We start from the raw sequence: 57,350 nt of genomic DNA on the forward strand, positions 1-57,350 counted from the left end.
TTGTCGTAAGAGGAGACGAACGAGATCGGGAGTTCAGGCTCACTGACTTCGGTGACACATGTCATCGGTTCTCAGTTGCGCAGATCGATGCTCATGTTTTTGGTCACTGGATTGTCTGGCCCAGACTCGATTATTTTCAGACCGCCGCCACATGGCTGGAATATTGCTGAATGCGGCGTAAAAAAACCCCCACTTACTCACTCTTTCTTTCACGCTCCATGTCCCACCACACTCCAGAATGGCGAGTCACGTGACCCGTGTCGTCTGCATGGGTACAATGTATGAAGCCCATTTCTGGTGTTCCCGCCGTGATGTAACTAAAATGTTGCCTAAACCGGCGTAAAACTACACTCACTCACCCATCATGGAGTAAACTACTAGTAAACACATATACGATGATCCACGACCTGACAAATGATCCCAATTTGCATACTTGGGAACTCCCCAAAGAACGATCCACTTGAAACAAGAGGGAGACAGGTTGTCTGATAAATATCGAGAAGTTCATTTTTCCCATGCGTTTCACGCATGAATTGTTATAGCACACTCGATTTGGGAACAGGTACAATCCCGACGAAGTGAATCAAAACAATATACTGAGCAAATATGTTTAGGACCACCGATCCATTTCACGAAGCAAATGACATTTTCCTGGGTTTTTTAAACAAAATTGTTGAATATCTAAAATGCTTGCCAATGCCCCAATCATCTATTTGTCTTCGTCTTAACTAAAGGTTATCGTGGAATATCAGTATCTTATGCCTGAAATTGCAGTCTTATCATTCGAAGAAATATGCGGTGTTGATTTCATGTCACGGTTAGCATGTATTGCACGTGCATAATCGTCAAGCTACCTGTAGCAGCCAAGTGTACTCACCCAATTCGTTGTACCGCCTCTCTTGTCACAAATGCGTTTAGTGCGCAGGATCATCTAATATGTGTCTAGCAGTATTAAAAATGGTTGCTTGTTCATTGTTCCATACAAATTTGTTACAGAAAGATTCACCAACATGATTACTTTGTTCGATCGAGGTAAAGAGAAGCTGTCACTAACATACTATAGTCTGTTTGCGGTGAAAACGTACCAATGAATTTCACTTTAAACAAAATTAACGTAAATCAAATAAAGTCAAATCAAGATTGTGAAATCTCATACTTTTACCTTGTCATTTGAAAATTTAAATCTCAGAATTTTATTCAACATATTAAGATAAAAATTGTTTTACAGAAGATGATGTTTCAAATCGGTATGACTGGTTTGTAATACAAGGGGGCATGCGCATTAAATAAAACACCGAAAACAAGGTCAGTTGATATAAGTTAACGCTCATCATGTACCGCACGTGCAGTTGTTTCACTGTTCCAACTACGGCGCTTACCCCCTTGTAATACAAATCATCATAAACGAATTGAAACTATGATTGTTTGTTAAACAACTTTTGGTCTAAGTTGAATAAAATTGTAAGATTTGAAATTTCATTTGGCCAAATAAAATCATGAGCATTCGCAATCTTGACTTCACTTTATTTGATTTACGATTTTTGTTTATAGTGAATAAAATTATATTATTCATCTGTACGTTTTCACCACAAACAGACCATAACCAGTATTATTGTCAGGTAGATAGTCAGCACTGTCACCTGATATGAAATCCCCATTTTTTCTGTTCTGCTGTTAAATCACCTGTTATCAAGATGTCTGTCTCATATTTACAAGTTATTTCAAACAATGCATCTTCTATATTGTTTAAACACAACCCCAGTGATAATCATTTTCTGAACTAAAATACACCATATCTATGAAAAGAAACACAACAACGTTATACCAGAGTAGTAGTTTTTGTTAAAGCATTTATACACGATCCTACTACATTTCCCATAAGGACAATTCCCGACTATGGCAATTCCCCATTTCACATGTTCCCATACCAGTTTTGTAAACAGTAGGACAATTCCCCACACCCATCATGACAAACGCTCCTCTATGTTTACCTTATTCCTACACCATGCAGTAGACTGTACACGGGAATAACCAGAAAATATGTCAGAGACATCTTGTGTTCTGGGACTCAGCAAACATGTAAACTGTGTAAATATTCTCTCCGACTTTCTGTCCTTTAACACCGATACCCGAGAACAGTAACAAAAGAAGAGGTGATATGACGGAGCCTTGCCATGCCCAACGGACATCGTACTGTTACTGCTGTGCTGCTTTGTGTGATAAATGTGGATTGTTCTGGCTGTCGCGTTGTACCTGGTGACAGGCCTTTTCAAATGAAACACCCCTGTAGTATAAAGAAGCCCTACTGAGGAGGGGCACGGTACGTGTTGACGAAAAGATATCGCTCATGACTGGATATTCTGACAGAATCAAATCTCTGGTAAGTTTCTACCTACATTGTTTTTCATTTCTTACTCTCCTTGATATAAAACACCGCATAATGTGTAAACATGTTGAAGAAAATATCACCTTAACTTTCATCGCGATCGGTTCGTGGATTTCCTCACCATTCTATTCTCTTAATCGATTCATACTGTTATCTCTGTTTTGCTTTCTGTTGCCTATTATAAACATGATAATATGTGGATCAGTTTATAGCGTTAAAACTTCTATTAATCTTGTTGACTGGCTGTGTGGGAACAACTGTAAACATATACAACATATCTAAAGTTTAGTCTCTCTTACACTGTATGATCTGCATGTACTTGTGGTTAAATTTCTCCACTAACTTGGGGGAACCAGCTGCAAACCGTATACAGATTAATTACACCAGGATCATGCATAAAATTGTTTTAAGGCATGCACTAATATCGTTAATGTAAATAGCTGTTTTGGTGTGAAAGCTTGATAATAATTTGTCATTTTTCACACAGGTTCGTCATTTATTGAATGTACGACAATAATCCTTTCAACGTTACGAGTTTGATTTGCAGTATGCAAGTTCATGTATGAAGAGTGCCTTTAAATAGTATGGATTAGCAAAATCTAGTTTAGAACAGTTGCCTGAAGTAAGTGGCTACATTTTCACTAGCGAGTTTACACTTTTGATAAGTAGTGTATATACTGTCTGAAATTAGCCAGTGTTGAAGGTCAGCCAAGACAGATTCCATGAGTGAGTGAGTGAACGAGTGAGTTGGGCTTACACCGCGTTTAGCAATATTCCAGCAACATCACGGCGGGGGACACCAGAAAAGTGCTTCACACATTGTGCCCTGATGTCTCCAACTAGATGTGCCGAACTCATTTTGGGTTCCTTAAAAGCCCAAATAGGTAGAAATTATACTTTTATCCAGAACAGTCAAATTTCGAGCAAATGGAAACGTCATTCATGCAATGAAAAGTCATTCTCGTGAATGTATGACGTTTAGACTGAACATGATATATACATAACATGAAGTGAATGCTTTAAGTTAGTGGAAGCTTTTGAAGAATAGTGTGCATCAATATTTCATTCATCCACACTACCCTCAAATAATACTAATACCTGCTTTCATATATCGTGTTCATACAGTACCATGGCGGTATGATCTTTCTCATGTTCGTAACCGTCTGTCGTCTCAGGTTCTTCGACGCAAGAGGTAGACGCAAGATCGTCATGCGTCGTGTCCGGATTGTTTATGGTATGTAAAACATTTGGTTTCAGTAATTACAAGAAATCTCTGCTAAAGGAAATGTTTATGATTCCAAAGACGTTATAAGTTACGGTTAGTGCTCGCGCAACAGGGAACGGTCAAAGCAATTGGCAATCTGAAAAACACAAAACATATGGTACCGGTCAAAATAGTGAATAATATAAAAATGCTGAATGCGTCAAATTTGGAAATGCCAGTAACAACAATAAAAATGAACACTATTGTCTCGGTACCAGTCATTGACTTACCTTGCCTAAAGTACATAAACATCTACATTTACCTTGCCCATAATACATAACCATCTACACTTACCTTGCCTAAAGTACATAAATATCCACGCTTAATACAAATACATGTACCTACATTTACCCTGCCTGAAGCGCACAAATATCTATACGTATCCTGTCAAACGTACATACACATCCACACCTAATCTGTCTAAAGTACAAAAATAGATATATACACTTACCGCATCTGAAGTACAAAAATGTCTACACCGATCCCGTGAAATCTACATAAATATCTACACTTACCCTGTCTAAAGTACATAATTATGTAGACTTAATATGAATATCTACATTTACTCTCCCTGAAGTGCACAAATATCTGTACTTGCCCTGTGTAAAGTCCAAACACAAATATCTACACTTACCCTGAGTAAAGTACGTATACATCTACACTTACACAGACTGAACCACATCAGTATTTAAACTCATCCTGCCTGAAGTACACATCAATATCAGCACGTAAAAACCTCCCTAACGAACATATATTTACATTTAACCTGTTTTATGTATGTATTAATCCCTGCCTAAAACTCGCAATAAATGAAGACAATTCTGATTAATTGTGTTTTATACCGAAAGGACAAGTAATGCTTATTTCGCCAGTGTTATAACCCTAATTTGCAGAATATCAACTCACACTTAATGAAACGTCATTTGGTCAGTTTTAGCATTCATCTTCAAATACACCTGTCACCAACACCAGTGAACAACAAATAACGACTTTTCAGTAAAGCAGTCCCCGACGCAAAAATAAGCCATTAAGAAAACTGATAATGAATTTTATCGAAACTGAAGAATGACACGCTTGTGGCGTGCATAACTGTTCAAAACACCCCGTTGTTCAAAACATCAGCTTCTAAATGACAATCAAGGAAATTATTCATGAAAGGAAAGAAAAGTTAGTGGTACAACGCCAGACAGCAGCGCACCGCCGATGACACGGTAGCATTATAAGTGATTGTGTTACTGAAACCAAAAACAGTTGATCATCGAATCACGCTTGTCGTCAGGCCCGCCATTCCTGAAAAGCATATTTTTTCACAGACAGGTTAAAAATGAATAAAACAAACAACGAGAAGAATATCAGAGACTTTCTTTACTGTACAGCAGCGGTGATCTGCCAAATATTTTAGACATATTCGATATATATGTTTCCAGGTTTGTTGGACAGATTAACTTATGATAGAAGCGACGAAACCTTTTCCATATCCATCAAGAATCTCTGCTGAAAATGTTTACAAATTGTTCACATTTTACATTTGTGTCTATATCATGAGTATATACATGTATTTGTTGCAGAAGCAAATGTTTGTAAACAGATCGTGTCGGCACAGACAATTCGGTGATTGCAAGCTGCGAATAGATACACATGAACTGTATTTTCGAGAGTCAGTCTAAATGGTTCCTTTTTAGTCGAGTGAGAATGAGTCATGAATGAGATATAACCATGCACATTTCCGTTAATTCTATACAATGCGCAGCGGGAGCTTGATACATTGGTCGTAAAGTGTCTCATTGTGAGATCCCACACAAAGCTTTCATTGATAGGTCACACTGACCAACGATCCCAGAACATTACCTGGGGTGGGATTCATGGTCGAGTGTGGATCACAGGGGAGTGTTGGCAAGACAACGCAATAACTATCATAAACATTGCTCATCCACCCGTTACATTTCTGCATACACCATGTGTCCCACAGGTAGAACGATGCGAACACAAGATCTGTTAACTTTCTTTTCCTCGTTCTTCACAGTCCGGAGAAGGTCCTAATATCTAAACACACTCTGATTAATACATCAGTTCCTTGCTACTTCCATAGTAACATGTCAATCAACTTTACCGAAAACATATACACTGGTGTCAATATTTCATTCAATCTGATGCGTGTGGTCATCGGGCATGTTTGTATTGAGATTGTCTTGTCATTACGCTCTTAGTCTGTGATAGATTCTGCATTTTGATCAATGCGTCTAAATATGGAATCAAGTAACATTGGCTACAACAATATATATTGTTTATGTATATGCCGATTTTGTTATGTTTCAAACTGTTGGTGCATAGCACACGCATGGGATTTTCTTGATATCCCGAGCAAAAGATATCAGTTGTGTTTTGACAACAGGAATCCGAGAAGGGACATTGTCGCGCTTTGGTTACTTTTTGCCTCATTGTGCTTGTTTTTGAAATGGCGACAACGCGACAATGTCCCTTCTCGGATACCATAGGAACATAATGTGTGTAGATGTAATCAAATCACTGTGAAGTATCGAACTTGTCAGTGTACATCGTATCACATTTACATCATGATTGAAAGTATAATGTATTCTCTTATTTACACACACTGTTACAGGAATAATGTACTGTTTAAACCCACGTTCAAATATAATATACTATTTAAACCCACGTTCAAGTGTGCAATGTACTGTACTATTTAAACCCACGTTCAAGAGTGCAATGTACCATACTATTTAAACACACGTTCAAGTGTGCAATGTACTATACTGTTTAAACCCACGTTCAAGAGTGCAATGTACTATACTGTTTAAACCCACGTTCATGTGTGCAATATACTATACTATTTAAACCCACCTTCATGTGTGCAATGTACTGTACTATTTAAACTCACGTTCAAGTGCGCAATGTACTATACTGTTTAAACCCACGTTCAAGAGTGCCATGTACCATACTATTTAAACCCACGTTCAAGAGTGCAATATACTATTTAAACCCACGTTCAAGAGTGCAATGTACTATACTATTTAAACCCACGTTCATGTGTGCAATATACTATACTATTTAAACCCACCTTCATGTGTGCAATGTACTGTACTATTTAAACTCACGTTCAAGTGCGCAATGTACTATACTATTTAAACCCACGTTCATGTGTGCAATATACTATTACTATTTAAACCCACCTTCATGTGTGCGATGTACTGTACTATTTAAACCCACGTTCAAGTGTGCAATGTACTATACTATTTAAACCCACGTTCAAGTGTGCAATGTACTATACTATTTAAACCCACGTGCAAGTGTGCAATGTACTATACTATTTAAACCCACGTTCAAGAGTGCAATGTACCATACTATTTAAACCCACGTTCATGTGTGCAATGTACTATACTATTCAAACCCACGTTCAAGTGTGCAATGTACTGTACTATTTAAACCCACGTTCAAGAGTGCAATATACTATTTAAACCCACGTTCAAGAGTGCAATGTACTATACTATTTAAACCCACGTTCAAGTGTGCAATGTACTATACTATTTAAATCCACGTTCAAGAGTGCAATATACTATACTATTTAAACCCACGTTCAAGTGTGCAATGTACCATACTATTTAAACCCACGTTCAAGTGTACAATGTACTATACTATTTAAACCCACGTTCATGTGTGCAATGCCCAATGTTATATACACATGTTGTTATTAAGTGTGCTATATATCATGATATTTGAACCCACAATTAACAGCGGGATGCTATTTACACATGGTGTTAGAAACACAGTGTACTATCACATTAAAATTTGCAATGTTCCATGGTATTTTTACACACGAATATGTATGAAATGTTCTATTTTAGAAATGTAATGTACCATGGTATTTACGCACGCCGTTAGAGGTACAGACTCATGCAAAATGTACTCGGACACGTGACGTAATTTCCACATACTTACGTGTTAATTAGGAGCAGCATAAATAATTTTCATGAAATTAAGTTTCGTAAGATCCAAGTAAAATTTTGCACATTTGTGGGGAATCATCTTACCTACAATCACATAATTTCTGTTTAATTCTCCGTTGCTTATTCATCGAATGGCGACAACTTAATCAACATGTGTACAGTGCCGTGAACTCTTTTAACATGGCGGCCTGTGGGATTGTGCATTGTGGAACCATACGTAAGTTGATAAATGTGATTTCACTAGTTAAGCAGTGGTCGGAAAATTGAACTGAAATTATGTACGCAGAGCTGAACTGATTTCCAATTTCCGAGTCAAATTTTACAAAGATCACTGAAAATTATTTATGCTATAATGAAATAACATGTAAGTCTATGGAAATTACGTCTCCACACTGTCCTTTGTGTAGTCTTTCCTTCCACTCTCAGCTGAGTGCTGTTCAAATGCCCCCGCATCCATCTCGCCAATGTATTGTTGACGGTCAGTTTCAGTGATACTTCTTGGCACCTTGTATTCCCTGGGCCTGCTGCTAGTAGTGGACATTACAAGGAGGCCAGATGTGTTGAGTATGTAAACAATTTATTTGAAATATAATTTGCACTGGGGGGCGGGTTCCAAGACAGCACTGACTATGATCTTTCGTCTATGAGAATCATTGAGGTATCTTTTCGTTCGTCCTACCGATGACCTGTGTTTGATTTCCCACATGGGTACAATGCCCATTTCTGGTGTCCACGGCAGGGATGTTGGAGGACTATTGCTAAAATCGGCGTAAAAAGGTCCTGAGTAACTCACTTACATCAGAGGTTTAGTATTTCAAATTTCTTCCAAGTGTAGAAATGAAAACAAAAGGTGAAATCACACGAATGAAAAGTATTATATATATACTATGTGTTATAAATATGCAGTCACCGTAAAATTACTTCATATCATTACCATAATTTCACAAAAATATCCAACATTTTCGACGTTACCGTGCTGTTTTAAAAATATGAAATTTTACCCACATATTCATTTAAAAGATAGTGATCAGTAAACATTCCGAGATTATTGTTATATTTCTAGAGGACCGTGACATGCTCGTGAACAATACGTATTACTGAATTTTCGCATTTTCAGGTATTGGGCGCATGTGTCTTGAAACAACGACTGAACACCTGGGGACAGAGGAAATACAGGGACTGAGGGGTGAGAATGGTCAAACATTAAAATTCACTCAGTATAATTCAGCAGAGCTAGCGACCAATGTGTCCTGCTGTGTATAAATTTTAATACTCTCGGAGAAATTAGTCATTCTTATTGCCTGAAATATAGTGGTCTTTCCCATTCTCATCTCTACTACCTGAAAAATAATTACAAGTCACCATATTTCATTCGTTCCTGATTTCAGATAACCAGCTTGTCTATTCAACAGATGATGTCATCAACTTGGTGGATTTATATCGTCAGAAAGTAGCATGTAAGGTTTCATAATTTTATAGAGCTTATACAACATGGCTGATTAATACCGGGAATGAATTTTGCCACAAGACGTACATGTAGACAGACGAAAGTGTCGAATCTCGCCGATGCACATTTGTTTTCTCTGTTGTTTGTTTACACATTTCTGTTCCTGACGAGTTGACATTCTGTGTAAGTTTAATCCCAATCAACCAATCTCACCAACCATCAAATCTTCACGTGAGTTAATAGTTAACGTCACATATTTCAGTCGTATTGTGAAGAGAAAAGGTTATATACTAAGAATAGGTATATGTATACTTATTTAGACCTGTCAAATAATGACAGTAAAACGGCTAGAATATCACAAATCGATTAAAACTAGTTAGAGTGAAATGTCAAATCATATTAAAACAACTCAACATAAAATCGGACTATAGATCGCCAGCAACTGAATGTAGATAACTATACCAGGGATCATAGGGATTTACAGTACATTTGCTTCCTGCATGGACCCTAGCTGGATTTGCGCCATCCCTTCAGCTGCTGGCGATGGAAGGAAATTTAACCATACCTTAAAAACACAAAATACTGCATTTTAAGCAGTTGGTAAGTTTAATGTACATTGAACTTCTAAGGACCTACGAACTTCCGCAGAAGGACAATAATTTTCCAATACTTTAGCACCCTGGTCTCGTAAGACAAACACAACAAACACCTTTTAACCCGGAAGTTCCAAACTTTGTAATAAAGTGGACCTGGTCGCACTCCCTTTCTGCTTCAAAGGAATACCTGTATTCTAGTTAACAGAACTAGTGGTTGTGAACGGCGATCTGCTTCATCTGCCTCCTCAACAGCATTTCAGGTTATTAGTTTTTATTGTTATACTTAACTTGATTGCATGTACATTTCAAAGAATGACGTGTTAGGATCAAGAATTACTTCAGAAGCTTTTTACTCTGTTTTAGCACTGAAGCAGAAGAAGATTTGGTCTGAGTTACCCCCCTTATCTCCCTGTACAGGCAAGGAAAAGAAAGCATGTAAGGTTCAAATCATTACGACTCCAACATTACTGACATCAGCCGCATTACAACAGAAAAGTCTCCTGTTTTAGCTGCATGGAGTTAAACATGAATATAGCCATTTGTCACCAGTATTAGAGAGTCTGGACCGGGCAACCCAAAAATTCATCTTTCATATTTATACAAACGTTTCAGTGGACTTGTGCAATGATACAGCTGCCTGCAGACACCCACTTCCGGCGACTGACAGCCAGGAAAACATCCGCAATGTTCTTACACCCGTGACCAAACTCAAAGAGGGGGCACTGGAGAGGATAAAGGAAGTCTTCAACATTCAGGAGAGGAGGAAATATGCCTTTGTGACGGCAGCGTCTGCGGATCACTTTGATGAATCCCAGGAGATGATCATGACTCTGGATAAATACATCTTCCCTTTTCTGAGCAACTACTCTTTCTATTATTACGACATGGGTCTGAACAAAAGTCAGGTCAAACTGGTAAGCAAATATTTGACAAGAGACACTTCTAAAGAAACTAAGCCACTGTGAGAGTTCTAGAGTAATGAAAACGTAGATAGTAGATAATAATAGTAGACATAGATGCGGTGCAAATGTCCGTAGTACTAGTATTAATGGGTAATGGTGACTAGTAATAGAACACAAAGAGTAGCTAGTGTATCATCACAGCAACAGCAGTAGTTGGAAGGTCATGGAAGTCGTAGTGCCTGGTACATAACGACATGAAAGTTATCAGGGTGTCTCCGCTATCAAATACTGAATGATGGTGGGAAATCAAACGTTTTGAGTAAAACTCATTTGTGTTACTTTATGCCTCAAAATGCCCGTATTAATGTCGGCATCATTAATGAATGATCAAGCTATTTGTAACACTATTTCTTTAAATATTAAAATATTCGTTTTGGGTTGAAATACACTCAACCGAATGTTTTATAAAATATGTTAAAAGTATTGAAAACACATCAGGCAGTTGAGAGGTCATTATTACGCTCTTTAACGTTCGACACGTTCTGTTACAAATGCAGCATTTTTTATTCAAATTGTAAATTTGGAAATCCTGTTCAAGCACCTGTTTAAAATCACAGTTTAAAATGAGACGGTTTGACACTTGCTAATAGAGGCCAGCGCCTTTTGAATCAGATTTCCGTGGAATATCCACGTCGTCCAGGTCGCTCAACGTGATCAACACTGCGTTATGTAACAGATTTATGAACGGGACAGGTGTTCAGACAGAACAATTCAAGTGAACTTGAGGATATCCAAGAGCACCGTTCGTCGACGTTTAAAGGATCCCAGACAACCCAGCTAACAAAAGTACGTTTTGAGGACGTTGTCTCAACGTTACGTTTACGTCCCCAGAACGTCAGCATATAACGTCCCACTTACGTCTTTTTTGTGGAGTCGAAAACACGTCCTCACAACGTTATTTTCTACGTTCATACGACCCAAAAATAACGTCCCCGCGACGTTATAAACATAACGTTGTCGCAACGTTATTTTCTACGTTCATACGACCCAAAAATAACGTCCTCGTGACGTCATAAACATAACGTTGTAATAACGTTATTTATAGTTGTTTTGGGTATATACGTACTCAGAACGAACAGTAGTCTGAGGATAAAATATTTGTATTAGGTTTCTGGGTTGTTGTCACCATGATTATAACACTATCCAGGGCTAAAAGTCATAGTTTCCGTTGTTTTTATTAGATTTAAATTACGAATGCTGAAAAAAGGTAAAGTGATCAACAGTTCGAAAACTCATTTCGGCAATTATGAATGTGTTTTTTGCATTTTTCGAAACTGTCTACTTTGAGCCCAGGTAACAAATAACAGAGATTCTTCTTTTGTTTACACTGAACCATTTATTCCAGTATAATACATTGCTTAGAAACGTTTCATTCTAGACTTGCACTTCCTCATCTTTCCCAGCGGCAGCGTGCATCTGAAAAAAAGAGAATAGTTTATCTTTAAGACCTAATATTATTCAAAAGCACAAGATTAGAACATGCCGTTACATTTTTAACACCCTGAATGCCGAGGGGTCTTTTTTGTTGTCTGCATACGGCTATAAAATTACACAGAAAATGTACAAATCATGTTCATTAATATTATCAGTTTTACTTATAACTTTGAATTAAATTGCAGTTTATTGGCCTGTTCATATGAAACTGCAGTGTGTGTCCCAGCATACTGAATATTGTACATCACAGGAACTGAAGCACATGTTGCAGTAATGGCTACGTGTGATCCTCTAACAGTTGTGTAGAGGCGTAAACTGTGATAGATCCTATAGTACACTACTGAGTCAATTTCCCGTGTAAATATTCAAACAATCAAAAACTTTCAATGAATGAAAACGCATACCCTATATCCACATATGATATGATGATGATGAACAAGGATATATCAAGATACTGAAATTAGTTTCATGAAAAAGTATCTGAACGAAAAATATAAATCACAATGCTGAAAGTGCAGTCGGAATGATATGGCCATTGTGTTTACTCTTCTTCAACCGAGCTTCACCTCCAAGAAATTGCCTAACATGTGCAACGATGTTTACGTGTGACATCACTATCGAGGGCCGATTTCTTTCAAAATAGCGGCCTCGCTGACATGGGTACACAGGATTTTGCGAGCACTGTTTCCTTGATTTAGGGATGTTTTGTACATGAAAGTGAGATGTAAGTAATCAGAATTATTCTGACTCTCCATGTATTTATATGTATTTATCGTTTGCATTGTAAATGACGGAAGAAGCCAGAAATGCCGATAATTACTGCTGTCGTTCAGCATGATTTTGCGTCAGTCATGGTGTCACGCTGCACTTACTCGACAGTTTTTTTTATGAATGATCAAATGATTGCATCGTATCTATTTTTAATTTTCTATTTCCTGCTACGATACTCTTCCCTTGAATATTCAAAGCGTATTGAGCCACTGTAAGCAATGATTAGACGGCTAGATGTCTGAAAATTTCCGAAAATGCTACGTGGTGTAAAATCGGATTTTTTTCATTTCAAAAAGATAACCACGTGGGTGGGTTGAGGGAGGGGAATGGTATTTCACACGGCAGAAATGTCCTCTTATCTAGACTTGCCTCTTTGAAGGATAGAATTACATCCATGGGCCTAGCCATGGGCCTCCGTACCGCCTTGGAGCATGCGACAGTTATGCCTACGTTTAATAATACTTGTGTAACAACTAACGGTTTCAGATGTGGTATACTACATTCAATATGACTATATTTATGTAAATATTATTCAGACAAAGAGAAACACTCAAAGAATAAAATCGCTTACCCTGAATCAACGTACAATATGGTATGTAAACACTATTCAGTATCCAAAATGGCGGAATTTTTAAACGCACTTAGTGTTAGCATGTATTTTTGAAAACATCCCAGCCAATTCTAGGTTCATCGGCAAAGTTTCAGAATTATCATTGATGATTCCATGCAAAATTGATGTCAGTGATCATTAATATGTTATTTAGAAATTCAGAACTCCGAGTAATTATCCGATTTTTAACAGTTCAAAAAATATATCAAATGACACTGTGAATTTCGGATGTGTAAAAAGTAGGACAAGTAAATAGATCTAATCAAGAGTCAGTTTCATTATTTTTAATGAGTACATTCTGAATTAATACATATAATTTACTAATCTAAACAAAACAATAAACAAAATACTCACTGTTATGGCGATGAGCCCGTTTTAAAAGTGAGGAACAGACACAGAACCCTGTACACGTAGGACTGGCAGCCGCGCGAGAAGTGTGATGTCAGCGAGCGGGAAAGTGCTCGCACAGGCAATGACGTCACATGAAGAAGTCATGTGTAATGTGCCTCAATCTGGATCTTGTGGGTTAAAAGATCTAGAAGGAGACATGTTTCATAACTTCCCTGAAATGAGTGAAGTCAAGAGCACAACAACAAGTGTATAATATAATAATAAATTGTATGCAACAAAAATAAGGTAAATACTATGAATAAACGTCATTATATACTGAAGAGATAGATCTATATGGTAATTTAAATAGAAAATATCACATGCTTCGATCCTGTTAAATATGATATTCCATCAAGTAAACTCCGGGATGAGGAGAATAAGATGTAACGATGTTCCAACGGGTCAGTGCTGGCAAGCCGTGGACAGAACGTCCTCCCAACGTTATGCGAACGTTGCACCTTGGTCTGAAATACACGCTGTTACGACGTCCTGGTTACGTAAACCGTAACGTTGTGACAACGTCTGTAAATGACATTCTTATAACCTTCAAACGTGAAGTTATCTATTTGCTTCAGTTGAACGCATTTAACAAAGCAAACAAAACAAATTTATTCAAAAGTTGTTCTAGATTCGATATCGTCTTGATAAATAATTAGATGGTCAACTGCAAATACAAACACCTTCTAACAGGTCAAGTAAACAAAATATATGAAACGAACGTCCTCACAACGTTACAAGTACGTTACACCAAAGTATGAAAAATACGTTGCAAGGACGTACGGAGAACGTAATGTGTAACGTTGTGGCAAGGTTGTGATATGACGTTATCCTAGGACGTTCTAATAACGTCATAGTTACGTCATTTCCCGACGTAACCAAACCCTGACGTAAACATAACGTTGTGGGAACGTCGCGTGTTAGCTGGGAACGCTGTAGGCGACCTGCAGTTTGTCCACCAGTAACAACATGTCACAGGCTGGAATCAACGTCAGTGTTGACAGGTGAAAGCTGATTAAGATTGTTCTTACACGATTCTCGGCAGAGGATTTATCGTCCGAATGGAGAGGAGATCAATTATACAACTGTGGCGCATTGGAAACATGGGAACAGGGTGGACCTGTGTCTTGGACGCGCAAGGAGGGTACACAAGATACTGAATGACCTAGGGCCCGTGTTTGTTATTTTCATTTTCGGGCTCTATACAACTGATGTTTGCTTGCTTGCGCTGTTTGAACTTTTTGTCTGTATGTCCCGATGTATCACGTTGTCATCACAAAAACATTATGATGGCCCTCTTAGCACTTTGAAGAGTTTCCTTACAAACGTTTTATATCATTTCAGCCTTTATTAATGAGGCCTAGTACCAGGTGTGTTAATAGCGGATACACCCGGTTTATGGACGTTATATAGCTGAACTATTTCTGGGTGAGGTATTAGACAGCAAACCCCAAATCAAATTTATGTTCATTTTATCTTAAATATGTTGCAGCTTCAGCAATATGGAAGAGCTGAAATAAAGCGGTATCCGTTTGATCTGCTGCCTGATCGGTTTTTCTACTTCAAGTGTTACACGTGGAAGCCCCTGGTGATGCAGGTAAGCATACTCGTTCAGGCATGACCCTCAAAACTACACCAGAATAGTCCACTGGTATTTACAATAACGCAAGTACAGTCGTTCAGACATTTAGGAGAGGAGCAACTATGACAAGGGTTCCAGTCTGATTATGCATAATAATTTATCTTACCTCACACATGAATGCCGCTTTCTGATTGGCTAGGCGTTATTCTATTATTTTCAATGTATCCCGCTTACAGGCGATGTATTATTTTCAATGTACACCGCTGGGAATTCCGAACTCTTCTGGTGCTAAATGGTAGTATTTCTTTGTCTCGAATAACATTGAATTACGCATCAAGCAAGGAAATTACCGATGTTTTGCGATTGAAAATCGATGGAAGGGAGATAACTCTAAATCTGGTTACCTTGTGTCTTCTGCAAAATGGCGATTCGGCTCGCGTGCAACAGAAGTGCTTCAAACAGTTCAACATTAAAATTCAGGTGTTCCTTAAGATAAATACGTTGTTCACTGGTCACGAGGGAGTCATGGGCTCATGAACCCTGGAGGGCTCATGACCTCGAGGGTACTTGAGCCCATGACTCCCTCGTGACCAGTGAACAACTTAAAATGTTTATACTTATAATGTACATATAGCCAGCTTATTACTGTAACCTTAGAGACAGTGATGGTGAACTACATCATTGAACCGTTTCACTCACTCACCCTAACCTTAGGGGATGGAACACGAAGACGACTAGAGATCATCGTCGAGGTGGATCTCAACTCAGCCTTCTTTTGGCGATCTATAGCATGTGCTGTACATTTAAATTGTCTACTTTGATTAAAAACGTTTTACATGTTCGTTATATTTTCCTATCTGTGATATTCTGGTATTTGTACGGTCCATCGGTGACAACTTTAAAATGATTTCATATTTCATGTATAAATTGTAATCGTCACAATATGGCTGAAACACTGCCATTGTGACGTTAAATATTAACTCACTCACTCACTCAGTAGTGACGAACCTGTTGTCGGGGGCGGTAGGGTAGGGTAGCCATGTGGTAAAACCGCTCGCTCGCCCGACCAGAAGACGCGAGTTCGGTTCTCCAAATGGGTGCAATGTGTGAAGTCTATTTCGACTCTACCCCAGCACTGATATAGATACTTAAAATATTGCTAACAGTGGCGTTAAACCATACTCGCTCGCTCACTCAGTCAGAGGATGCTGTCAGGATGTGGATGTATTTCAGCCTCTGGTTTAGTCCCAGATTCCACTTGCTTCGAGAGCCGTCTTTGAAAAGTCGTGACACTTCATTAGAAAGAGTGGCAGTGTGGTAGTGTTTGCAAATAACTTCCGGTACGAACACCAATTTCTGAGGTTAGGTCGAGTACCGGGGAACATGGCTACTCATTATGGCCACTCTGGTAGCAGGAAATGTTTCGCTGTACCAAAATGAATTTTAGGTCCTACTTTCCCCTGTTTAATCCACAACATCAATACGGTTGAGATTTTCTACAGAATTTAGAGGCTGGAGAAATCTAGGTAGGACATGTTTGACTGAACCGAACTGCAGGGTTTGTTTCCTCAACAGCATCAATTCAGTTGACATTTTCTATATAAGCACTGCAGCGCAAAGCTCTCTGGCAAAGACAATACTGATCACTTGACAAATGAATATTGAAAAGGTGAAATAATAGTCACTTGCAGTTTTAAACATAAATTTGTTTGAAATGTGTTGTAAGGGGGCCAATGACCTTTCTATTCAATAAATGATTGATTGAAGTGACAATGGTAATCTTGTGAATCAGTGAATATTATAACGTATATCATGGATATAACAAGGTCAATGAGACGTGTGTACTCGGTATGATAAGAAATTCTTATGAAACTTCTGTGAGTGTGTGTGCTAAAAGTTCAACATGCCGTGTTTAAATTGATTTGTTAACAACACGTATTTATCACATAATTGGTCCTTATGATTCAGCAAACAATCGACAATGACACTATTACCCCAGTGACATAATTATTTGTAGTTCATTTGATATGTCAATAAGGAGACATAATGTCATTTAGCTACGTCTGCAAATACACGTATGCTTAACTTTTTGTGTTGATGTTATTTTCCTAAATATTTTATAAAACAAATCTTTATCATGACATTTTCGTGGCAGACACTCTAAATTTACATTGCATTTCCCGTGGGTATGTGTAATCATTATTATTGCGACGCTGACTTGTCTGACGTACTGTGTAGATATGTGTCCCCTAAACCTCCTTTGGAAGTGGTTGAGGTTGCACTAGTGTCACTATAACTAAATATAGAACGCTTCTATTAACTTCAATTATATTTTCAGGCTCATTTTGACAACGCGGAATACACAATGTGGTTGGACGCCTCTTCACGATTCGACAAAGGCAACCCTCGTGAAATGTTCGACTTGCTGAAAGAAACAGGCGTGCTAATGTCACCATGGCCGAAATATCCCTTTGCACAACATTGTTCAAAGTATATGTTTTCCTACTTCAACACCGAACCATGCCACTTTTCAGTTTATCATGAATCTGAAAGCGGTTTTATAATGTTACACAACCAGCCATTCACACGACGACTTGTAATGGATCCGTGGGTATCGTGCGCAGTGGACCCGAACTGTATGTGTCATCCAGGTGCGAAAAAATTATATTGGTGTTCATTCGGAACCAGGAAGTATGGCAAATGTCACCGTTACGACCAGTCAGCCATAAATCTAATTCTTTTGCAGTTGTTCAGAAGGAATATAGATTCTATACAAATCCCGAAAAAGAAATACCACCATGTGTCAAGGAAGACAGGATATTTGTACCTTCAAAATCTCAACGTGGCAACGCCCAAACCCAAGTAAACTGAATGTTACTCAGAAGAAATATAGATTCCAAACAAATCCCGACAAAGAAATACCATCACGTGTCAAGGAAGAGGATATTTGTGCCTTCAATATGTCAACAAGACAACTCCATAGCTCACGTCAAGTGAGTTTTGCTTGGAATAAACATGTGGACTGCCACGCAACTTAAATGATACAACCGATCATTTTTAGGCAGAACATTCACGTCAAGCATTACAAAAGGACAGATCAGTAGCATCGAATGTTTTTCAAGCATGAAGCGACTGACCCTTCCAGATTTGAAACGTCTATCAAAATATGTTATTTTTAGTTAGTGTTCGTATTTTGTTAACGGCCACGTCTATAGTAGCACGAATACGCTCTGTATGTAGTCGTGTCTTCAGCCCACACGGCAAATGTAACATAGGGTCTCGAGTTGGTTGACTTGGACGACTTTTCTGTGTCAACAGTGAAATCTACCCGTTTGACCTTTGTTCTGAATGTAGCCTCCACCCGTTATGACTGATAGTACACATATTGCATACGAAACGTGTCCACTCATTCTAACGCGTCTGAGGCGATCTCCTATCAGACCTCGTATAAATTCAATTCAACTACGATGCCCTACCACCGCATGAAAAGGTAGGAAACTCCGGCTTCGAGTCAGTTGAACTGGACGACTGTTTTGTTAAAGGTTTATCGGTTTATCAGGTCGTGATCTGAATGGCTGCATGCATGAGTCGTTTGCGATCTGTTGATCCCAGTGAAATGTGTGTAGACACATACATCTAAGTCTTGTATTGTACATCTATTTGCGTTGAACAAAATTGGGTGTATAACGCGAACAGCCCTGAATGTACCTAGACGTTATTTATTTCATACAGAGCATATAAATCCAATGTGTTCATCAATACACTGTCCTTTGAAATTAATACAGTAATTCAGTCCGACAGAGTTCCAGATAAGGCGCGTATTTGCGTATTTTACTCAATAAAGATCACATTTACGCAATTACTTCCAAAGGAACGCTTAAAAATCACTTAAAACCCAAAAGGTCAGCAAAACCTTGCGTACTTTATTCATTAAGTAAATTAACTAAATTGCCTGAGAATGATAATTCGTCGTGGTGCCCGAACTCTGAAACAGCGTTAGTAATTGTTAAGCGACGCCTACTTAAACATATACTGTTAGATCTGTAGTCATTGTTTATAGTTTTCTGAAGTAGTCACGTGACTTCTGTGTTTGGTGTTTACAGATGGTTGCGAACTAAGATTTACTAAAAACTTGGGTCTGTGAGTGAGTGAGTGAGTAAGTGAGTGAGTTTAGTTTTACGCCTCACTCAGCAATATTCGAGATACATTGCGGCGGTCTGTAAATAATCGAGCCTGGACCAGACAATCCAGTGACCAACAACATGAGCATCGATCTGCGGAATTGGGAACCGATGACATGTGCCAACCAAGTCAGCAAGCCTGACTACCCGATCCCGTTAGTCGCCCCTTGCGACAAGCATAGTCGCCTTTTCTGGCAAGCTTGGGTTGCTGAAGGCCTATTCTAGCCCGGGACCTTCACGGGTCCTTGGGTCTGTAGAGAAGCATTAATATGTACGTATTAAGAAGTGTTATTAACCACTGGGCCGGCCCATTGCCCCGATGCTAAGTAGGAATAGAACCATAAGAACCAAAGGCATGACCCACTTGCCTATCTTTGCTGAGTTTATCATTGTGTAGATTTGTGTAGTCACATGGAAGAATCTTCTTACTTTTCAGTCACCATATATTCTTCTGCTCATGCTCGTCTGCTTTTAATATTAAATTATGAAAATGAAATATGATCATGTCAATACAATGTTGTAATGTTGATAATGTGTTAATTACTAAAAACGTTTAGTCTGTTGAGGTGTATTAATATCTATATATTTAGAAGAGTTAGGTACCCAATAAGGATATGAAACTCTATGTAAAAGCACTAACTTCTTGAAACTAGTGGGAGTATACAAAATGCTAGTTACTTATACATAAACAGACATGGGAGTAAATACACAACTGCTTGAAAAATTATCTAGAACTCTGAATACACGATAGCATTGCTATAGAGATATTTGAAATTGTTGTGGCAAATTGCACAGTCAAACAAACTATTCTCCCCTCTCGTCGCAAGGATCCTAAGGATTAAGATGTTTGTGACTGTACCGTTCCGGCTGCCCCACGGTGCTGTACGAGAAGACATATATTGTTCCTTCTCACCCCCGAAGTTGGGCCGAACGGGGGATCTAGTGGTTTCGTTTACCCCGAGCAGTCCCGGTGAAATAACTTCAGGATACAATTAGGCATCGACGGTTCATTAATATCGAGAAGGTTAATTGTACACGGTAAATGGCTGCAACAAAACAACAGACACGGATATATACACCACTGACTAACTGCATAAATATTGACATAACGGATGATATAAAAAGAGAACTTGACAGCGACGGCGATGTCTTAGTTTTAAAGAAACAACAAACGTCAGATATTACATGGCACGTGACAAAAGGTCTTCCTCGAGTCTACGAACAATGCCTTGAGTACTTACACAATGGTAGTCTGCGGTTTGTTAGATTTAACAATTCTACTTTGCATTTCTACTTTGTACATAAGCCAGTCTTAAACACAGAATAGCGTTCCTGCATACCGCTACATAAACCCAACTACTGTGTGTATCGCTAAAACATCCTCAAGTTCCTTTCTAAGGGAACATATATTTTGATACAAAGCAACAATACCCACAATGTGTTATCTTGGGGAACACCTAGTTCTTCATCTAACAAAGTGCATTCACCATGCATCGGGAACAGCCTATCCGTCAGGCAGAGCAAATGCTAAAGAAAGTCAAAGGTTTTTCCATTCTTGTAACCGTAGCTTGTCATGCGAGGGCGTCTGAATGTCCAACAAGCATAACATTTCTGCTGTGTGGAAAGGTGTAAAAGTATACAGTTGACGTCACAGCGTTTTATCAATCTTATAGATACACTATCCCTTACTTGTTTGAATGATATACATTGGTATCTATCCGCCAGCAAAGTATGGCCACCGGTCCATAACCAACTATTCGGAAACGCCCTTCTTTCCTTCATTCGGATGTAATATTTTATATGTTTCTACACCCGTCTCCACCACACATTCCATGTAGATGATATAGCTGCATAATCAGTGTGGCCACGTGGTAGCACAGACGATCCTTGCCGGTAGTTGGATTTAAACACCAGGAGAGATACGTTACCTCACGGATGACTGCATAGCTGCTGAGCGTTGCTATGCAGGTAAACATGTAAATATAATGCATATTTTCGCTTTAGGATTCCTTAACGCCCAACCCACCAAGATTCCCTTTGAATGATGTCGGTATTTAAATATAGTATCTGGACCAGACAATGACCACATAAGACTCGACCTACGCAAATGGGAAGTGATGTCAATCCTGGTCCTGTTACAGTGTTCCCAGAAATTATTGAGAAAATCTTTGTTTTTTTTCTAATGATGCTAAGATTGGAAAAAGGGCTTTCACTATGCACTAAGCATACTAAATAAGGGAGACAACTCTTGAAGGCTTAGAAGGCAGCTCATTACGTCAAGAGTTATCTCCCTTGTCTGAGCAGACGGCTTCCTGTGTTGACATGGCAGAATTTACAGCAAGAGAGAAAAGAAAGCTCATTCTAGATGATTTTGAAAGGGGTGAGGCTGATGCTAAAGTGTTAGCTTGTAGACATGGTATTCCTCTGTCTACAGTATACAGAACTTTGAAGAATATTCAAACAGGAACCGGGATAGAGCACAAAGCAGGGGCAGGTCAGCCTAGGAAATTCAGTGTTGTGGATCGCCGAAGACGTGGGCAGATTGTGAGTAGGGGCAACTTGAAAAGTGTTGAGAACATCAGAAATGAAATGATTAGCAGAGGAAGTCCTCAGGTATGCAATGAAACAGTTAGGCAGGAATTACAGAGACTTAATTGGGTAAAAAATCGTGGAATACCCTCGCCGTTGATGAAAGATGCACAAAAGGAAAAACGTTTAAACTGGTGTTGGGCTCATGAAAATCAAGATTGGGATAATGTTTTCTTTTCGGATGAAAGTTCTGTTTGGCTTTTCCCTAATTGTAAGACAATTTGGACCAAAGATACTGTCAAACCTATCTACCAGCGACCAAAACATACCCCGAAGTTTCACATGTGGGGTGGCATATCGGCTCGCGGAGTGACGCCATTGTGTGTTTTCACGGGAAACTTGACAAAAGAAAGATACGTTGACATTCTAAATGGTCACCTTCTTCCGACAGCACAAACATTGTATGAAGATGATTGGATTTTCCAGCATGATAATGACCCAAAACACACTGCGCGCTACACAAAACAGTGGTTGTCGGGCGACAATGTTCAAGTTTTAGACTGGCCCAGTTACAGCCCAGACCTAAACCCAATTGAGAATGTGTGGGGAGTCATGAAGGACAGAATAAACCAAAAAGGGACTGAGAAATATTGAAGATATGAAGGCCGAGGTGGTCCAATATTGGGATACCCTGTCACACGATTACCTACAAACTTTGATGGGTAGTGTGCCTAGGCGTATTCAGGCATGCATTGCTGAGCGAGGAGGTCTAACAAAATACTAAAACAAGACTGAGACTGTAAAAGGATGATGTTTTAACATGTTTATGTAAGTAAAACGCCAGAAATTAATAAACGTAATGAGTTACATGACGCAACATGATTCTCAATAATTTCTGGGAATACTATAGATACCTCTTATGAAAAACCTCTCCTGTTGAAGGGACTGTGGATAGCCAAGTGGTTAACGCGTTCGCTAGTCACGCCGAAGGCCCGGGTTTGATTTTCTGCATGAGTTCAATTTGTGAAGCCCATTTCTGGTATCGCTAGGGGTTAAAGCGTTCGCTCGTCACCCTGAAGGCCCGGGTTTGATTCTATATATGGATACAGTGTGTGAAGCGCATTTCTGGTGTCCCTCGCCAAGATATTGCTGGAATATTGCTAAATGTGGCTCACAATCATACTCACCCACGCACTCGTTTGCTGAAGATTTGTACCCACGTGCACAAACCAATATGAGCGATGAAATGTAGCTTCGTTTACAATCGCCTCTTGCACAAAGCGAGTGTAGTCTAAGGCTAAGATAATACAGTCAAAAGTTACAAATAACTCAAAAAGGGGACACTGGAGAGGGTAAAGGAAGTTTTCAACATACAGGAGAGGAGGAAATGTGAGTTTGTGACGGCAGCGTCTGCGGATCACTTTGATGAAACCCAGGAGATGATCATGATTCTGGATAAATACATCTTCCCTTCCCTACTCGTTACCCGTTCTATTATTACAACATGGGTCTGAACAAAAGCCAGGTGAAACTGGTAAGCAACTATTTCACAAGAGACACTTCTAAAGAAACTGAACCGCTGTGAGAATTGCAGAATAAGGGGAAGTTTAAATAGTATTTGTAGGCTAGGAACTAGGAACTAGATGTTAGGAACAGCAACAGTACTAGATTAGCCAGAAAAAGTAGCGTCAGCACTGTCGCCGCAGTTGTGGCAGTTGAAACTGTAGAGTCTGTCACAAGACGGCTTGAACGTCATCAGCTGATCTTTGTTTGATTGATTCAGACGGAGCTGATGAGCTATTAACGGGTCAGTTAAAGCCAAATCAGCTGTAATCTCATAATTCCAAGAGAGTGTTTACATATACATGTGCAAATGAATAGTCATGGACAGTTGAAACGAGATTGCATAGATGTAGTATTTTAACAAATGATGAATTAGATACTTGGACCCGTTTACACGAACAGGTTTATTTTGCATCTACATTAAAAACAATGTCTTTAAGAGAATTATATCCGCGGTTCTATAAACGAAGGGAACTGCGGGAAGCAAACATTTTGCATGCGCCACGCGTACGACTTATAAGATATTAGTAAGACAGCTGCACGCCACTGTAACATGTCCTGTTTGCATTCTGAATGCGTCGCAGTTACACACGTATGGATGAGATGACAAAAATGCTACCCTTTTAATATTTTGCCTGAGCGATTTTTTCTACATGTCACGTGTGGTAGCCCGTTAACGATCCTACTAGCGTCCACGCAGGTAGCAAAGGTACTGTAAGTGCCCATGGTCCCTGGTATGGTGATCTACCTTCACTATTTGGCGATCTATAGCCATTTTATACTGTATTGTCCTAATTTAAAATTCAGTTTTAGAGATAGATGTTGGTTTAATTTCTTGTGATATTTTATTTGGTTTTGCTGTCCTTCGGTTTTAATAATATGCATGTATTTGTGGTGATTCTAAACCTGTTTTAGTCACGATATGGCTGAAGTATTGCCGATGTGACTGCAAACTGTAACTCACTCACTCTCTTAAACTCTAACAGAAATATCTACACGTGTACTTTTAGATATCCACAATCTTACTCACTCACTCACTCACTCACTCACTCACTCACTCACTCACTCACTCACTCACTCACTCACTCACACACTCACACCTGCTTGATGATGTAGAAACCCGTTATGATGCACGTATCAGAATTTGATGGTACCTTCAAACTCGGTTTTCACTCACAGCACTTAGGAAAGAATTGGTTCTCTGTTAATGAGCAAACTTTTGATGTTGAACGCCGTAAAACAATACTACTGTTGTAAATGCACAGTGTATATAATCGAGTCAAGCAGTAACATTGTTTCATCTATTGTCTTTAATGTTGTTTTTAAGCGACACAATATTAATCATTAGAAAAGAAATACTTTTTTCAATAACACATCGATAAATTGTATTTCCAGGCTCATTTTGACAATGTTAAACACACAATCTGGTTTGACGCATGTGAAAGGTTCGACAAAGGCAATCAACGTGAAATGTTCGACTTGCTGAAAGAAACAGGCGTGCTTTTTTCTCCGTGGCTGAAATATCCTGTGATATATGATGTTTCCTGTAGATGTAGAAAGAATTTTGCTGCTCATAATCTTTCAATCATTTTGTCTAGCTTCACAGATAATTTGACCGATCCTAATTGCAACGTTTCGTAGGAATATGATATGAATTATGATTTTCAGTGAAAATATATGAACTGTATATCAACACTACATCCCTGCTAGGAACTCTTGGCTTTAATTACCTCCCAAGCTCAGTTTCAGAGAACTGAAATAACTCTTGCCAAGTCCAGGTCCTTATGGGTTCAGGTTGTCTAAAAGCTGGAATTCAATTGAAGCTGACCCTGTTAAAGCATGCTGAAGAGACCATTCATGCATTCGAATGAGACTTGGATTGAATGAGTTGAGTTTAGCACTATTCCAGAAATATCACGGAAGGGGGACAGCAGATTCGGGCTTCTCACATTGTACCCATGTCAGGACTTGAACCCGGGTCTTCGGCTTGGCAGAGAGAGAACTGATTAGACTCTGGATCGTCCCAACTGGCATGGGAAGAGCGTTCTCTATTATTTCATCATGAGACTGTTATTTGCAACTTAATCTCCACGCTTTTCCGATGGGATCAAGCTGGCTTTATTTTGTACGTAGAATAATAATGATGGAATTATTTACGACAATACAAAATTTAATGTGTTCATGCATTTTGTGTTTATTTTCTGACCTATCTAGAACTATATTTAATTGTACTTTATACGTTTCCTCGAAAGTCTTAAATGAGGAAAGTGCTCCGCCCTCGAATGTCCAGGAAAGTTCGGATATCTCTTCGGCACTAAGCAGATAGATCAATCGCAATCAAACCACAGAAGTAGATACGTTGACACGAGTAACAGATTGACAAACGCAGTATGTCGACATAGCCAATATGCTGAGATGTGTGTGCATATCCAACATACTGACGTATGCAATATGTGTTGTGCTGCAGTGCAAGTCTTCATATCAAGGGCCTGTTGATCGCTGACTGAAGATAGCGAGGGATTGCTCCTGAATTCCGATATACAACTTAGGATTTTACGACGCATACTTAACCGTGATACCGCGCATAGCCGCATTAAATGTGGCCTTATTCCTTCCCCGCACAAAATTGTTCAAACTCCACGATCTACGAACATCTTTCCTAAACATAGCAGTAACATTATAAATAATAACTGTAAATATTCCTTACATTTTCATTCAAGCTTGAAAGGGAAATGATGCAATTAACAGTTCTAACGGTATTGTGCGCACCTGCGCTGACGTAGCATTTTGTACAGTGCAAATGTCATGTGAAAGGGAGATAACTCAGATGATGAGTTCTTATGACATTACGTGATTGTTTAAATGACAGTGCAAGAGATGCTACTGGAATAAAGTAACTGTGCAAAAGGATACTAAAATGTTTCCATAGTCACGTTTAAATGTTGACAAGATAATGTGTATGGTGGACACTAAGCATTGTGACACGCCCTTGAAGAGATGTAGAGTCAAAAGTCAGCTCACATATTAAGCATTGTCCACCATTGGCGTTGATGCAGGCTTAACAAAGGCTTACACATAACAGGCTTACACATCTATTCACAATTAAAACTAGTTTTAGTCACGATATGATGAAATATTGTCCATGTGACTTAAATCTTAACTCACCCTCACCGTTACAATGACTGTTGTTAGTTTTCTTTCCTATCTTGCCTGGAGACTCTCTACTATATTCGTATGGACTAACTGCGTGTGCGCGTACTGCCACCGTTATCATTTTACAGAAGTGACATGCTTGTCGGATATCCAGACAGCCTAAAAAAGAAGCAATAGAAACATAGACATCCGTAAAGAACAGAGAAGCCATTTGAGGTGCAGTGCATGGCGGCTGGGTAGGTTCAGGTGGGGACTACATTTAACGATGCTTGCTGAATTAAATGGGTGTCCCCTGAGGTAGGTATTATAGGTCTTGGTAGAACACGTCACAATTTAATTCTGGACTCACAAAAGTCCAGAAACTCTCAGCACTGTGGCCACTCTCTCACAAATATTGTATTTGTTATGTATATGTGCTAAGGATGAAAAAATGACAAATTTTTTTTTCGAAACTCAAAATTTAAACTCGCTCGCCCATGGGCATGCCCATGGGCGAACAGTGGCCAATGGGCAGGCCCATGGGCGAGAGTGTTTAATTTTGTCCAGAATAAATGTTTCGAGGCTGTAAATGAATGAAAAAATGTTAATAAGTATCATGACACAAATTTCAGCTTGTTGTGACTTGACTCTGCTAACTGACAGCGATTTTTAAAAGTCTCGCCCATGGGTGAAATACATATTGGCCCATGGACGAGAATAATTACTTTCATTGAAAATACATTTATTTCCATGCTTTGCAGTTTTTAAATAAATGAATGTGTATTTATTAGTGTCCTGACACGAAATTAAGCTTATTTTGACTTAATTCGGCTAATTTAGAGTGACTGGGTGTACCCTGAGGTGGGTATTATAGGTCTTGGTAGGTATTATAGGTGTGGGTGCAATATACTGAAAGGCTAACAAAGATGTAACCAACACAAGCCTGCTATAGATAACCCTGCTAGTCGAGTTCTCTGAAAAAAAACATGATTAAAATGTTGAACTACGTTGATATCTGTGGAATATAACACTTCAAGTAAGTGTCGTCACAGCAATGGGACTTGTTCGGTCAGGGAAAACCGGGAGTACTTGTGAAAGGTTGGTATATTTCGATGTGTACAACCCAAACATTGCCAGCAAAACATTGCCTTATAGTCTTGTAGTGTGTGCTGTGCTAAAATGAGCAGACTGTTTTTATCAGAAAGAAGTATCCCAGTTTTAGAGAGACCTGTTGGCTTATCCCCCTCATCACCTATACATGCATTACGTTAAATACGAAGAAATCTGTTTCTTCGTGTTTCAGTTTACATATGATAGTTCTGCTGGAACATAGTCTGGAAGCTTTGAAACTATACGCACAGGAAAGGCTGTTACGAATAGCAAGTAGACAAAAATGTACGGAAATGGAATTATGTTTGGTAAAAGTCGCTTGTTTGGTAATACCCGACATCAATTTAGACTTTTTAGGCGATTCCTGACAATTTGGCTGGAGATCCCGCGCAGACCTCTGATCTGGTTGACAGCACGGTAATAGGAGATATGGAAAATACAGAACTGCTAGAGCTATACATCCAAGGGGGTAACATTATGCTCTCTGAGGGGATACATACCTCACCATCCCAATTTTAAACTGACGTGTACATATCCATGCCGACCCTTGCACAACAGATGTCTTTGTACCAGGTATATACCCTCGGACTAACGCCACCATAAATACAGCCAGGTCGACCCCTATGCAATGGCTGCCTGTGTGTCACAGTACACCTCTGAGACTCGCAGCATCAGAAACACAACCTAACCGACGCTTGCACAACAGTGTAGGTATGTCTCGGTATATCGCTGCGACTAACAGCACCACAAACACTCACGCATGTAACCATTCAGAACAAAGATGGATAAGATACAAAGCAGTCGTTCAGTTCAACTAACTGTAGGCCTTTACGGTAATGTTATTCATATTTGAGATTGCCACTGTAAGCTTGACAGCAGATTGCCTGAAACTCGTTTGAACCAATCAGGTTGTCATGCTCGGTTGCTCGGCAAGTTGTGTGTCATCATATCTCTGTACATGGGACGCGTCTTCCATGTATGTAACATGAGTCGTATCGGGTGGAGACACGTCAACATGTACCGTTTCTTCTACAGTATATGTAATATCAGTCGTATCGAGTGGACCTTTGTCAACATGGGAAGTATTCTTCAAACAGTTCTGTTACACTAACTTTCAAAACAATTTATTGGCAACAAAAATGACATTATAAATGAGGGAAATTATTGACAACACAATTACTTTTCAACGCTGTACACGATCACGGCTGTTAATGGTAGTCACAGACACTAAACAGAAAATCATGAAATCAAACAAGAACGTTTGTTAGTAGCCCATTGGTTTTGATACATAATATACGTCTAGTCGCATTTAGACTATTCTCTCGCGAATTTCCCATTCTAAACGGAAACAAATTTACCATGTACCGGTTAGGCAAATGTTCACTGACATTCACAACTGTACACAAGGCCTCCGGTCCATATGCAAACAGTGTATCTACATATCATACTTTTGTTACGAGAGTGTGTTTTCTGTAATTGTCGAGCTTCCGAAGAACCTAGCTCCCAAAGTATTGCTTCGACGTTTGTGCTGTATATTTCATTTTGTAGGAAAATCTATTTGCTTGAAGTATGTGCATACTTTTAATGGGATAGATACAGTAATCATTGTTGAATTCGCCCTGAATTCACAAGCCCCGGTGTCAAAAACAACTACAAAGGGGAGGTTACTCTATCAACTGTTGAACCTACACTGCCCAAGTTCAAAGTGCAAGCCCAAAGTCACACTCAGTTTTTCAAACCTTTGTGACCCACAACTACCAAAGCGCAACCAATGTTGTACAGTCAACAAAAATACATCCTCATAATAATATATAGATGTAAACTCTGCTCTGTAAACATATCGAATGGTGGCAATCACTGGATTGTCTGGTCCAGCTTTCATACCGCTGAAACAAACATATACTCATGATATTATCACAAGCGAACAATACACTTTGCTTTTAGCATAGATGTCTTATGAATGTGGATGTTTTGTGGTTTGTGTGTATTTTCTATGTGCACTCTTGATGTGAAGCCAAGAGTTCACATGAATGCACTTCCACCTGAAAGTTCTTTTGTGTGTTAATATTAATCCAGCTTTGTAGCTGGGATTATGCAACCCGCCCGCGTTTCGATCCAGTAAATGATATATCACTTACATCGCCTTACGATATTGACTTACACTGACACTGAATGTCATTAACATGTCATTAACATGTCATTAACATCGCTCTACGACATTGGGTTATACTGGCACAGAATCAACCACCCATGCATTCTGACTACCCGATCAGTTTACTAGCCTGTTATGGCAAGACTATCATTGAATAGGATTTTATAAGAACATAAAGGCCCTACTGATCCAAAGTCTGGTGTTAAAGTAAACTAGACTCTTGCGAATGAGATGCCAACATTATCTGCTCATCATTCAGGTCGACATGACATATGAGGCTGGAGTGAGTCGAGTGTCTCCTAATGCGAGTTTGACCTAAGTTAGGATTCACGTAGCATGCTGGTGACAAGTGTATGATAAAGGGCCCATCCACGCAGCACATCAATGTTTTTTATTACATGTACATTTTGTAATGACACGCACTTGTTGCTGGGTAAGTTGGGTATATACACCCTTACCCAACAATACGTTACCGCACCTCGACTGACTATTTAGCTGTTTATCGGGAGGTAGGTGTTATTCGAATAATTACAATTATTGTATTCGAATAATTTGTTTTAGTCTTGTTTAACGCCCTACGTAGACTGATTCCTGCTGTATTGTGTTGGTCAGTTTGTTTGTTTAAGTCATCTGATATTTGTAGTTTTGCAAACAGGTATCTACAGCAAGCAACTCGTTCGATGGTATTCAATCAATTGATCAATCTTTGTTTCATACTGAAAGTCACCGGCCTGTACAACAATGCAATAATTCATTCGGGGGTGGAGGAAAATCTTCCTGAGAATACGAGCTTTTGGAATATTTATATTCAAGCTTTGTAAATGTGATGTACTGGAATTATGCATCAATGATACAAACTTATGAGTTTCAGGATGTACATCATAATATGATAATATTTCTTCATATATCTATTTCTTAACGATAACGTTGCTCGGCAAACACATAAAAAGATAAATCCATCTTTGACATCATTTAATTTGCATATTTGAAAGATTCATCATGTCTATTAATTCCTTGGTTTCTCACAGTTTCGTTATAATATCCTTATTCGTATTTATATCTATACCTGTCTATCTGTCTGTCTGTGCGTGCGTGCGTGAATGTGTACACATAGATATAGATATAGATATAGATATAGATAGATATACAGATAGATAAACATACATACATACATACATACATACATACATACATACATACATACATACATACATACATACATACATACATACATACATACATACATACATACATATTGCAGTTAAAAATGCAGTTAAAATTGCAGTTAAAATGTAGATTTCCTTATGGTCAAAACTGAAAGATAATGTTCTGTATATCGAACCATTTATCATTTTGTCGTGCAAGCATGTATTATTTACCTATTATTAATCTTTGTTCTAGCCTTGTTTACTTTTAGTTTCCATTTAAGATAATAATTCTCCAATTCATTAATGTCTATTGATAGTCCTACCACAGAACAATATGATGTCATCGGCATATAGTAACAGGGATGTTTGTATTGCACTGTATCGGAATGTAATGGATACCGTTTGAATCGTCTCTTGGATTTGGGATATTACCTCTTTTGAAGAAGAGGTAAATATGAAAGGGAATATATAAGGTCGCCTTACTCCTAATTGGTTCACAATTGTACTTGATAATTAACTATTAGTCCTCACGTGATTTGTTTTACATTTTCATCCATACTCTGTAGTAACTGTCCCATTTTGCATCTGTTTCGCTTGTGTAGAGATTTCATAGTTCACTGATCCGAACGCTTTAGAAAAATCTAAATTGAAAAATCAAATTACATTTCAAAAGCATTGTAAATCCTTTTGAAGTCTTTCAATGAAAACATGCTTTTATGTGGTATGCTGGATACAGTCTGGTGAACGCATACATTCATGGGTATTTACTAACGGACCTGAGTACACACCCGGCATGTTCCCATTTTGCTTACATCCAAGTTTGCACACACTATTATCAAAAACAAATCTACATCGAGTGGAATTTCTTCATGCAAGGTTAACCATGGAACTACTATACAAAATATAAGAACTAATCCAAGTCCGTTCTCATAGGAGTCAAGGGATTAATCATTCACTGTGCGTCTTATGGCGTTTTGCAAAATAGAGGATCACTGACAACAGAGAGTACAGGAGTCCAAGGATTAATGATCCTCTCCGTATCTTCGTGTGTCCTTTTACCAAACAGAGTATGGACAATATTCTCTAATGTGTCCAAGTGATGGTGGCGTTTAACACTAAATTCTGTAACATTTTTGAAAGAAACACGTAGATGTGTCTGACACATATGACATTAACATATAGTACATGTTACACTATCATCACGTTAATACACGTATGACAAGTAACAGTGTTTTGGCAGTTATGGGAAAAAGAACCCATTATAATAGGAACATGCATAATTAATGCATAACTATAGGCTGAATCGATGACCTGGTGATTCCTCAACAGAAAGACTTCAGAAATGTGTCCATGTATTTAAATCAAAGATATACATGCTATGTAAAGTACTACAAAAATATATTACTATGTAAATACAATGCCAATATATTTTACGAGAAAACTCAAGGATAACATACATCCCGATAATGATTGGAATACAAATTACTTTCATACTAGTGACATTACGCAAATATATAGCTAAGATATTAAGATGTATTCTAAAGTCTACATTCATCAATAATACTTTAAAATACCATAAACCAGTTGAAACATTTTTAACTCTTTATCCTTATTCAAATACATTATAATGCATAAAACTAACTCTAAAATTTCTCAATACAAAACAGATGTGTTTCTACTGGTTGACATACATGTCTTACAGTCGGGTTTCAATTGCTCAAATCGATGCTCATGCCGTTGATCACTTAATTGTCTGTTCCAGACTCGATTATTTACATACTGCCGCCATTTAGCTGGAATATTGCTGAGTGCAGCGTGAAACTAAACTCACTCGCTCACTCTTCCTTAAGACTCAATATGTGCATCAAACTATCCCACAGGTGTCCTCCCGCCTACCCCAAAATCCGATTTCCCATATTCCCACCTAGCCCGAAATCAATTTTACCCTATTCCCACTAAGTCCCAAGCCCAAAGGAGCAGTGTTGTTTCAAGGGATTAACGGTCAGAGTTATAGCCTGTTTCCCCGATACCTTGAGTGAGTGTTCACTCTTTGTCTCCCACTATCTTGGATAAAGAATCGGACAACTTCGACTGCTGATGCCTTTGGTGAGCGTTCACTCACTGTCTTTAGTGTTCACTCATTGCCCAGCTCATAGTATAAGAACTCAGACATCTTAGGCAGCTTCAGTCAAAATGGCAAACGCACAGGTACAAGTTGAATATATAGACAACCATAAAGGTGGACAATTTCTAGTCTACAATGGCTCTCAGTTCAGCGTTAACAACAGTCAGAAGGACACAGTGTATCATCATCCCATGGGTTGTCGAGCGACAGCTACAACACAGAACTCTACCTTAGTTGAGTCAGACCAGAACCACAACCACCAGAGTGACCGCCATTCTACTGAAGTTACCAAAATCGTGAACAAGATGAAGAAAGGACGCAGGGAAGAAATGACCCCTGTTTCAGCAATTTACGAAGAAGAGCTTGCAGGTGAGTATTTTCATTTTACTCCTGAAAATATTATGAAACAGTCATGTTTTAGACAGTCCATCAGAAACTGTTGTATAAAATTGAATTTGAACTTTTTTGTCTTACCACTAGTGCCATTAGAGAAACTAGACGATGTATGGGTTCAGGCCTTGGAAGACCGACCATCAGAAGTACCCGACATAGACAGGTTTGCGGACTATGTTACTGAGAAGTGGGTTCTGAAAGAAGGTCGAAAGACGTGAAACCACTTTAACACCCAGGGTGCCCGTACAACAAAACATCTTGAAGGTTGGCACCATAAGCTCAATAACGTCATACAGCCACCCCATCCTAACCTGTACAAGTTTATCAATGTCATCAAAACCATGCACGTCAAGAATGAAATTTCAGTTATCCAGCTCCAGTCCACAGGTAGACTGAAGTACAAGAAGAAGAAGTACAAGATTCAACTCCAGATTCAGAAGACAAGAAAACAATGTATCGAAATTGACATCATGTTTGCTGATGCTGCATCCTACTTAATAAATGTTGACTTATAAATTATCTAGTGTATGTTCAGGTGACGAACTGAAACAGACTATATCAATCTGTATAGAAGTTTGTGTTTATTTAGTACGACTGTTAGTAATCCCTGAACCCAAGCGTTATAACCATTCCCGCATAGCCCAATGTGTTTGCTTGTACAACAGGGTAGTTACAGCCAGTTTTGGGCGAGGCGGACATGAACCATCCCAGGGTCCACGTGACTTTATGGAATACACTGACCCTGGCCACAGTGATTACTCACCAGTGTCCAGTGTCGTCAGGAGTAGCTATAAGCGTGGAATCTTATATTTTTTTTTAGCGCTGAATACTTGACCATTATTGTGTTGTTTAGTTAGGTAAACAGTGACACCTTCTGCCCTGACAACAATGATGAACAATTCAAAGGTAAAAATTATTAATGGCCACATAACACCACCGTATCATAAATTACAAAAACACTGTCACTTAGTGCCTTGACTCTCAGATGTGTCCACTCCAGTTCCATGGTACACTGTTGTTATTTGTCGGTTCTCATTTACATTTTTCACAAAGCTACATAGGTCCAATTTATGAATGTTTTTCTTCCAAAAGCACTTGTCTATTGTTCTTGCCACCACTACAGGATCTCCTAATTAGCATTTTCTGTTATTATTTTGTAGAATATTTGTCTATTTTCAACCTTATGGTGCTCGTCACGTATTACACATTTGTGTTTGGGCGTGCACGTGAAGCATGCAGCATGTGCGAGAGAATGTACAGGTTGTCCAGCTTGACCTGAGCTAGTTTACATATGCATGACCCGTGAGATCAAATGGTACAAACGGCTGGTCGAGTTGACCTCATTAAATAGGGGAGCTTGCTGCCTAAAATCACCAATAGGAAACATTGAACCATCTGAAGCGTTAAATGTTAAAACATTGCTGACGATTTATCGACACTTAGATATCAACTGGCGACGTAATCTCGCTGTTCGGACATACTGACAATCACCTGACAAAGACGCACCCCTCCACAATAATAGAGTCAACCAGTTGTGACACGGTAACACAATGCATTAATATTCACTTGATCAGGTCAAATTGAGCAGCCTGTAGTGTGTGTTTCTTGCATCGTGGTTTGATTTGTGTTAATTCAAGTACTTGCTTGAATACCTGTTGACATCTTCTTGATTTATTATTAATAATTATTATTGCCACTATCCTTTATGAACTGTAAGTTCAATATTAGCTTTGTATTGTTGCCATGCAGTAAGCAAACAGTGACGTCGACGCTTATTATTAACACCGACTTGTCACTTCACTTTATTATATTCATGCCCACCGCATTCTGTAGTTGCTTCACCCTTTGTCTCCATAACCACACCATTTTCATGTTATCAGACATAATGGTTCCTTATTTATTTGTTGTTGTTGTTGTTCAGTAATATGCTAGGCCGATGTATATAACCTTGGTATAACACAGTTCCACAAAAGCCTTTTACAAAATTATTTGATGTATTCTACCTTTTAATCTGCACAACGAGGTTCACACTTCTTCCACAATGCCATTTGATTTAGTTACTAACTAACTTATTCTAGTCTTTGAATGTCATTTAGAAGTGAAAATACACCTGATGAAGGAGTAAGCATTAACTCCGAAACGTTGTGTTCTCTCATAAAGAAGTTGATATCCATAAAATCTTCATTCTTAACTTATTCTAGCATTTGAACATGCTTTTATTGTTTTACTTTTATACTGCTGAGATATCCACCCAAATCATATATAAAAATATAAAAAAATGTTCTTATTAATGTTCGTAGCCTGAGAGAATAAACGTGGCTTAATCTAAAGTGAATTAGGCGATTGTGGTGTTAATTGTATTTCAAAAAGTTGGTTAACTGACTCAGCAGAAAGTTCTGATTTCCAAATTCCAAATTTCAGTTACTTTTTAGAAAAAGATGGGGCAACAAGGGGTGATCGAGTAACAGTCTATATAAGAACCTGTTTAATTTACCCAAATGTTAGGCGATATGAATTAAATTTTAAAAAAATAGACAGTTTTTGTCAGTTTAGATCAGACAACAGAGAGGAATACTGGGCTCTAGTCTGCCAATTAAATGGAAATGGTGTCGACATGAATATGGACAGCATTGTTTTTGTGATCTCAGTTTTAATACATTTAACAAAATTTGTGAGAAAGGAAGTAACACTGAACGTATGACACGTATGAACGTATTTTCGCAGAGCCTACTAGGATTAGACAAACATCACGTACGCTGATTGCTTTAATCTTTGTAACAAATTCTGATTTTGTATAGCATTCAAGTGTACTTGATGTGCTGGCACTGACCATTGCTCCCTTGTCGTTACTATCCGTGATGCAATACAGATTCAGTATTTTTTTAAAAGAAGAATATATTTTTACGATTAAGCTGACATTGAATGTAAGTTTTCAAAGCATACATTGGTTAACCGTCCATTTAATGAAATCAGTACTGCAACTGAATTAATAATGGAATATATGTTATATTGTTCATTTGAATAATACTTTTATTCCAAATAAGATGGTAAGTATAAGATAACGTGACTGAACATGGATGAAACCGCCAACAGAAAACAGTCGAACGTGGAAATCAAAGTAATGATTGGATAAAATTGAAAAACTTGAAATAAGGTAACATGAGCGGTAAGAAAGGCTAAACCAGATTATTATTCTAAACTTGACAAAAGGGCGGAAATTAATTAACAATTACCTCAAAGAGACAGTAAAGATACTTTCCACATTTATGAAGACGCAAACGAGAAGGCAAACGTACTTAACGATAACTTCATTGACCAAGCTAAAACTAACATCTCACACGAGCAGCTACTACATGTAGAATACAGAAATGACATTTCATTAAGTGAAATTGACTTGAAGCGAAATGAACTTGAAGATGTTCTTTTATCATTTGTCATAAACAAGAAAATGGTCCTGACAACATAAGCAACACGTTTATCAAATCAGATTCGTTGCCCCTCATGTAATTATTTAATAAGCTACAGCATCAATTATGTTTCCCTACTAGAAGCTTTAATATTTCCTTTGCATAAGAAGGGAAGTGTAAATGAATGTCACAAATCCAGTCCCATTGCACTTTCGAGCTCTGTTAGGAAGATATTTGAAAAATGCGTAGTTAAATATGCTCTTAACACTTTTTGGAAAAAAATGTCTCAACAAATCGGCAATCAGGATTAATGAAACATTTCATAGCAAATACTTAGGTAATGGAAAACAAGTGAAAACCGTGTTCTCTGACACTAGTAAAACTTTCGACAAAGTTTGACACAAGGGTATTGTGAGTGAGTGAGTTTAGTTTTACGCCAGTTTTAGCAATATTCCAGCAATATGACGGCGAGGGACACAAAAATGGGCTTCACACATTCTATCGATGTAGCATATCGAACTTGGGTCTTTGGCATGACGCGCGAACGCTTAAACCTCTGGGCTACCCCACCGCCCCGTTCAAATTAGATGCTTATGGAACACATGGTAGTTCAAGTGAATGGTTTCACAGTTATATTAGGGTACAAACAGAAGTTACAGATGGCCGATCATCAGATTTAGAACATATATCATCAGGGGTCCCCCAGGGATCAACCATAGGACTGCTAGTGTTCTTAGTATGCATTCATAATATTGTCGATGGCTGTAATGCCAATCCATATTCATGGCATGTCTATATGTCATGAAATATGTTCATAAGAGATAGGTGGTGAGGCTCCAAATGAGTGGTTTTTAGGATCTTACATTACTAAATAAACAATATTTTAAAACTTAGCCTTAAAACCTATCACCAAACTGAATACAAGCTACTACATATTTTCAAATCTGTTACACGGGCAACAGGGGACACAGGAGACCAAGGATTGATAATTCACTCCCTGTCTTATCGTAGCACTTTACACAAAAAGTATCATAGGCAAAAGGAGTCCAAGAATTCATAATTATCTCCGTGCCTTGTGTCATTTTTAAATACATTCACTAGTACTATCACTGAGAACAGGTGCACTGAAGTCCAAAGCTGAATAATTCTCTACGGGTCTGTTTTCGATCTATCGGTTGAAAAAGATAAACAAAACACATGATTCCAACATTCTACGACCCTTGTAGTCCAAAGCGTTAGATTTCTATGAGTCAAGTTTGTTTTTTAGTGAATTAACCAGTGTTTGCAAGGCAAATAGACCGTTTCATAAGAACGATATTCACGATGTTGTCGGCAATAGTAAAGCATATATACGGATACTCCACAAAGTAGAATCGATATGGTTCTCAGTGAGTGAGTGTGGTTTTACGCAATAACTGCATAAAACACCAAAACTGAGCTTGTCATGAAGTAAGGGCTACCATATGCTGCCTGTTACGTAACGTAAATATAACTTTTACGTGACATGGACTTTTTTGTTGACTGTTAAACTACCTCTTTATTTACAACGGTTTACACAGCTACGGTATGTGCTTCTATAGGTACTCTTACGCCCCATGTACTGGCCACGTCACGATGTGTCTCATTCCCTCATACAGAGAGGTATTGTGTCCGGAGAGGTGATCATAATGAATCCACATCATGCCATGTAGAGGTGTACCTTTAGTTTATGCTTGGATTGCATTGGTTTCTGAGTTTTAGGAACGCCTGTCGACGATAAATGATTGATTTCACAGAAAAATGCCTACAAATGGAGGAAAGCGTCTACACAGATACAAGTATATCACTGCTTCACGAATGGCTCTATGAATTGCTTACTATTGTAGGTTCCTATCATGGGCAGTCTGCGGATGAGGTCTCGGAAGATTGTAAAGGGTCTGTCAAATCATTTTGAAGTATATTAATATCAGCCGGTCAAAATATTGTCATGGATGATAGTAACGGCTGGCAGCGAGACTGACTCGTCAGCTGGATGTGTAGTGCAAATAGACAACATACTCTGAAATGACCAGTTATTTACCTTGTGTCATGGTACCTGCGTGCGTGAGTGAATTAATATTTAGCGTCAAATTGGCAGTATTGCAGCCATATCGTGACGAGAAGAATCTACCTCACATCTCTAATGTCATCAAAGGACAGTACAAATACTAGATTATCACAGCTGTTAATATGATTTAGTTCGCTATCATAAAATAAATTACTAGAGACAACAGTACAATCTACAAAAGGAGGGTATAGATCATCAGCGGCTGAATGTAGATCACCAAACAAGGGACCATGGGGACGTACAGTAGTTTTGGCACCTGCATGGACTCATGGTATCTGAACACATATGGCACTGGTATGCATTTGTTTCAGTTTCCGTGGCACTGCTTGCTCTGTGGTGTGCTTATAGCTTCCTGGACAAACACAGATGTCGTAAGTAAGGAAAACATTATTGTGAAGCATGTCTGACAATGGTGACGATGGTGTCTGTGTCGATGGTGGTGGTGGTGATTCTTTGTAGCTTCATAAATATCTTTCATTTAGAAAGTGGTTGACAGGCCTTTTGTACGTCATATCTTCAGTATACGGATGAAGCCAATCAAAGGGATACATGGCTGATATTATATATTGCCATTGGGTGTAGTTCTGTAGTTCTTGTTTTGTTTACAGCATGTGAGCACAGAAACAGTGAACACACAACAGTACAGCAAAGAGAGAAACTAAATGGTAAACGCAATCAAAGATATTTTTAAGGTCTTGTCGAAGGTTACCTAGTGTGCTAGTTATACATTTATGTATTTGTGTTTAACACCTGTAAATTCGTTGAGGATCATGTATTCGTACATACGATAAGATCTGTCATTGATACGTATGATACGAACGCTTACTGTGATAGGTATTACAGTCCCACAGAACTGTTCCCGTCTGCGTGGATGGTGATTATATGTCAAGTAAATGTTGATTAAAGAAAACAGACAAGAATTACTTGTTATATATCTATATAGGGGATTGCACAGCTGACAACCAGCGGAACAGGTTTATATATTTGTCTTCTTTCTGTTTTATTTCTATCTTTATGTATAATATTTTAGTGTATATTTTCACAGTTAAGTCAAATGCTGTCAAAACAATGTAATAGTTTAAACAGGTCATTAATTTAAATGTACGATGTCATATAGGAAGAGGTAAGATGCAATATAGGATGTTTTACGTTTTCTCGGTAAAGCATATATTCTACTACTTTTCCACGTTTCGTCTTACAGTCTAAATTTGTTTGTCATTTTAAGGACGACATATTATTGTGTAGTCCCATCTTGTGGCCTCGCATTTGTGAAGCATAACCTTTGCCTTTTAGGTATATTCATAAAGTACTTTAATCTTGGTTCTATTCGTGTGATTGCAGACACACAACTTGTCAGACATGGCAGTTTCGAAGTCAATCAACTGCTTGACATGTTTCGGGCGAAAATAGCAAGTATGACTCATAACTAAGAAATACTAATAAATAGAGAATTATTTTCTTACATTCATTTTAACAGATGTGCTTGCGATAAATATTCACTCTGATTGGCAGATGCATGTATAAATGTCTAACCATGCAATTGATGTTTTGAAAGCATCCATTTGTGTGAAAGTGTATGCATCTGTGCATGCGTTTCGAGTGGTTAGGTCCATGAATGTATGAGAGTACGTGTAGGTCATGAAAGTAGTTTAAACATTTAGAAACTGCAAGAGAAAAATGACGTTTCAGTATAGCTTCTTATACCGTTTTCAAGCAAGAGCAAAGCAATACAGCCCAGAACCGGTTTTTATACATAACGTAGATTAAGTAAGACAACATAAAGTAATACATCAAAGGGATTAATAATAACAACAATGGGATAGGTAATAATACAATAACAATGAGAAAGGGACAATGTTGAGGAGGCAGAACAAGGTATAACATGCCAATCAAATAGATTTAGAAACCTACTTTGGTTCGAATGTCTGACTATGGTAGTTTGTCGGCAGTGTCAAGTTCATCGTGTGATTGGTATAACTCACTTCGTGTTTACGACAGTGTCAAACAATTAAGGCATGAATATTAGATCACTGTTTCCATTCCCACCAAGCCAAAATGCCCTGAAATTCTTTTTAAAAACATAGTTAAATAATTGAAAAGCAAGTCACATATGAATAATTGTTACCGATGTTTTGCTTTTAAAACTACGCAGTTTTGTTAAGCATCATATATATTGTTCACATTTGTTTACTTGAAATGCTTTCTATCTGTGGTTCAGACCTGAAGAAGAAACGACTTTGGTCCGAGTTACCTCCCTCTCCACCATGCACTGGCAAGGAAATCAAGGCGTGTAAGAATACCAAATTTTGTGTTCCAATTCTTCCTCGCTTCAAACGAACAGTATTCATTTTGTGCCTCTCTGATTTCTTCCTATCTCTTTCTTTTCCTTTCTCATTCCCTTTCTGTAGTGAGGAAAAGAGATGATTTAGTTCACCTTCTCTTATTCAAAGTTAAGATTTGGTATAGCGTACGGTTCTGAGGAAATGTAAAGTTCACATTGTTGTGAACCCAAGATCACTGACAGCAGAAGCAGTTGGAAAGAAGTACGATATACCTCCTCGTTGTATTATCAGATACTCATTGGCCACCTATTGTGTATAAAATGAACAGACATATTCCAGACATGTTAGGACCAGACAATCCAGACTGCAGTTCATCTTTCTTATTTGTATAAATATCCCAGTGGACATGTGCAATGATACTGCCGCCTGCAAACATCCACTTCCGGCAGCTGACAGCCAAGAAAACATCCGCAATATTCTTACACCCGTAACGAAACTCAAAGAGGGGGCACTGGAGAGGATAAAGGAAGTCTTCAACATACAGGAGAGGAGGAAATATGCCTTTGTGACGGCAGCGTCAGCCGATCACTTTGATGAATCCCAGGAGATGATCATGACTCTGGATAAATACATCTTCCCTTTTTTGAGCAACTACTCGTTCTATTATTACGACATGGGTCTGAACAAAAGTCAGGTGAAACTGGTAAGCTATTAACTTTGTCAAATAAAGGCAAGTCTCAAATGATGTGATTTCTATGCATGTGTGCAGACGCACAGGCATAGATGCACTGACATAGTATTTTGATTTGTGATATTGCGCATTATATGCTTGGACACGTTTACGAGAAGAAGCCTCTGTTGTAAATATGAGGTGTTTCCAAATGCACGTGCATTTTCAAATGTAGTTTAGTCAAGCGTAAACTGAAGGATTAACAGATAGTAGGCGATAACACACCTATGCTACATTTTATGTTTGTGTTTAAATTATGTTACAGCTACAGCAATATGAAAGAGCCGAAATAAAACGCTACCCTTTTAATTTGCTGCCTGACCGGTTTTCCTACTTAAGATGTTACATGTGGAAGCCCATTGTGTTACAGGTATCTAACATTTATGATATCTTCGCACTCTAACTGAAATATTGACACACGTACACTTTGATATCCGTAATCTTCACTCACTCACTCACTCAACCCTGCTTGAGGCGGTACATGTGGAAGCATGTTGTAATACAGCTATCAGATACTATATATCTTCAAACTCTAACAGAAATATCAACACACATACACTAAGATATCCATAACATATTCGCCCATGCATTCATAACGGAACACAAATAAGTCCCAAATTTGTGGAACATGTGGCATGTTCTTGCACCAATTTGCCTTGCAGCTTATCTTATATATCATATAGATCAGTGCTTAAAACATCGACTGTCTAGGACAGACTTGGTTTTACGCTAAGCATTTATAGCTGTAATATTCTTTTGCTGATCGCTCATTAACGAAGAAGAACTCTTTCCAATAACCCACATGTAAATTGTATTTCCAGGCTCATTTTGACAATGCTGAGTACACAATTTGGCTGGACGCATCTGGAAGGTTCGATGAAGGAAATCTGCGTGAAATGTTCGACTTGCTGAAAGAAACAGGCATGCTTGTGTCTCCATGGCCGAAATATCCTTTTGCTCAACACTGCTCAAAGCATATGTTTTCCTACTTCAACACTGAACCATGTCACTTTTCAGTTTATCACGAATCTGAAGCCAATGTTATTATGTTACACAACCAGCCATTTACACGACGACTTGTAATGGATCCATGGGTGTCGTGCGCAGTGGACCCAAACTGCTTGTGCCATCCAGGTGCAACAAAACTGTACTTTTGCACATTCAGCACCAGGAGGTATGGCAAATGTCATCGGTATGACCAGTCCGCGCTCAATTTGATTCTGTTACAGATGTTCAGAAGGAATATACGTTCTATACAGTATGAGAAAAGGAGGTATGCACATGTTTCGCGGAAAATAGGCCAATTGTACCTCAATGAAATGTTCAAAGAATAATTGTGATATGTGTATCTTGTGCCAGTACAGGCGTAGACTTGGTCTTGTTCGGAAACATCTGTTGCTTTAGGTAATACAATACTGTAGTACCCAGTAGTCTCACCTGGCCACACTTGCTGGCAGTATAATCTTTTGACATCTACATTATATGACAAGATGTTATTTTTCATTCAAGTGTATGATCTTGATTAGTTAGCTCCGGGACAACCTCTAGGTAGATCGACAGGCTGTGGCACCGCGTGAAGAATAATCTCCTCATTAGTCCAAGCACAACCATTATGCCACATGCGATGTTATATATCCTTTCGGTACGTCTAAATGGTAAGCCAATAAGCCTGAAAATAAGTGTCAATAAGCCTGTTTGCATGACTGTGTTGTGCCTGTATATTCTAAAAGTTAAACGAGACTTACCTGTAAGTTGAAGTTTGACTGTGGTTCTATCAGCTAATCTACGTGAAGGAGGGGTTACATGAGATTGCAACTGCGCATGCTCGAATCAGACGTTTGAAGAGTTATGAGGGAGTATCCTACATGAGACCAAAAATGTTTAGGGAGGGATAATACAGCGGTGGGCATGTAACCCCTCCTTCACGTAGATTAGCTGATAGAACCACAGTCAAACTTCAACTTACAGGTAAGGCTCGTTTAACTTTTAGATTCTATCAGCTAATCACCTGACAGTCACGCTTACATGACACTTCGAAGATGGATGCTCACTCATAAACAGATTTCCAATTCAAGTCAGAAATAAAAATCACCAACAACATGGTACGACATATGAGGACTTTTATTTTCATAAAACATACATGAAAGTAATAGTATGTTCGCATATTGCCTGATAACTTCAGAACTGTGGTACTAGAAAACCATTTTATAAGTTATCAAATAAAATACATGCACATTTCCTTAAATGTACATTTGCAAATAACACTTGCAATAAAACACTTCTCGAAACAAGTTAAGCATTCATTTAAGAGAAATTTCACTTGCAGACTGTGTCCCTTTCACAAAATCACTGATCCAATACATAGACCAGTCAGTCCCTTCAGTATAATTCATTGCAAAATTGCTTCAACAAAACTATTATCTCTTGAAACAACCGTCTCATCATAGAAACAGGCAAATGTATGCTCAGATGACCAGTCTGCTTTTTCAAGTATTGTTCTGATCGGCACAGAGGCCTGCCGTGCTGTTGATGCAGCTGCAGCCCAAGTACTGTAAGCAGCAAATGCGTTAGTGTCAATACCTGCTTGAGTCAGGCCAGTCCTAATCCAACGTGATACGGTGTCGCGTGATACAGCCTTATATGGTTTGATATATGCAATTAACAGTTTTTTTCTCAGAACCTCTTAAATCTGCTGTTCTTCTTATGTATTCTCTCAGAACAGTGACAACACACACACACGTTTGTCCACTGAATATTTCTTCAGAACCAAAGGTTTTGCCAGTCTTCCAGGCTTAGATTGCGTAACTAAATCAACAAAGTGAAAAGGAATGTCACAGTCCTTCTCTGTCATGTTGTTTATGCCCAATAAATGTAAGGTCTGACCTCTCTGGGCAGTTGTCAAAGACATCAACAATACTAATTTGATAGTCAGCTCTTTCAAAGAAATAGACATTGTTTGCAAACTTTGCAGGGAAAGTAAGAACATCTTTTACGCTCCACACCTCCAAATATTTCGGTACTGGTGGGTTCTCTTGTAAAACAGCTTTACGAAACCTAGATACCATTGGGTGACTACCACATGGTTGATCATTAAGCAGTACAATACTAGATACGGCACATCTTGCAGTATGCACAGAACTATAACTCAGTCGAGTCTGGACGAGCGAGAGTAGGAAATCTAACACATCTGCTAAAGATGGCAAACTGAAATCAACTTTCCTTGGAGAACAAAACTTTCTCCATCTAGTGAGGTAACTGGCATACTGCTTGCGTGTTCCTTTTCTCCAAGATTTGACAAGGAACTTGGCTGCTTCATCGGAAATTCCTCTCTGTGTGAAGCAATACCGGACAGTAGGCAGGCTGTCACTCTCAGCCTCCTGGCTATGGGGTGTGGCAGACCTTCCACACTGGTTACAAGGTCCTTCCGCACAGGCAACATCAGGGGTCTACAACACAGTAATTGCAATAAATGAGCAAACCAAGTTTGTGCAGGCCACCATGGGACAATAGTCACTGCTCTGGCTCTATCAGCTTCAATCTTCTGCAAACATTTTGATAATAAACAGAATGGGGAAAACATATAACAACATGTAAAATCAGGGTTTTGGAAGGGACCAATTGTATTTGTCGATCCTAAAACATTATCCTTCCACCAAATTACCTCTTGTTTAGATTCAGCTGATAGACACATATTTGCATCAAAATCACCTTTACTGTGTTTTAGAGCTGCTGTCTTCTCCATTTCAAGAGATCTATAGTATAGCGGACCAAATGTTACAGCAGGAAAACACGAGACAATCAATCCTAGTAGTCTAGCTATATCTCTTATTGCGTGATGAGTATTCTTGAGAATCGATGAACATGTCTCGACAATGTGTATTGCCTTATCATCTGGTAATTCTATTATCATTTTTTCTGAATCCAGAATGAAGCCTAAGAATTTCATTCTCCTTGAAGGTCCAAAATTGGATTTTTCGTAATTTATTGTAAAGCCTAAATCTTGTAGCAACCCTGCCATGTCTTCTACCGATGCCTTGCATTCAGTTCTTGCCTCTGCCTGAGTATATGTGTCATCGGTATACCCCATACATTAATTACCTTGCAGTCTCAAGTGTGAAAATACTGGCTTTAGCAACTTTGTGAATATACGGGGGGCACAAGCTAACCCATTTGGCATACATGTGAATTGGTACAAGTACCCATTCCATCTGAACCTTAAATATTTCCTATGATCTTCATGTACACTCACTGAATAATAAGCATGTGTCAGATCAACTGATGCCATGTACATATTCTTTTTCAACAAATGCAATACTGTTTTTAGGCTTTTCATTTTGAAGTAATGGTACTCTATACACTGGTTCAATTGTTTTAAATTCAAAATCAAAAGATATTTGTTATTTTTCTTCCTTCTAATGAAAATATTTGAAATAAATTGGTCATCAGTTTCTTCTGCCAGCTCAATGACACCAAGTGTCTTTAGGACTTTAATCTCTCTGTGAACAATTTCCTTTTCTTGCTTATTGAAACTGATTTGTTTTGGCTCTTTAAACTGCGTTGGGTTTTCTATCATATCTATTTTCAGTCCTGAAACAATGTCTAGAATATGCCTGTCATGGGTCAGCTTCTCCCACTCCGATAAACACAGAGCTATTGAACCTGCTTTAAAGTGAGCTTCTGAATTTGAGGAATGACACTGACCTACCTGAGCTGACTCCTCACTCTCACTCATTGGGGTCAATACTGCTAGTTCTTCCCCCACTCGTCTTTTCTTCTCGAAACCTCTGTTGTATTGGGGATCCCCTGCCAAAACATATCCAGGTGGGAAACCACGACCACGGCCACGACCACGGCCTCTGACTCTGCGGCCAAACTGGTTGTTATAAGGCACATAGCGGGCAGTCTGGCGATATCCACGACCTCTGCTGATTGATTTCCCAAGATGACTGGCCATATTCATGTCTTTCAGACTTTTAGCAATAGCATTACCAGACAGATGGTCACATGAAGTGGGTGCACTTGGAGTACATAAGGGTCGATACTGAGAATTCAGATGCGGTCGTATGAGTTCTTTCCGCCTTTGAACGGTTTCCCTGTTAGAATAGGAGGTCATAGTCAATGCATCTGATAACTTGTTCACCATATCAGAGTAGACAGGAGGAGGGATATCCTTCTTGTTTTTCATCAGCACTTCTAGTGCAGCAACAACACATGTGGCAGCTTTTACCACGCCATTTTGAACTTTTTGCATTCCACAGTCCATAGATCTCGCTCCGGAATTTATAGAATCCCACAGAAGTTTGTTTACCTCGGGAGTTTTCAACCCATCACAATTTCCAGGCCTTTTGATCGATTTATATTTTGTCAATAAGGACGATTCGTCCGGTTTCGTCTCAAAGAGTTCAGTTACCAGGTCCGCCAATTTTGCGTCGATGGGACCACCGTCCGACTACTCAAGCAGCAAGTTAGAACGGACAGCACTGAAAAATCGTATCTCGTCAACATTTTCCTCACCGGAAGGCGGCATAGCCACTTCCTGCTCATGCGCAGGGTGTGTGTTAAGCAACTGGTTTGCAATTCCAACAGAACCGGTTTCGGTTCGTACACTCATTGAACTTTCATGGGGTTTGTTCTGACTTGGTTCAATATAATCATTTTCTTCATCCTCATCAAGTTGACCATATGTTTGGTCTTCTGCACCGCCATAATAGAACGAATCTATTTGTTCCTGAAAATCACCTAATCTAGTGTCCATAGTTTGGCTCATGTTTTTCACTTCGGCCACAAGTTCGGACATCAGATTGCGAGAGGGTTCACTTTCAACTGCTTGGCCACTCGGGCCCAGAATAGCATTATTGATAACTGGCGGTACTTTCCCGCGACTGGATTTTTTACCATTACAGTCAGTTTTGTTTTTGGACTTTGACTTGCTGTGTTGACCTGTGTGCTCACTGTCTGCCGACGGACTTGTTATTAAACAAGCCTCCGCCATTATCGCGCCTCCGTCACAGGAGGTTTTAATATTGCACAAACTCAAGTTCTGCCGTTACAGATAATAATGGTTGTTTTAGCACTAATTATAGTGATGTTTTGGGAAGCTGGGTTGTAATTATAAAACCATAAGCTGCTAATCAGTTAACATAATCGCGCGGGAAAACTTTTATTCCCCAGCTGAGATTTACACGTCCGACCTCTACGAAAGCACAGATTTGCACTGATTCGAGCATGCGCAGTTGCAATCTCATGTAAGCGTGACTGTCACGTGATTAGCTGATAGAATCATGTATTGTAAGTAAGTTTGCTGGTATGGCGACATGGTATCACCAATGTTAGTGTGGTATCATTAAGTCTGCTGGTTTGTTCATGTGACATCATTAACCCTGCTGAAGTCCGTTTCACAAAGGCCTCCTGAATTTAGGAGGTCGCAGTCCACACAGCCTTGTTTACGACCCTCTCCTTACCTCCTTTATGACCGTTTCACCACAACGACGTATCCATGCCATACCACCTGGTCCTAAATCCATGTTGTACATCGTTTAAGAGCTACTTTGTTGCATAGCAACGCATACAGCAACAACCAAACATGCACCTGCTTATCTTCTTGTTCCCAAGTATCTAAAAATGAAAAACACAGTTTAAATATGAATGCAGATGTTGTATATATTTTTATTGCAAATACAAGTTATCTTCTCGCAATAAAATATCAATTAATGAATTATTTTGGATTCTCTCACTAAATTACATATAAATTTAACCTGTTCACATAAAACTGCAATATTAGTCCCAGTGTATTGAATATAGCACACTAAAGGAACTACAGTACATGTTGCAGTTATGACTACGTTTGATCTACCAACACTGGAAAGGTGTAAAATATGGTGTGCTACCATACCAATGTGTCAGTTTTTTTTTGTAACATTCATTCGAACAATCAAAAAGTTTCAAAGATAAAAAGAAGCGTATACCTAGTATCCAGGTATGATGTGATATTGAACAAGGTAAGATGTAGGTACTGAAATTGGTTTCATGAACGATACATGATAGCACCGATACTGTGATCAGAATCAGTTGGGAACACTCTTGTTCAGCCTACCTTTACCTCAAAGAAATTGTATAATATGTACAACAATGGTGACGTATGACATCGCAGGCGATGACCAACGTATAACAACATGGCGACCTTCGCTGACAAGAGTACGCAGGGTTGGATATGTAAGTATGTAAGTATTCATCCCTTTCATTGTAAACAAGAGAAGAAACCAGAAATGCTGATTCTTGTTATTTTGCGTCTGTTATGGCGTCACGCTACACAGAAACTTCAACAAGTTCCCAACATTGCATTGTATGAGTTTTTAATTTCCTCTCTCCTGCATTGATACTCTTTCCATGCATATTCTAAAGGCACTGAGCCATTCAAAGCAATGAATAACATCAGCGTCGGCCCGCTGTTTGCTAGTTGCATGACGGGCTTACAACTTTATTTTATAGACAGCTCTATAGGCCAATCCATTTTCCATGGGTATACAGTGTACCATGTCATTGTCTACGGGTGATGTTTTGAAAATAGTTTACAATTGTGGTAGCTAGACGACATCTGTATGTATGGTTCATGATCAAGTTAAGCTTTGTAACGTTTATGTTTAAGCTTCCCTCACGAAGTAATTCTTTGATATCTGTATTTTAACACCTTACCTCAGTTTCCTACTTTTGATACAGGGCTGGTTACATGTTCACAGGGCCAGCAACAGTTTTCAGTTATCAGCCCGGTGGGCTTCCTGTTTTTAAGGAGATTCATACACTGTGAATAGCCGGCAGGATGTCGGAATTTTTTCAGAAAATGCTGTACACCGTAACTCGGAATTTATTTTGTTTACATTTAAAACTTCACGTCCGGTATGTTTCATTTCATTTTATCGAGACAGTTAGTATTGGTGACAAAGATCAGATGTAATTTGATTTAACGTGTATGCGGAATTCAGTGATGCATTTTTCGCAGCTGATTCTGAAATTTTCGTGATGTAATAGGCGTCTTATTACCGGACTTCGCAAAACGAGAGTTTGTAAACACCATCCAATATTTCAGAAAACGTAAGTAAATTTTCGAAACATCCCAACCGATTCTTGGTTCATCGGCAGCGTTTCAGATTTATCATTGGCAATATCATGAAAAACTGATATCAGTAAATATTAACATGTAATTTTTGAATATTTATTATTCAATACCAATAGTAATTATCCGATTTTCACCCTTGAAATTATACTGTACAGCATATAAGGATGCAAATCGCGATTTCATATTGTGTCAAAAATGGTGGGTCTCTAACGTTTTACACAGTTAGAAAACAACATGCCTAGGAAATCTGTATCTGGACAAAATGTCATCATCAGCCAGTGTGTCGAGCACGTTCGACCGGTCTCAAAATGACTCAGGTCTTCTTTGTTAGCGCATTTTGATCACTTGCACACCTTTGTAGTGTTTACGATCTCCTACAGCATTTATGAGAGGTCAGTCGGGGTTCTAAATTTTGGGTTATTTGCGGCACAGTGTAACGTATAAAGTCTTTATGAAGCGGGTAAAAAAGTAAGACTAGACCTACGACCTGCTTTACGGGGTCGGATCGGTAAGAAGCTGTTCCTGGTTTGTTCAAGTGGCATCATTAAGTCTTCTGGTACGTCCAAGTGACGTCATTAAGACTGCTGGTTTGTTCATGTGACATCATTTGGTTTGTACATGTGACATTATTACGCCTTCTGGTTTGTCCACGTGGTGTCATGAAGCCTGTTCAATGGCGACATAGTATGACAGAAGTTTTTGGGGGAGATTATATTATTTTGTATTACACACATCATCAAGCTCTGTCCCCTGTGTCTTTCATTATCCTTGTGTGTATGGTGCTGATGGAAATCTGGAGACTATGTTCAAAGGTAGGTATAGTATTTGTTTTTTGCCGTATTATCCTGCCTCTTATTCCTTCAAACATGTCTGTCAGCTAATCATGGGTTTCACGTTTGAATAATTAACAAGACTTTGAATGTGTTTTTGAAAGATGCCAGGACACCCTCACTCTTTGCGAACCCCAGGTATGATTAATATTTGACGATGGTTCAGAAACACCTGCCTGTGATGTGCAGCCAAAATCGTACAATAAACTCTGCTCCTGGAATCATTGTGTACATGGGAGTGGTTTTATTTCTTTATGGCTTTAACCTATCTGAATGGCTTTCTCAATTTACACTGTGGTATTCACACGAATGGTGACAATCACTGGATTGTGTTATGGTTAAGAATTTGCCGTGACAAAAACGATGTAAGAAATCCCCCCGTCAACCAGCAAAACAGAACAAGTAAAAAAAAACATTCAACTATTATTATTAGCAAAGAGAGCTATACAAGGTCACAATTCAATTTCACAAAACGATTTCAAATATAATACAAGTGAGACAAAATGTAAGGCAATGGGTCACAAAATATAATATAGCAAACTCATCAAAGTCTTAGTGCGAGAGAGAAACAGTTATGCGGAATGTAAAACGGCGAGCGACCTGACAGCAGTTTCAGGCGTTGGCGGATATTGATGTTGATGTATATACTGCAGACATGTGAATATGTCCCAGTCTCAACACGACAACTAGCCTTTATATAAATGCAGTCATTTCCCGAAAGTTCGGGCACATACGACCATCGCCAAAACTGCAGAATGGTCTAGCAGTCTCCCGGAAGTAACAAATAGAAAACCAAGGGCACATAATTTCCGGACACCACAATTTCCTGCTACCAAAATCTTACAAATGCTGACCATCTATTATACGAAATGTGACCCATCATAATTATTACTTAATTAATAACAAAATATACAGAACATACACACGCGTAACAATTATCTGGTACAGACGTGATTTGTTTCAAAGGTAATGCTGCTATTTGTATCGTCTGTGGTGAAAAAATCTCCATACTTCATTTGAACTTATACCACTACAATTCACATACGGCAACCAATGTTTCAACATCATAGTGTTATACAGACCGACAAACCTGGTACTGTCTTTAATGATTCTTGTGCACTTCTTGATTCTCTGACGACAACACCCGGTAAGCTTCTAGTATGTGAGGACTTTAGTTTTGTTTTCTGACTGAGGTCTGGTGAAATTTCCAGTAACCAGTTAGTAAACATGACTCCAAATCAGCCATTGATATTGATGGAATATTGCTAAAAGTAGCATGAAACCATACTCACTCACTCACACACACATTTGCACTCACGCACACACGTACGCACACACGTACGCACACACACGCACTAACTCACTCGCCTGTTGTCAGGATGTGGATGTATATGATGATCAGTCTCTGGTTTAGTCTCAGATTTCATGCTTCAAGAACCGTGTTTGAAAGGTCGTGGCACTTCATTATAAAGAGTGGCTGTGTGGTAGTGTTTGCAGGACCTTTACACTGCAAATAACGTTAGGTGTGATCACACAGGACACAATTTCTGAGGTTAAGACATCGAAGAGTCATAACGACCACTCTGACTTCTCTGTGGTAGGGAATGTTTGGCTATATCAAATGAATTTTAGGTCCTACTTTCCTCTGTTTAATCCACAACATCAATTCGGTTGAGATTTTCTATAGAATTTAGAGACTGGAGAAACCTAAATATGAGGTGCACTGCAGCGCACTGCTTTCTGACAAAGTCAGCATGATTGATTACTTGGCATATCAGTAGCGAAATAGAGTTTTAAAATATGAGAAGGAGATATGCAATCACTTACCTACATCTACAAAATCATGTATGGTTGGGTTTTCGGGTTAAGACTATTTTCATAAATATTTTTTCTAAACCAATTTTTATAATGCAACGTTCGTGGCAGACACTTGTCTTCTAAATTTACATTGCATTTCTTGTGTATATATGTAATAATTACAAGCCAGCTATTACAGTATTATTGCGACGTTGACTTGTCTGGCTTACTGTGTAGATATTTGTCCCCTAAACCTCCCTTGGGAGTGGTTGAAGTTGCACTAGTGTCACTATATTAAATATAGGACGCTTCTGTTAACCTCTCGATTGATGACAATTTATGCAATTATATTTTCAGGCTCATTTTGACAACGCGGAATACACGATGTGGTTGGACGCCTCGTCGCGATTCGACAAAGGAAACCTACGTGAAATGTTCGACTTGCTGAGAGAAACGGGCGTGCTAATGTCACCATGGCCGAAATATCCCTTTGCACAACATTGTTCAAAGTATATGTTTTCCTACTTCAACACCGAACCATGCCACTTTTCAATTTATCATGAATCTGAAAGCGGTTTTATAATGTTACACAACCAGCCATTCACACGACGACTAGTGATGGATCCGTGGGTATCGTGCGCAGTGGACCCGAACTGCATGTGTCATCCAGGTGCAAAAGAATTATATTGGTGTTCATTCGGAACCAGGGAGTATGGAAAATGTCACCGTTACGACCAGTCAGCCATAAATTTAATTCTCTTGCAGTTGTTCAGAAGGAATATAGATTCTATACAAATCCCGAAAAAGAAGTACCACCATGTTTCGACGAGGAAAGGTTACTTGTACCTTCAAGATCTCTACAATTCAGCGCCAAACCCCAAGCAAACGGAATGATGCTTACAATAAACAGCCTATGGAATGCCACGGTATTTGCATGATACAACGGAATGCATCTGGAGTCTATTATTTTGAACATTCACGTCAAGCATAATGATTACAAAAGGGCTGAGCAGTGAGCTCACCATGCTCTCCATGCTCTGTCCTTTCAAGATTTGAAACGTCTCTCCAGATTTTTAAAAGTTTTTGTTAGTGTTGTTATTTTGTTATAGACCATGTTCACTGTACCTCAGGTGATGATGGTAACGTGTATTACCAGCATATGTATCGTATAAGAAATGTCCCATGTCGACTCATTCAATCGCCTTTTAGGCAACTTCCTATCAAATCTAGAGTAAATTCAATTACACATACAATGAACTACCACCGCATGAAAAAGTGGAAAATTCCGACCCCCCCCCCCCCCCCGATAAATTGGACGACTGCTTTGTTAAAGGTTTATCTGTTTATCAAGCTTTGATATGAATGGTTGTCTGCATGGGTTGTGTTTACGATGCTTGTTAATGCCATCGGAAAACCGGGCGACACTATCACTTGAGTTTTGTATTGTACATCTACTTGTGTTGCATATAACGGAAGCATTTACTTAGTCGACATAGATAATTTATACACAGTATATCAATCACAATGTGTTCATCAATTCACTGTCCTTTGAAATTAATACTGGACTTCACAATAATATTGTTATGGAGATCTTGAAATGTCTATCTTTTGATGTGGCCAAGTGTACAGTCAAGCAAACTGTTTACATACGTCTCCGCTCTACATTCCATGTACATGACATGGCTATTCAATCGGTGTGACCAGGTTGGACCATACAGACCCCTTGCAAGGGAAGTAGACAAAAATAACTTAGTTTCCGTTTTAGCTGAATCCTAGTGGATGCTGTGTAATGTAGGTTCCCGCTAGGTTTCAGTACCAGGAAACAGACAATAAGAATTTTCGCATCGTGTACAAAACTGAAACTAACAAGCCTTAGTTTCCGCCATATTCCTACGACTGAAACTGTCTCTAGGATTCATTTTCCATATTAATACTAAGTAATGTAGGTTTCCGCTGGGTTTCTGTAGCCGGAAAATGACAAGAACATTGTTTCAGCGTGTATGAAATGACAGGCTTAGCTTGGTGCTGTTCCATTGGGGGACTCTATGCACATGCTGTTACATTTGCAAGATAGCTTCTATTGACAGTAACTTACAATTGTGAATGTTTGTCTGTTACCACTTATTACATTTTACGTAAAATAAACAACAAACACGGTAAATCTTATGGTTAAGTTTTATTATTATGAATAGCTCATATTTCAGTGAGAAGACAACTTCTGTATGTAAAACACAAAAATTCAATATGACAAAAACTTGAAATGAGGCCTTTCTTTGCAAGTATAGCATGCTTGCTGTGGTATTTATTAAACAGATTTGAAGCTGTCTTAATGTATCTTAACATATACACACTAACGATCGCAGATAGTAAAGACTTGAGTAAAGACAAATAGTAAAGACTCGTCCACAATCATGAAGTTTCTGTTGCCCTCATCTACTTTAGATGGCTTTGGTGAATGTGAAGAGTGCTGGTTGATGACTGGCAATACTTAGTACAACTGTAAGCTCTAGGTTTCTACGCAGCCACAACGCACATTGTATGAATATATTTTGTTGGTTCGAATAACGCTGCCCACACTTTTTGTCTTTTTTGTTTCTAACGCAAAGTACTGTGATAGAGTTATCTCCCTTCCCATTGAGCACATGTTTTTAAGAAGTGTAGCGAGGACCTCGGCCGTGACTGTAAAAACTGGCAAGCAACATCAATAAACCGGTAAGAACATTACCGTGTCTTTTTTTAAGAAAGGACAAGTTACCCGCATCTGCACCTTCAAGTTCTCTCACGAACACACGTATATGATTTAATTTGTTGTCTTGTGTACTCAATTCTTGTGCATTTTGTTTAAATGATATATGTTGAAGTATTGATGTAAGCAAACTTCTGCTTGTTTACAAACTAGATTCTTTGAGTAAAAATATGATCAAATCATACAAAACTAAAATATAACACACGTGAGAACATTCAAATATATTTCTGACGAAGATAGAAGTGTTCACTCTATATATCTAGTCAGTGTTTACATGGAGGTTTTTGTTTCTTACTAAAGCCTAAAGAATAAAAATGTTGCGTTATAAGATTTCCTTAAATGAAATTAGGAGCATAATACAAATGATAATTTGTAATGATAAATAATTACAGGTCTAAGTTAATCTCCAGGTCAGTGGGTCCGCAATCTGTATCTGTAAATTAAATAATTGAAACAATGATCCTTTTAGAAATGTTATACGTGGGTTGTGTCGATGCATTTTAAGGCTATGGTTTAATAATTGATTACAGAAATCTAAATCAAAGCTATGACTAATTTAAGTAATGATGGTTTTAATGGTTATGAAAAGATAAATAGATGAACTGAAATTCTTAGATAAATAGAATTAACATTAGACAAACTGCAAAAAGTACTTATTAATTATTTATTGTAAATCTATATACACTGATGAAATAACTGGGTTCTGGAATGCAGATTAACAGGACCTTTACATATGTATAAATAGAAACAGATATTGATACGAAATATTTCTCCAAATCCTTTTAAGTGATCTTGAGGCAGACAGAGAGTTTGAGGAAGATAGTGCTGACTGCCAAACGGCCTCATTAAGGTTACAATCGGTACTGACCTTGAAAATGACCTTTGAATGTTCAAATTCACCAATAAATTCAACATTCAACATTCCAGGGCCACAATTCTACAGGCATGGCTTTGTAAATCAGTCTGACAGTGATTTGTTTTTGTGTTTTGTGTTTTGTGTTTTTTGTTTGTTTTAGCAAACTATCATCATTCGCAAAACATCGGTAATTTCCGTGCATCATGCATGATTCAATGTTTTTCGAGATAAAGAAGTATTACAACGAAGAAGCAAATCAGTTGTCATTGGCAGCCAGCTGCACTGCAGTATGCGCATTTAAGTGCATTGCATTAAATCATCCCCATAGATATGTGGGAATGTCTTAATAGCAGGCATTCTGATGTCCCTCGCTGTGATCTTGCTGGAATATTGCTGAAATCAGGATAAACCTAAATTCTCTCATTAATAGCAGATCAAATGCAACAGACTATAGTAAAGGCAAGCGCAGGTTTCATAGACAGGGAAACAGAAGTAATGATAAGTTTCAGTTACAGTTAAATACTGGGAATGAGATAGTTGAAGAACGGAGTGCTTGCACGTGTACTACTGTAAGTACTGATTCATCTTGGCAATGTGTAATCTTACCCGAATAACACTGGCCCCGTGAAGATCTGGGTTAGAACTGGTCTTCAATAACTCATGCCTATCTTTAAATTACGGCGACTAATGGGTGTTCAGACTCGCTGACTTTGTTGACACACGTCAGCATGTCCCAGTTGTGTAGTTTGGTGCTCATGTTGTTAATCAG

General features: G+C 38.6%; 2 protein-coding genes across 2 annotated transcripts; both read left to right on the forward strand.

Moving 5' to 3' along the window:
- The first annotated feature begins 3,567 nt into the window (after positions 1-3,567).
- On the forward strand, positions 3,568-19,196 carry LOC137256351 (uncharacterized). Its single transcript, XM_067794136.1, has 8 exons — positions 3,568-3,620; positions 8,096-8,176; positions 8,730-8,798; positions 9,001-9,069; positions 10,019-10,090; positions 10,268-10,569; positions 15,312-15,416; positions 17,740-19,196. Exons 1-8 carry the CDS (start codon positions 3,596-3,598, stop codon positions 18,265-18,267), a joined length of 1,251 nt encoding a protein of 416 aa, XP_067650237.1. The 5' UTR covers positions 3,568-3,595; the 3' UTR covers positions 18,268-19,196.
- Positions 19,197-30,547: 11,351 nt separating this feature from the next.
- Positions 30,548-53,873, forward strand: LOC137256509 (uncharacterized). Its single transcript, XM_067794350.1, has 9 exons — positions 30,548-30,577; positions 39,007-39,055; positions 39,539-39,598; positions 39,836-39,892; positions 40,569-40,640; positions 41,446-41,517; positions 41,911-42,212; positions 42,505-42,609; positions 53,337-53,873. Exons 2-9 carry the CDS (start codon positions 39,016-39,018, stop codon positions 53,871-53,873), a joined length of 1,245 nt encoding a protein of 414 aa, XP_067650451.1. The 5' UTR covers positions 30,548-30,577; positions 39,007-39,015.
- Positions 53,874-57,350: the final 3,477 nt, after the last annotated feature.

The sequence above is a fragment of the Haliotis asinina genome, chromosome 11 (genome assembly GCF_037392515.1).
Source record: "Haliotis asinina isolate JCU_RB_2024 chromosome 11, JCU_Hal_asi_v2, whole genome shotgun sequence".
NCBI classification, from domain to species: domain Eukaryota; kingdom Metazoa; phylum Mollusca; class Gastropoda; order Lepetellida; family Haliotidae; genus Haliotis; species Haliotis asinina.

What these genes read in the sequence shown, in the direction of transcription:
- LOC137256351 (XM_067794136.1), top strand. Translation starts at nt 3,596, where the DNA reads ATGCGTCGTGTCCGGATTGTTTATG. An exon ending in GGAAATACAGGGACTGAGGG is followed by an intron (nt 8,799 to 9,000) that starts GTGAGAATGGTC and finishes TCCTGATTTCAG; the next exon opens with ATAACCAGCTTGTCTATTCA. An exon ending in AGGCAAGGAAAAGAAAGCAT is followed by an intron (nt 10,091 to 10,267) that starts GTAAGGTTCAAA and finishes CAAACGTTTCAG; the next exon opens with TGGACTTGTGCAATGATACA.
- LOC137256509 (XM_067794350.1), top strand. Translation starts at nt 39,016, where the DNA reads ATGGGCAGTCTGCGGATGAGGTCTCGGAAGATTGTAAAGG. An exon ending in GCAAAGAGAGAAACTAAATG is followed by an intron (nt 39,893 to 40,568) that starts GTAAACGCAATC and finishes GTGTGATTGCAG; the next exon opens with ACACACAACTTGTCAGACAT. An exon ending in GGAAGCCCATTGTGTTACAG is followed by an intron (nt 42,610 to 53,336) that starts GTATCTAACATT and finishes TTATATTTTCAG; the next exon opens with GCTCATTTTGACAACGCGGA.